The sequence below is a fragment of the Lissotriton vulgaris genome, chromosome 6 (assembly GCF_964263255.1).
Source record: "Lissotriton vulgaris chromosome 6, aLisVul1.2, whole genome shotgun sequence".
In the NCBI taxonomy this organism is placed as follows: Eukaryota; Metazoa; Chordata; class Amphibia; order Caudata; family Salamandridae; genus Lissotriton; species Lissotriton vulgaris.
In genome coordinates, this window is record NC_141694.1 from 1131379862 (window position 1) to 1131451950 (window position 72089).

The following is a 72089-nucleotide window of genomic DNA, read 5'->3' on the forward strand; positions in this document are numbered from 1 at the left end:
CAGCCTCAGCGGGCATGCAGCAAACAGACATTTTTACCCTAGCCCGAAAAGCTGCTGAGCGTGATGTTGTCGACGAGGAGGCAATGGACCACCATCATTGGAGTTAACTAGTACACCACCACCTACGGCTTCCATATTTTTTTCTCGCCAGAAGGGACCTCCATCCACCTTGACCTCCATTTCCTCAATTAGGGGTGGTGCAAGTGCACAACGTAGTAAAGTTCGGCAACACACATCCTCCACTTCATATGGCATTAGCAGCATGACCAGTATTGCCTCCTCCGCCCCCCACAGACATTTGAAGTCCGCAGTTTGGGACTTCTTTAGTGTTTGTACAATAAGGGAAAACATAGCCATATGTAGCATTTGTAAGCTTGCAGTTAGTTGTGGTAAGCTTGGTACCAACTATGGTACCGGAGGCCAGAGAGGTCATCTTGAGAGACAGAAACACTGTCCAATTGCCTGTGCACCTAAAGGAGATCAAGGAAGCCCGAATTGGAAGTCAACAAACTCTCTCCGTTGATGTTTCATCTGATGATGACGAGGAGGAAGAAGCATCAAACACTTCACTTACACCCAGTACCCCTGTCAGCAGCACACCCCCTGTGAGCCGCACAAAGAGTGTGGGAGAGAGTGAGACACCAATCCGAGAAAGTTTATCATCACAGAGCGTAACTGGGTCGAAGAAGTCATCATCATCATCCAGTAAAATCATGGTCCAGCCCACCATTAGAAGCATGTTGTTTTCAGATGCGCCATTTGAACGCAACCACCTAATGATGCGTCTGTATAACATTAAGCTAGCTAAAATGCTAGCTGTGGACCTTCTCCCTTTTTCTTTTGTGGAAGGGGTTGGTTTTCTTGAATTAGTGGCAACCCTCTGCCCTAAATGGAAGGTTCCTAGCCGGTTCTATTTTGCCAGAGTTGCGGTTCCAGCACTACATGCAAATGTGCTGGAGGTGATTGGGGCAGCTTTGCAGAAGAGTGCTGTTCACACTATACATCTGACAGCAGACATGTGGACCAGTGGCGCAGGCACTGATTACATGTGCATCACTGCACACTGGGTCTCTTTTTCAGGAGTTACAGCAAAGCTAAGGTCAGATGTTGACCCGGACAACGTTTTTAAAGCTGCTCAAAAACATGCAACACTAGCCATGTTTGGCATGGAGACAAGTCATACAGGAGAAAACATTTTGCAGGAGTTTAACACAAAGGTCTTTTAATGGCTGTCCCCAAAAAAACGCAAGCTTGGTTATGTTTCCACGGATAATGGCGCCAATGTAGTTAAGGCCATGGATATGGGTAACTATTTCAGAGTGCCGTGTTTGGCGCACTGTATAAACCTGGTTGTTAAAAAATTCTTGAGTGAAGAAAGTCCAATGTGCGAGTTACTGACCACCTGCCGAAGAATGTGCACACATTTCAGCCATTCTATTAAGGCCCAGAAGCATCTGAGGGGCCTGCTACATGAACGTCGACTGCCAGTGAAAGCACTCATCCAGGAGGTGGCAACACATTGGAACTCAACCTTTTACATGCTTGAACGTCTGTATGAGCAGTGTACGGTAGTTGATCAGTATTTATTTACACAGGGTACAGCTATGAAGGACCTGAGGATACATGCGGAGCAATGGAAGCTAGTTAAAAGCCTGACAGACATGCTTCGTCCTTTTGAGGTCTTCACACGTGCAGTCAGCAGGGAGGACTGTAATTTGGGAAAAGCTATCCCATTGTTGCGCATGCTAGAGCACCAACTGAAGGGGGTGTTTTCTACGTTTCAAAAAGATGAAGAAAACCAAGAAGCTTTTGATTTGGCGGATAAATTATTACAGCGCCTACTTTGCGATGAACGTCTTCAAAATATCCACACAGAACAGCATTACATTTGTGCTAATATTCTGGATCCACGCTACAAAAAGGCACTGGCAGGAAGAGCATTATTTCCTTTTGGTGATGCAGAAGTTTTAAAGTACAAACGTTGGCTAGCTCCGTCAGCCATGAGGTTTGAAAGAGAACAGCAGGAAATTGAAGGAAAGGTCAGTACATCAGCATCAGCAGGCCACCCGGAGTCAAAATAATCCACTTATGCACCTGTGGCTCTGGCAAAAGTGAGTGATTTTCCCTCTCAGCCGTTAAAGACACCAGCAACCGGATCATCTGCACCAGACACAACAGTAACATTGTGTGAAAAAGAGGATTGGCTAACTCAGCTTGGGTTTGCTTCTCAAAAGGTCCCAGCAAAAAGTAAGCAAAGTGGAGGAACCATGGAGAACCTTGAGTCGATGGTGCAGGACTATCTGAATGACTCAACAGAGGTCAATGTTCATGATGACCCAATGGCGTATTGCCATGGGAAAAAAGAATTGTGGCCAGAGATCTCCAACCCGGCTATAAACTACTTGTCTTGCCCACTCACAAGCGAGTCTTCTGAAGGTGTTTTCAGTGCTGCTGGTGGCATTGTAACTTGCAAAAGGACCCGCCTCTCGCCCAAAAATGTGGAGAGGTTAACAATGTTCAAGATGTATCAGCACCTCATACCACCAGATTACAAAGTACGAGAATACACGCCGGAAGAAGACGAGGAGGACACCAACAAAGATGAGGGAATTTCTTCTCTGTTAGGTGACCTACCCCCGCCTAAATTCGCAGAGTATGAGGACGAACTCTTCTTCCTTGACACCAAGCCCTGAAAATGAGCCAATGAATCAATAACTTTCTTTTTCGTCCTTATTCACTTTTATTCCTGTGTGTATATCTTTCTTTGTTTTGCAAAGTCAATATAAATAAAAACTTTAATCACCTAATCACAAAAACAAGCCCATCAGCAGAACTGTCTTAACTTATTTGCTTATTGATTTGAAGGTGACGCAGTCTGCATTCCTCAGGTTCACAAGTTCACAAGAACATGCTCCTCTATCCTCCTCCTCCAGACTCCTATTTCCCTCAAAGCAAATGGCTGGATTACGCCCAATGATAGAAGACTCTGCACTTGTGGGGGTGTTCTACTTCTTTGCGGGTGAGTTGACAGCTCGGACGCCATTGCTGGGAAGGTCTAATACCGGATAAAACTGGTTTGGAGAAAATCAGAGTTGAAAATTGTTTTGCCTTTTTGCTCACTATCATGTTTTCGGGGGCCTTTTTGGGTGGGTTCTTGGTGTTTGGGGGTGGGTTTTGGGGTCTGGGAGCACTGCTGGCACAGTCTAATGTTGATTGCATTTGTTTTCTAGGACATCCATAGTGGAAAAGTGGAGTTATGACCTAGCTGCACAGCGCGTTTGGACAGAAGGCCGAAAAATATTGTAAGTATGAGATTTTCCATTTTTGCTTTTTGCCTGTTTGGGGGTGTTGTGCTTTTTTGCGGGTGGTTTGGCGGGTCTTGGGGCATTGCTGGGAAGGTCTAATACCGGATAAAAGTGGTTTGGCGAAAATCAGACTTGAAACCGTTTTTGCCTCTTTGCTCACTATCATGTTTTCGGGGGCCTGTTTGGGGGACTTCCTGGTGTTTGTGGGTGGGTTTCGGGGTCTGGGAGCACTGCTGGGTATGGATACTTTTGATTGCAAGTGGTTTGAAGAATATCCATGGTGGCAAAGGGGAGTTAGGGCCTAGCTGCAGAGCGCGCACGGAGTGATTTTGGAAATTGGCCTGAAAATGACTGCCCCCATTTTTGTACTTTTGCTTTTTGGCTGTTTGGAGGTCTTCTACTAGTTTCCGCCTGGGTTGACGGCTCTGGGGCCATTGCTGGGAAGGTCTAATACCAGATAAAAATGGTTTGGACAAAATCCATGAGGAAAAAGTTTTTGCATTTTCTGACATTTTGCTCAATTTAGCGTTTTCGAGGGCCTGTTTGGGGAGCTTCCTGGTGTTTGTGGGTGGGTTTCGGGGTCTGGGAGCACTGCTGGGTATGGATACTTTTGATTGCAAGTCGTTTGAAGAAAATCCATTGTGGCAAAGGGGAGTTAGGGCCTAGCTGCAGAGCGCGCGCGGAGTGATTTTGGAAATTGGCCTGAAAATTACTAAGTCCCCATTTTTTTACTTTTGCTTTTTGGCTGTTTGGGGGTCTTCTACTAGTTTCCGCCTGGGTTGACGGCTCTGGGGCCATTGCTGGGAAGGTCTAATACCGGATAAAAGTGGTTTGGACAAAATCGGAGGCGAAATTTGTTTTGCGTTTTTTCTCACTTGCTTGTCTTTGAGGTGCTCTTTGGGGGGTTCTGGGTGTTTGTGGCTGGGTTTTGGGGTCTGGGAGCACTGCTGGCACAGTCTAATTTTGATTGCATTTTTTTTTTCAGAAAATCCATGGTGGGAAAGGGGAGTTAGGGCCTAGCTGCACAGCGCGTTTGGACAGAATTAAAAGAAGGCCGAAAAATATTGTAAGTATGAGATTTTCCATTTTTGCTTTTTGCCTGTTTGGGGGTGTTGTGCTTTTTTGCGGGTGGGTTGGCGGGTCTTGGGGCATTGCTGGGAAGGTCTAATACCAGATAAAAGTGGTTTACAGAAAATCCATGCTGAAAAGCCTTTTGGAAAATTTTGTAACTTAGGGTTCATTAGGGTTAGCAATAGCAGCAGTATTCCATGTGTTTGGGGGTGTTCTAGATTTTTGCAACTGGGTTCTGGGGTCTTAGAGAACTCGTGGGAATGTGTAATTTTGGTTGCAAGTGATTTGAAGAAAATCCATGGTGGGAAAGGGGGGATTTGGCCTACGTAAAGAAAGCGTTTGCCACTATTCTCAACTTAGGGCTCGTTAGGGTTAGCAGTATTGTATTGCATGTGTTTGAGCGGGGGCTGTTTGTGGGGGGGTTTGCGAGTCTTGGAGCGATGCTGGGTATGGATACTTTTGCTTGCTTGCAAGTGGTTTGAATACAATCCACGGTGGGTAAAGGGGGATTTGGGCCTACTTTACTTTCAAAGTACGTTTTGTCACCATTTTTCTTCTAGGCCTCGTTTTTTGAGATCTGATTGGGGGTCTTCTACATTTTTCGACTGGGTTTAGTAAGGGTCTGGGAGCACTGCTGGGAAGGTCTAATGTTGTTCTAAAACACAGTTTATAGAACACCTAGCTTGAGGGGAAATATCCGCTAAATTAATTCGCCCATACTTATTTATCCTTCAAAAGGAGACTCAGACAAAGTACGCACGTTCAAAAATATTGTACTGTCTATTAGGAAACTCAAAGTGTGACTTTTTGCACTACGCGTATATACCTTATATTTATTTGACAGTGGCGTTCTAATATCACTTCCTGTTTTTCCATCAATAATTACAGGCCGGGTTTCAGTATGCGCAATGGGAAAAAAAGGATGAAGTCAGGCTTCACATTAGCGAGCCGCAATTCAGCATCCGCCAGGCAGGCAGTGGACAGGGTGTCTTCTGGTCACCAACATTGAAGGACGGAGCGTCAGCTGGAATGGAGGAGTCCCGCTAATAAGAGGAATGGTTTGATGCATGCAACTTACCAAATTCAACAGGACAACTACAACAACATACAGATACAGTATCCGTTCTTCTCTAATTATCTTTTAAGTAATGTTATTGCTGTGAACTTCTATGAGTGTGACTCTGCATTTCTTTGATCTCTGCTTCTAAATTCATCCCTACAGCCATTCTATAGGTTTTACTTGTGCTATTTTTTAAACCTAATTTAACGTAAGAAGTGTTTCTCTGAGGGCAGAGATAGGCAAGTGAAAACGCATAATTAGTACTGCAGCCCTGTACTGTCTCATTCTTTCATTCACGGTTGTCGAAAGTACTACTTGCGTTTCAGTAACCATGCATGCAGTAGTGCATGCACTTCTTTTATGTCACTTAAAAGATTTATGGTTAGCTTTGTACCCAAAGATTTCTTTATCTTCAATTATTGTTTGTTCATGCTATGCTTTTTTTTTCCTTCTCTAAACAAAACTTTCCCAAAATCCCCCATTCCCATCCATTTTCTAAACCCTAACCCTCTTCCCCCGGGCTGTGTGGTTTTGATTGATGTGTGACTAAATTAAAGCAATAATTTCACACACTTGCTGGGGAGGATAAGGTCATAGCAACAGGCTGGTGAAGGAATTCGAGCATATATTCTATTCTTACTCAGCTTGACACTCAGTCACTATTGGCAAATGAAAGCAGATTTTCATGTACGCCATCGACTTGATTGTTCACCAAGAACATCCTCCTCCGAGACATGGCAAATTATTACGCTGCTGTGTCCTTCACCTTCGGTACTATTTCTTGTAGTAGTAGCCAATGTCAAAGAAATTCACCGCAAGTACTAGTTATACTTTCAATACTTTACCATTTGTTAGGCTACATTGTTGCACTGTTCTAGTGTACTGTCACCTGCTATATTCTCTATTGTACCATTCTAATGCTACGGTAAGGACAAACAAGGTTTCATTTTCTTTTTTTTCAGATGCTGCAACTGCCACTATGTAACACCACTAGTACCACCGCAATGATGACATTTAATCCGCCCAGGATTGCCAACCTTAATCGCCATTTGCCGTGCAGCCAGCCCTGTGCCAAGCCCTATTTCCAAACACAAATTACAGGTAAGATAAGCGTTTGGGGGGAGGAAGTATAATGGAGTATTAGGAGAGACGAGAGACTGACGCTAGTACTAGTAAAGTCCTAGGACTATTGATTGAATTCACTTACTCTGTGAGAGGCTCTTAGTTTTGAAAAGATTTGGGCAATTAATTACACAACTTGAATCAAGATGCCACTTAAGTTTTAGGAAAACAAACTTACTGTTAAACCCGCACCCACCAGCCTCAAAAGCAGTGAAAAAAACATGTATGCTAAGATAAAGTTTAAAGTATATTTATATTCCTAACAAAAATAATCTCCCGCAAGACCCAACCCACCCTCACTCCCTAACCCCAACGAATGTCCATGAAAAGTCCAAAAATCCCAACTCCCAATTCCCACCCCCTAGAAGTCTTTAAAAAAGGGGCAAGGGACAGTCTCCTCCTACTGCTGGCTGCTGCTGTTGACTTTCTGGGCCAGGTCGGCATGCTCCTTGCAGAGGGTCTCAAGCAGGGTTTTGGTGTTGAGGCGCTCCTGCTCGAGGTAGGAGACCCTCAGGGAAAGGCGGTGCATGCTTTTTTTGTAACTGTTGTGGGGGGAAGCTGATTTCTTTGCTGCTCGGCGATGGTGGGTGGCTGCGGTACCCCGGCTCCGTACTGCTGGAGACCTGCTGCACTGACTGGCTGACCCAGGGAGTGCGGAGGAAGATGCACGTGTCACCGTAGATGTTGTAGACGTACTCTGCATGTTCTCCTCCTCCTGGGCCACCAGCTGCTGATATTCGGCGACAGTGGCCTCCAGCCTCCGTTGTTGGGCCTGTCTAGCCAGCTCCTTCCGTTTTGGTTTGGAAGGAGCATCTATATGAAGAAAGAAAAATACATAGTCTGTAAATAATGCTCTTTAAGATTAACACAAAATGATTCAGCAGAAAGTTGTGTCACAGTAGAACTAGCAACTTGCAAGCGCAGTAATAACTATTGTGGTCAGTATCTATCTAACCTCCCACTTCTTCATCCTTGCTCCAACATTAGTGGGAGTTTAAGGAATCAATTCTACGAGCATTATGGACTCACTCCATTAGAGTCGCCTATGACAGTACACCAGTCCTATTTTTCTTCTTCTCTCTTGTTTAGCAAAATTGGTACGCTAACTTCTGCAAGCAGGCATAATGCCAGCGCAGTCAACTTGCACCCCAGACACCCGCCATGATGAGTGAGACAGACTTGCGTTACTGTACCAGTCCAGTACATGCAGGAGGTGATGCTCTTACTTTTCTATTATGGGTGGCACTGAGAATACTCTGTTACAAGGGTTACTGCTTAATTATTTTAACTTTCACCCTACAGTGCCAATGAATACTAGAAAAGGAAAATGAAGAAGATAAATAATCTGATTGTCTATCACTGCACATGGTATGTGTTTGCTTACATATGGGATGACTTTAAGTGCTTTGCTTTTTATTGAGTGAACAGTGTTACATCCACACATGAATGACCGAGTTCTACTAAACTTATTAACAGAGGTAGTGAGTGGCCATCGTAATAGCCGGATATATGCTGTGCTTGCAATACAAACTACTGCTTCTATTCATGATAGTATTCGAACTTCTTTTCCTTGCCTTTCCTACACTGGGACGGACCTGCGGGTGCGGTGTTACATGCTCTTCAAAGTAACACTTAGTTCATCCAGTGACCGTCTACTCTCTCTAGATAAACATATGCTATCTAAGAGTCAGATAGTACCATGATCCAGGCATCCATCCATTCAAACTATATGACAATCATTCTTCTTCATGTCTCTCATCTGGACAAACCTTACGTTTTCTCATGGGGAGCACACAATGCAGTCTGCAATCTCAATAAGTAAGGAATATAAGAGCTTACCACTGCCCGCCACTACTGTGGCAACCGGCACAGCAGTTTCGTCCGGCACTTGCACCCCCTCCTCCCCTGAAGTCTCCTCCTCCACCTCCGCGCTGGGCCCAGCAACAGATGTTTCACCTACAAAGTACATTTAAGAATGTTAGATGTCATAGACATACACCACTCACTAGAATTTTGTCTAGGAAAGAAGAAATGCGAATACAGAAACCAATCTAATAATTTGTGACTGTCTACTCTAAAGTAAAAAATGTCCCTTTTTCCAGGGAAGGGTGTTGTCTTGCTGCACTTTTGGCACAACTGATGAATGCTTGCTTTTTAACACGCACCATTTTTCTCATAACAGACAGAAGCTTCACTTCTAGGAACAAATCATCATAACTAGGACGAAGGGACCAATGATTCAGCACCAAAAAGAAAAATGAAAGTTCAAACCAGGTGAGGGCTCGGCTCGCCCACAATAAATCTGTGAAATAAATCACTATAAGCACTTTTCCATTTTTAATCAACCGTTTATGTTTTATGACAAGCTTGATTTTAATAAATATTTTTACTTTTAATAAAGCTTTAAAACCTAAATAGACTCTGTGGTTTTTGTTCATGAGTGAATGAGCAAAAGGTTTTGCAATTTGCAAGCATGAGTGCGTGCCTCTGACACTTCTGGACTCTGACTCCGTACTCTTGTCCTGCGTTGGATAATCATCATTGGGGATCAATCATCAATGAATTCGGGAGCTAAATGACTCTGCCACACTATCTAGTCAGTAAGGAGATTGGGGGTTCTTCAAAGTCTGATATCACTGAGGTATGTGGAAAGTCTACCTGTGCCTATTATAATTGATAAACAATGCACTATTTAGTGTCCATAGTTCTGTTTGTGCAGATTTGTCCCTGCAACAGTAGTAGTATGGATTTTCCTCCTATCCAAACCAAAAGTAAAGTAGTATCTTATTCTTTCTTGGTGGTCATTCACGTTTTTATTGTTGGTAATTGTCAAAGCATAAACATTTAGAAGATTTGAAAAGACATTATGGACAATCCCAGAGGACTGCACTCAGTGCATAGAGCTATTGCTGACTAGAATGGGCGTTTTGTTTTACACCTTTTGCCAAATGTGCAATCTTAGTTAGCTACACAGACAGACTAATAAGAATAATCTAGTAATACCACAGGGAGTCATAGTCGAGGCAGGATAAGAATGTAGATACAGTCTACAAGAAGATCAAAGACGATTTAGATCGTCTGAGGAACGCTAGGAAAAAATAGGTACTCTATATTAAAATTAAAACTTACTGGGGCCAGCAAAGGAGCCCTCGCCTGACTGATCCTGGCCTTGTTCAGCAGTGAGTGTTTGATTGATTCGGATGCTCCGTCCATCACCACCCCCTTTTGTATCACCACCCCTTTTGTACCGCTTGTTCAGCAGCAGCATCAGCCTCCTCCAATGCCCTCTTGCCCCTGGGGAGAGCTGATGTACAACATGAACGAAAGAAAGACCAGAAAACATGGATGATATTTGTCAACCAAATCAAACATTTCAAAAGAACAATAACAAAATATTTTGGCGAAATAGCAAATAGACAACTATTCCACTGGATATATTGACCTATCTCATGTGGTCTACTACGATATTAGTATTGCTTGATTTGAGAACCGTCGACTTGGAAAGTTATATAACTCACTAAACAAACTACTAAAAAGTTTGCCTAGGACTGGCAGGCAGCAGTCCGCAGCACGCGAAGTGACAGACAAAGTCCATCGTGATTGCAGATCAGCCACAACACTAAAAAGTTTCCTACTACATTAACCAGTCATTAAAATACTCAAACTATCAATCCACCACCACTATTTCTTCTTATTGCCATGTGTACAAAGGAAGCACTGGACTTGAGTCTGTAGGGGCAGATTTAGAAGCCCCTTGCGGCTCTTTTGCTCCATTGTTGCGTGACTTTTGTGATGCAGCGGCAGAACAAAAGAGGCGCCATGGTGCGGCCTATATTAACAACGTGACGCATATGGGAGATGCATCACGTTGTAAAGCCCTGCGCCATCAGGGGATGTTCCGGCGCAAGGGAGGGCGTTCCTGCGCAGGAACGCATCCTAAAAGTGGCTGAGGGAAATCTACAAGATTTCAATCAGTCACTTTTAGGACAATGATGCGTGACTCAAACTCTGCGCCTGCTTGAAGCAGACGTATGGCTTGACGCAGCATTGGGGAGATAGGGCACCCCAGAGCATTGCTGGAGCTGCACCATCGTTGTGACGCAACTCCAGCAATGCGCCGCCTTTACGGCACAGATGCGTAACGCTTCGGTGACGTTTTTGGCCCATAGTGCGCCGCATTGTAAATACGGCGCACCATAGGTGGTGGTGGCGTGTGCGCCACAATTACTGGCGCATCCCTGCTACTTTGCAGGGATGCGCCGGTAATTAAAAATCTGACCCTTAGTGTCTAGCATTATGCAGTTCTTTAAACTACACTCATACATAATTTCTCAGGCCAATGAATCAAAAACAAATAAGCATAGTAGCAACGCTACTGAGAAGGAGAGCAGTGCACCTGAAATGCGTAGAAGATTTTGAAATATAATTTACCTACAATGTAATCAGCAGCATTATTGCTCTTGGTAAAAAACAAAAATTTGCAATATAATAACACAAAGAGCAGGAGAAAACAGAGTAGTGAAGAAATAGCTGCTACTACTCACCAAGCCCGGGGATCTCAAGGCCGAGCAGGTCGATCAAGTCGCGTTCCCGGTTCAGGAGATCCGTCCAACGGTGGGTGGCCTGGTTGTAGGTGCGCCGGACCCGAGAGTGTTGGTACATGGCCCGGCACACCTTCTCCCACCGCTTCCGGCGCTCCCGGATCCCGTACCCGCTAGCGATCTTGCTGCCTGCCATGATGGTCCTGGGGAGGCGGCGCTGGACATAAAAAACTAGTGCGGCCATCTCCTCCGCGCTAAAGATCTCCCGGGCTGTGACCTGCTCCCCCGTCAAACGCCCGCATGGGAGCCGGGCATGGGGTGCGGTACACTTCACCTTCTCAGGATGCTTCCCGGCTCCCTTTACCATGGTCTGGGCAGAAAGGAAGGTAAATAATAAAGAAGAAATAGAATAGGTAAGAAGAAAAGAAAAGAGTTTAAAAAAGTAGTTTAAAATTAACCAAAAGTAGCAGAAAACACAAAAATATAGAGCTGGAAAAATAGAGGGATAGATAATAAGAAAATTAATTAAAAAAAACTTCAAACAAGCAAAGGATGGCAGAGATTTACAGAGGATACAGAAAGCATGCCCAGAACCATAGCAATAAATGAGAAACGAGATGGCCGCGCCCGTACACGACCGCGTTGGTAAGTTCGCGCGAGATTTCCCTTGGGATCACACGCAAACTTGTACTAGCGAGCCGCACACTTCTCGAGATTACACATCGCGCCCGGAAATGGAAATACGTCATGCAAACAAGATGGCCGCGCCCGTGAACGACCGTGAGGGTAACTTCGCGCCGTTGCACTACAAACAGCTCGCTAAAACTCACAAAACCTTGCGAACTAACATGCGGCAAAAAAACAAATCGCATATTTGCACGAATTTCGGCTTCCAAAATCGATCTCGCACAAATTCGCGCCCCGCCAATCCAGCGAAATTGCAGCAAAACGAGTTTTGCAAAACTGAAAGCACTCAGCAGGTGCAAAAGTTCAAACTCATCATTAGTAACCATTGCCTGTAGTGCTTCCTGAGGGGCCCCTCCAGAGTTCAGTTGCCTACTTGCAACTATTCTATGACCCTGCTCTGACCCTCACAGCAGGCTCATAGAATAGCTACAAGTAGGCCACAAAGGTCTTGTGAAAAAAAATTGCACTGCAACAGAAAGCAAATTACAGATAAGGAAGCAGGTGTCAGACTGGAAGTTTAAATTCAGTGACACAATAATCAACCCCAAATTAATTCATGTCAGTTGAAGCAGGGCCCGTGTGCTTGCTTTTCCCCCCCATAATCTACAGTGATGAACCAGAGGGTGGCAGTGATGTACCAGAGGGTGGCATGGGTGAACCAGAGGGTGGCAGTGGTGAAAGAGAGCGTGCTGTGAACCTGTGATGATGAACCAGAAACAACATAGTCGCGACCGTTGCGAGCGGACAAGTAAGTTCGCAATTGCGAACTGGTACAAAACCCTTGCGGACTGCCAGAAACCCTTGCGAACACACAAAAAAGAAAACATCCGCAAATTCGCGAGAGTTCGCGGATTTTGCAGATTGCAAATTCGTGAATACGCAAATTCGCGAACTGCGAATTCGCAAAATTTGCCCATGCTTACTGATGTGCTGCACAGACCTCACTATGCAAACCACAGGCCTCTCCATGTGGAGATATACTATTGATACTTGTAGTGTTGTGCACAGTAGACGCAACCATATTACCTCAGGCAGTGGGAAAGATCTTGGTCATGTAGCTGTGTTGTCCCCCCCTGGAAGCAGAGTGGTCTGATCCAACGTACACCACTCCAGCGTAGGAGTATGAATAAATAGGCCAGGCCCAGGGCGTGGTTCACTTCAGGGAAGACAAACGAGTCTGCCAGAGTGGCGTCCCTCACCCTGGCACGTGGCTGCTGCCACGACTGTGGGCCTCCTCCACACAAGCCCCCTGCGAACCCAGCACCACAGTACCGCAGACGTATGTCTGTACTGACTACTACCTTCGATCTACACTGCGGACAGCAGGGTTCACAACTTGAATTCAGCCTTGATTTATTAATTGCACAGAGAATTGTACTCCATGTCCTCGGATTTTGTCAAGAAGAAGTGACAAAAAGCATTCCTCGATGTCTATGCTAACTACTACCTTCGATCTACACTGCAGATAGCAGGACTCACAATTCAGATGCAGTGACAATTGCAGATGACATAGTCCAGTTCACAAGACACGTTGCTCACAGTGTGGCCCACTGGGACCACGCATCATCGCAGGATGTGCATATCCACATGGCCTTATCAAGGCAAGACGTTGCTCCCAGTGTGGCCTGCCAGGACCACCTATCATCGCAGGGTACGCACACGCTGAGTGCTCCAGGAGCTGCTAACTGTGCAGCTCAACTCAAAGCCACGTGGCTGTGCGTCCATCCTGACCGCTGCCTGTGCCCTACACTGGGGTTACATGGTTCACAATTCAAGATCAGTAGCGACGCAAATTGTGTAAGAGTCTATAATGGGTTAAGAAGACCAAATGCTCCCAATCTGTGCAGCTCATGTCAATGTCACCTGCCTGTGAGCCTTTGCTGACCGCCAGTGGCGGCTCCTCTATGCGAGAAGACAGAAACAAATGGTAGTTATTACCGTAATAACTACCATTTGTTTCTGCCTTCTCGCATGGCGGGAAAGTAGAAGTTCCTGGTTGGTGGTAGGCGGTGTTACTCGAGGGCAGGGGGAGTGGCTTGCCCACTGTTGTTAATACTGTCTGTTTGGGCCACCTGAGGCCGCCCAAACAGACAGTATTAACAACAGTGGGCAAGCCCCTCCCCCCTGCACTCGAGTAACACCGCCCATTCTCCCTGTTCTCTCTGTATGCTGCAGCATACAGAGAAAAAATTACGCAGGTGGGGCAGCGGCCTCACCAATCAAAAATGCTGCGGTGGAGGGGAGGGAGGCTGCCTGCAGCCTTCCTGATGATGAGCACCCTGGGAATTCAAAACCAGGACGGCGGGAGTCGGGAGTCTGGAGTCTCAGGACTTAAGAAAAGCAGGAAGGTAAGTTTTACCTTTAATATTTATCCCGCCTCCGTCCATCCCCTCCGTGGCACGACACCCCCATTTACACCCCCCACCCACCCGTAATGCTGGTCGCAACTGCCATCATACTCTTTAAACCGTGTGCATTTGTCACCGTTATTATAGATCAACTTTAACATGCTCCTCCGTTATCTATCTGCCACTTGTTTTTTTATTGTATGTTAACCACTTGTACCCATGCTTTTCTTTACTTTGAAAATTATATTTGTTTTTGCAGCGAACCACATATTTTATTCTCCTAAGAACCCCGTCAGTGACACGCATTTTTATCAACCTCTTCTGCGTTTACTTTTTCCCCACACTGTATTGCGATCTTCCTTTCGAGCACCATATAAGTTTTCATGCTGAGCAGTACCTCCGTGATTTAGCATGCGCTTGGAACACTTGGTTATGGTATTATATTTTGCTCAGATATTCCCTTCAATTCATATTTTTTATAGCGTTGTCTTTGTGCAACTTACCTCGGTTTGGCTTTTGGTACCAGTTCATCTTAAACTGATACTTGGTGATGGCGGCAGCTTCTTGTCTTTTACTTCTTTCACTCAACAATAACAGTTCCAGATCGTCTGACTGGGATTTGAGAGACCTTGTGACACTAGTCAATATACAGGCCCTTATAATAACAGACATTATTATCAGCTGTAACATTCCATCTATCTTAATACAGAAGTCAAAATACATATTCACCTATTAACAAAATCTGGAAGCCCCTGCCTCCAAATAAAAATGACAGTGCTTCTTTTCCCTCTAGCTCTAAGGCACCTCTAAATATTGAATTATTCCTGATACCGAATTTGCAAGTGCTGCATAACTACAGGGAGTTTGTGGTCGGATCCCAGGTGGGTGGAGAAGCTTTTTTCCGCTATATTTTCTAAAGCCCGTCTTCAAGGTTTGCATATCCGTCTTTTCTCGAATCAGGGGTGAAATTCCTCATTATGTGTGTTCTTTTTACCATGTTTTTACTCTCCATGTTATCGAGGCCATCCATGGCTGTCCAGTATAGGCTGGGGGTGAGGAGGGGTGGTGGCTCCATGTCACATTTACAGGCTAATCACACACTAAATAAATCAGTCTCTGTCAGGTTAATTGTACAGTGGCTCACCATAGGTGCCTACGGCCACATTATGTCACTTTCTTAAATTAGAGGTTTGAAGGGGGTGTGTTGTTGCTACCATCACCATTCGCATTTAGGAAATGGCACCAGTGGATGGAAACAAAGCCAATTTTCCCTCTTTCATTTTCTAGGCACTTTGCAAATTGTGTCTCATTTAGAAAAATAAAATATTTTCCTTTACTGGGACAAAGATAACATTAATTCCAAAGGGAAAATATCGCTTGGTCTCAATCAAACCCTCTTCTACTACCTGGCTGTAATGTCTTCCTTGTTTGTTGGGAGAGCTGAAAACCAAGTAAAAAGATAAATCTTAACTAAGTCTATGTCATTATCATATAACATCTCTTTATTTATGTCCTAACTACACTTTCTCAATTACTTTATTAACCTCATTGCTTTCTCAAATATGTTATGTTATGTTATGTTAAAAAAATGTGTAGGGCGCAGCTAACACCATTAGGTTTCTTGGCGCCAATATGCTTGAAAATGCGCCATTTTCCCACTTTTTTTTCAAAATGTTATCGTGGACACTAGAGGGGACACCACAAGAACCACACTTATAGTGTTTAAGCTAGCTCGCTACACTCGCTTGCCATCGGGCGCTCATCCTGAATGCCGCACCACTTTCCAATGTCACCAGCCACCACTGCTGACAGCTGCTTCTGTTCTACACTGTAGAAGACTGCAAACATGTAGTGTCAACTAACCCTGTTCTACGCAAGCCGATCCCACATATCTAACTGGTTCCTGAGTCCTGAATGGCAGCGACCCCAACTTCTTTGCAGCAACCATAGCACCAGACTCCCTTTAATTAGTGAGGGATATTTGCATATGGAAGGCCAGAGAGCCAGAGACACGTGGTGCCACTGAACCTTCACTACGCAGGCCGGTGGTGCCACCAACATATGCGCGTGACTTTGGGCCCTTGCTCACCGCAACCTCTGGCCTACTCTGTGGAAGACCGGCGACACATGGTGCCACTAACAGTCTTCAACACAAGCCAATCCCACATGTGTAACTGTGTACTGAGTCCTAAATAGCAGTGACCCCAAACTCCGTGAGACAACTACAGCAGCAGACTCCCTTCAATCAGTGAGGCATATTGCCAAATGGAAGGCTGGCGACACATGCTGCTACTAACTCTGTTCAACACAAGCCAATTCCACATGTGTAACTGTGTCCTGAGTCTTGAATCGCACTGACCCCAAGTCCGTGGCAGGGACCACAGCACCACACTACCTTCGATCAGTGAGGCATATTTGATATGCAAGGCGGGTGACACGTAGTTCTACTAACCCTCTTTAACACAAGCCGATCCCACATGTGTAACTGTGTCCTGAGTCCTCAATTGCAGTGACCCCAACTTCGTGGCAGGAACCACAGCACCTCACTCCCTTCAATCAATGACTCATATTTCGATATTCAAGGCCGGCGACACGTAGTCCCACTAACCCTCTTTAACACAAGCCGATCCCACATGTCTAACTGTGTCCTAAGTCCTAGATTTCAGCGACCCCAACTTGGTGGCAGCGACCACAGCACCTCACTCTCTTTGATTAGTGAGGAGTATAAACAGATTGAAGTTAGATTAAAGATTAAAGATTAAAATATTTATACAGCTCATGGCTGCCTCAGCAAAGAGGCGTACCAGTGCTGAAACCAGACCAAGCAGGAAGTATAACAAAGGGACATCTTCCAGGGGGGGGGGACCGGAACAGGACGGGCGGGGAGGATCAGACCTGGAAGAAGAGCCACATCTTCACGAGACGTCTGAAGGCCTGATGGTCAGGATTGCGACGGATATAAAGGGGGAGAGTGTTCCAGAGAGTAGGTGCCAGGCGTCTGAAGGAGCGACCACCGGATCTCGCTCTGCGAATGTCAGGGATACAGGCAAGACTCTGGTTTGCCGAACGTAGGGCACGTGAGGGAGTGTACCGGGTGCAAAGGCCACTTAGAATGTCAGGTGCACTGCCTGTTAGTATCTTATGCGTGATACAAAGCGTCTTAAATTGAATACGCTGTGCCAGCGGGAGCCAGTGTAGACGGCGGAGGAGATTCGACGCATGGCTGAATTTAGGAAGGGCAAACATAGTACGTGCTGTCACATTCTGGACCCTCTGCAGTCTACTGAGCATGGATTTATTAGAGCCGAGCAGAAGCACATTGCAGTAGTCCAGGCAGGCCAGTATAGACGCTTGGATAATCAGTTGGCTTGTTTGGGCATCAAAGAGGCCCAGGATAGGTCGTAGGTTGCGCAGTAGTCCAAAGCATTACCCGGCTACTGACTTAGCATGTGTTTCAAAATTAAGATTTGTATCCATTAGAAAGCCTAGGTTTTTCACCGCAGGTTTGGGATCAGAGGGGTCACCCAGTGCCAGAGGCCACCAATCATTCGTCCAGAGATGGGACTCTTTGTCAACCAGAAGAATCTCTGATTTGGTGGAATTTAATAGCAGAAAATTTGCTACCATCCATTCTGCAATTGCCCTGATATCTTCTTTAAATTTACATTTATCCTGCTCTGGGTCATTAGACACGGCAATCACTGACTTGGTGTCATCAGCGTATGACACCAGGGATATTCCTCGTGCTTTGGCCATCCGTGCCAGGGGGCTCATATATACATTAAAGAGGGGAACACCACCAAAACTGCAAATAAACTCACCACAGCGCCGTGAGGGAAACGGCAGGCCCGTGACGCGCTCGGAGCGCCAGGAGGCGGCTCCTCAAAAGGCTGACCCCCCGGGAGTCCAGTGGGGGAACACCACCAAAACTGCAAATAAACTCACCGCAGCACCGTGAGGGAAACGGCAGGACCGACGGGCACAGGGGAAGTGCCGAGAGACTTCCCCACTCGGCACCAGGCACTACAGGCCCCAGAAGCACCAGGGGCGGCGTGCCCGTGACGCGCTCGGAGCGCCAGGAGGTGGCCCCTCAAAAGGCTGACCCCCCACTCGCCCCGCGAGTCGCGCGCGGGAGCGCCCGGGGCTAACCCCGGGCAAAGGGCGGGCCCTCTGTGGCCCTCAGTGGACAGCAGTGGTTGGGTGGGCCACCCCCCTTGACTTTGGTTTCCTTTATTTCGTGAGTACTTTCTCAATTTAATTAATTTAATTAGTTTTTTACTTGTTTTCCGGCTCTCACAAACCCCACTACCATTGGCATAATGCCTCCAAAGGAAAGTAAAGGGAAGAGCGACACTGTTGCTTTTACGGGAGCTATGGATCAATTCATCAAAAGAATGAACTGTGTGGTGGATGAAAGTATAAATATTATGGAAAGGAGGGTTTCGCAGGAATTGGCCATTGCAAGAAGATCTTTTCTCGGGCCAATGGCACATGCTCAAACACCTACTCCCAAAGACAGAATTGAAACAGTAGGAGAGACTAATGGTTCCCTAAGTAATGAAATTATTGTGGATATAAATACTAATAATGATATATTGAATGCCTCAGAGGGTAGTTCTCTAAATGTCTCAGAATCTATATTGCAATCACCTAATAATTTACCTAATGCTCGTTCTGCACCGGTACCCGTTGAGCCAGCTAAAGTATATAACACAAGGCAGCAGAAAGGGGTGAACGCAGGGGCAATTCCAAAGAATATGCAAGGGCCTACCACTAATATTGGTGGTAAGAGAAAGAAGGGTCCTAAGCAGCCTGCGTCACCTAATACTAGTTGTGACATAGCGGCTGTTGGTAAGAATAAGGATATAGCAGGGATTGGCGCAGAAGGGGGGGATTCTGCTTCTACTGTCATACTTGAAGCACTACGGCACATACTCCGCCCACTAGAGGAGAGATTGAGTAAAATAGAGATATTTTTAAAACGCATAGAAAGGGACATAAAGGGGATAATAGATAACCCACAGAGGAAGTCTAGTATTAATCCGCAACCAACATTGTCAAAAGCTATGTCTGCAAAAGCCCCAGATGTAATATTAGTGCCAAACGAAAAAGTAGCACCTAAACCAAATGTGGGGGACCCTATGACACCTAGAGAGGTATCCAACAACAAACCACAAAAGCAAAGTACACCAAGCACAACAATAGGTAGTAAGGGGGTGGTAAATGGAAATAGACTAAGTAAAGATCAGGCAAAGGATGTATTCAATCTTCCCCCGGACGCCTGTCCATTTGTGGCAATCCTGACTGGAGTTCCAGAGTTAGGCAAACAGGAGTTGGAAAGCTCAACTTTCCTCTGGAAAAGGGTGACTCAATGGCTAAACACTAAAAGGCCGTTACCCCCTGGCCTGAGGGGTAACATTCTAAGCATCAGACTAGTACCCTGGGTGGGCTACTTGGCGAAAGACATAGAAGGGGATAGCATAGTTATTAATTTTGACAATCCAAGAATAGTTAATTACATCTGTAATTGGAAGCATCCCAACCCAGACCCAGCCACCACCATACAACCATTCAAACTAACATACTTTTACCCACCCGGTCACTTTCATTCTAGGACTGATGGGTGGATCATGGTAAGACACCGTGGCAGGAGGCACCAAGGAGGAGGTTGGTTAGGACAAATCCATCATCCCCATTACTTCTTCTCCTATAACCAATTTGATTGTCTTGAGTCAGTCGATTGACTACAGGTAATTCCATCGACCATCACACCTGAGGTATCTTCATTAAATTATGTAATCCCCAAACTTAGTGTAGCATCTTCTAAGGAGAGTGGGGGGGTCAATTAAGCATGAGCGAATTTTGCGGATCTCGCGTTCGCGAATTTTGCGGATTTGCGGATTTTTTTTTTTTGTGTTCGCCCGTGTTTCTGCCAGTTCGCGAGGGTTTTGTACACTTTCGCAAATTGCGAACTTACCTGTCGGGTCGCAAGTTTCGCGAACTTGTTGTTTCTACGTGTCCAGCCTGTTTGGGACACTCTTCTTCATCACTGCCACTCTCTGTCACCACTGCCACTCTCTGACTACTCATGCCACCCTCTGGCCCACCCATGCCACCCTCTGTTTCATCACCACACCCTCTGGTTGTCCAGTGTACATTATTTTCGGCAAAGCAAAGCACACCTTCCCTGCCTCAAGTGACCTGAATTAATTTGGGGCTGATTAATGTGTCACAGAATATTTTTTTAGCTGGCACCTGCTTCCTTAGTGCGCCCTGATTAGTGATCTTTTGCACTTGCTAAGTGCTTTCATTGTTGCAAAATTAGTTACAACACCTGCCCTGCCCCAACTGACAATAATGAATTAGGGGCTGATTAATGGATTTTAACTTCCAGCCTGGCTCCTGCTTGTCTCCCTTAGCTGTAATTCAGGACCTTTGTGGCATATGTGTAACTATTCTGAGGTTCAGAGCAGGGTCACATAATAGTTTCAACTGGCAACTGAACTCTGGAGGGGCCCCTCAGGAAGCACTACAGGAAATGGCTACTAATGATGAGCCTGAACTTTTGAACCTGGTAAGTAGTTACTTTCAGTTTTGCTAAGATCGTATTTCTGCAATTTTGCACTTATTCGCGGGGCGCGAACTCACGCGAACTCACGCGAACAGTGCGAGCAGTGCGAGCAAAATCCGCTGCTCGCGGATTTGCGGATTTTGCGGGAGATTCGCGAATCTCGCGGATTGCGGATTTCCCGAAAATCCGCAAAATCCGCGAGCGGAACGGATTTTCCGCCCATGCCTAGGGTCAATATACCACTTAATCACCAGGAGATTGGCTGCGAAAAAGTCTGTAATAGCAATAACATGGTATGGAATGGGCATGAAGTAACCATGAGGCCTTGTGACTCGAAGAAAGGAGATAATGAAAATAGCAAGTTATTAGTGGATAGGTACGTGAACATCTGTACTATTGTTGATGAAAATCTACTCCCCATTATTAAATCTAGTACCCATTGTTTAAAAGAGGGACCCCCATTGATAACATTAGTATCGTGGAATATCGCTGGAGTTGGTACAAAAATGTGTGACCCTGATTGGAACAGCTATACAAACACATTTGATATCTGTGTGCTACAGGAAACCTGGGCCACGGATCAGGTCCATAGAATAGGATATAGAACCTACCAAGTGGCGGCCGTCCCTTCAGTAAGAGGGCGAGCCTCAGGAGGGTTGGTAATATGGATCAATACAACCATTGATGTGGGGGTAAAAATGTTAAATACCGATTCCTTAGATATACTTGGACTGAAACTAACAACAAGAGATAAGAGGGTGATAAACCTTATAAATGTGTACAACAGACCATGTCCCGCCAATAGGGAATCACCATGTATTGAGAAATTGGAAATGTTTATGGACACCCTAGACCAAGATGGAAGTATTATTTTATGTGGTGATCTGAATTGCAATTTTGAGCCGATTGTGGGGATGATTAAATTGTACGAGGATGAGGATGTTGCTAATGGGATACCAGTACTGAATAATGGAACTGTTCCTGGGACCACATTAGCCCTCCAGATCACAAAGCTGCTCACAGGCCATGGTTTAAGGGCTTGTAATGGGCGCATGCCATCAGACTCCCCAAAAGCATTTACCTTTAGTAGGGGGAAGTGTAGGAGCAAGATAGATTATGTTTCTATTTCTTCTAACCTGTGGCCATGTACAAATGATTTAAAGGTTAGAGAACGCTTTGAGAGCGATCACTTTCCGTTGGAAACGAGTTTTTTGTCTAGTATGCTGAATGAACCAGGTGTTACTGAGGGTATTCATAGTCCAGTAGCCCCGTTAACTTGCGACAATGTCGTATTAAGCAATAATCGAAGGGCCGTCAAATGGGCATACATTCTAGAAAGAGAAGATGTATGTATGTATGTATAGGCATTTATATAGCGCACTACTTACCCGGAGGGTCCCAAGGCGCTTCAACCGCTGCGAAACCCTTCCTGGCTTCCCTGAGAGATGGTCCCTTAATGGGTATCTCCAGGGTGAGACCAGGCATTCCCGGCGGTCTGGTGGGGCCGTTAGTGAAGATGAGGCAAGCTAATGCCCAGAGTTGCCGAGTGTGATCGCTGATCAGAGTGGGCACCAAGGCGAGAGAATTATCGAGTCCGCTGACCCTGGTCCAGAAACCTGCCGCGCCGGGAATCGAACCCTGGTACCGGGCCGTCCTCTGCTCTCGGGTCAGCCGCCTCTAACCAGTGAGCCACACTACTTCACTGTTGGCTAACATTTATTCCACACTTGTGAATACATTTGAATTTTATAATGTGGATGAATGCAAACCTGGTGAATTCATTGGATTACACAAATCCTTTTGTAAAAAACTGTTAGATCTTATCACTAAAAAACCTAGGAAAGGGATCGGGTTGGTGAATGCAAAATCTGTAGGCAAACCCTGATTTAACAGGGAATCCCGAGGTGCCAAAACCGACCTGATTAATGCAGTAAAAAGTAAAGGCTCTGTAGAACTTAAAGTAAAAAGGAAAATCTATAATAAGACAATAGCTGCAGCCAAATCATCCTGGGATGAGGATCTATGGTCCAGTATGTTATTAGCTGCAAAAACAAAAGATCACAGGCAGTTCTGGGAGTTAGTAGCTAAAGGGAATAAACCAGATAAAGGTTCGAGGGAGGTTTTCCTAAACGAAACCACATGGGTAGATCACTTTACATCATTATATGCAGCCCAAATTGTAGAGGAAAAGCTTCTGGAAAACCCAAAACAAATACTAACCCAGGTAGAGAATGATGAATACCCATTGGTAATCTTTGATATACAAGAGACTGAAACTGCAATTGCTTATGTCAAGCAAGGGAAGGCCCCTGGTCTGGATGAGATCCCTGGTGATCTTTATAAGCATAATACTGAGATCTGGGCACCTTACTTAAACCATTTGTTTAATGTCATCGCAGCTGGTGACCAAATCCCTGATACATGGCGCGGGCAGAAATGATCACTAATTTTAAAAAGGGGGATAGAGGTGAGCCAGCGAACTATCGCCCCATTAGTCTTTTAGATATAACACAGAAAGTTTATGCCAGGCACATTCTAAACCGCATAAATACGTGGCTGGAGAAAAACTCGGTTTTATCTAAGTATCAGGCAGGGTTCAGGGAAAAGACAGGGACCATCGATCAGGTATTAAGGCTATGCTGCCTGTATTGGAAATATGTCATCATCCGCAGAGGTAATTTATATGTTACCTTTGTAGATCTACGAGCAGCATTTGACCTTATTCCTCGTGATTTATTGTGGAAATCACTGAAAAAGTAGGGGTTCCCAGGTGAACTATTGAAACTAGTGATTGGGTTACACCAGAATAACTATGCTAGGGTAAGATGGGGCCCAAATGGTGAACTCACAGATGCAAGTGGAGAAGTGTGGCTCACGGTGTAGAGCAGGCAGACCCGGAAGCTGAGGTCAGACCCGGGACCAGAGTTCAATTCCCGACGCGGCAGGGTCTTGAGCTCAAATGTCCACGGACTCGATAATTCTCGCTTCGGTGCCTGCTCTAATCATGGGTTCTCACTCTGCAACTCTGGGCATTAAGTTTGCTTAATCTCCACAATGGCCCCTCTGCGGCGGGATGCCTGGCTTTCACCTTGGGGATGCCCTGTAGGGGCTATCTCACAGGGAAAAGCCAGGACGGGTTCCCAAGGCAAGCGCCGGGAAACCTCCGGGTAGCTGTGCGCTCAATAAATGCAATAATATTATTAATAATAATAATAATCCCTATCAAGAGAGGAGTGCGCCAAGGGTGTGTGCTGGCGCCTACACTTTTCTCCCTTTTTGTCAACGACATTGCTGTTTATATGGAGAATTGTGACAACGACTCACCTCGCCTGGGGGGGGAACGAGTTCTGTCCCTCCTCTTCGCGGATGACACGATTCTCATTTCACAAACCCCACGGGGCCTACAGATCCTATTAGATAGGTTCCAACAGTATTGTATTACAAAAGGGTTAGAAATTAATGTAAAAAAGATTAAATATATGCCTCTCAATCCTCATAAAAGTTTCAAGAAAAACCTAACGCTGAATGGAGAAAAGCTTGATTATGAACAAAGTTTTACTTATTTGGGGGTACTATTAGATTCATCTTTAAATTGGAGACCCCAATTAGAGAAATCAAAAATTGTGTTCAAACAAAATTGTCTTCCGATACTGAAAAGACATAATAAATGTGCAAACAAGGCAGTTACCCCAGCATTAGAGCTCTTTAGATGCAAGGTCCAGTCAGCAGTTTTGTACAGAGCAGAACTCTGGGGACCAGTGTGTAGAAAGACCTTTGAAATCTTCGAGAATAAGTTCATAAGGGGATTGCTAAAGGTTCCTAATAACACTCCATTACTACCCCTACTCCTTGATATGAACATACGACGCACCGATCTACATGCAATATTAAGACCGCTATTATTATGGGTCAGGTTGTGGATTACCCCTGAGTTAACTGAATATAAAAATGGACTGGTCGAAGTTTTGAAATTAGATACTGGCAGTAAGATTTCTTGGTTTAAACATGTCAAAACTTGGTTAACAAAATTGGGTTTATCCCATTTTTGGAGCCAGCCAGAATCTATGACCGTGTCCTCAAAGAAAATAGTCAAACTTTCTTTTTGGGCCCTTGTGAGCCATGACGCAGTATACGTTGGAGCGCATGGCCCCATAACTGAAAAATTTTTAATGGTAAAAAATGTGGCCCAGTTTGAAATGTTTCTTGATGAGATTCAGCCACCATTGGCAAAAACCTTGTATCTAAAATATAGGCATGGCATACTAAGAATCCGGGAAACCGAGACAAAATGGGGAAAAACTAGCAACGATAAATGCACTTTATGCACAAATAATGTAAGAGAAGACATTTTTCACATTCTATTTTTCTGTTCAAGCTATGCAGAAACAAGAAGGAAATGGATAGTGCCATTGTGCCGTAATATCGGATCAACTTCGCATAAGGAAGCTGGTAGAATATTAATTACGGACACTAGTCAAGTAATTGTGTTTGGCATCAGTAGATTTCTCTTGGCTGTAAAATTCATTAGACAAAAATTGTCTCTGCCATTTTAACCGTATGTAGCGAGAATTGTTAACTGGCAGTTATAATCCAATTTAATGCTTTTTTAACCTTGTAAATATTTTAACAATCTTTTACCTATATTTATTTATGTGTGTTTCAAGCCCCAACTCATGATTTAGCTGCGAAGGGTTATGGTAATCATTTGGTCATGCACCAGCACTTTTCTTGATTGTATATTTATGTACATTTGTCGATAATAATGTGGTCATGTATATTATGTATTTTGTATATCTTTTATGGTGCAATTGCAACAAAATAAAGATTATTGAATTGAATTGACATTAAAGAGGGTAGGGCTCAATGCAGAACCTTGGGGACCCCACATCGGAGAAAATGGACTTGGGAAGAGAAAGGAGGAGAGGTGACTTGATAGGTCCGGTCGCTCAGAAAGGAGGAAACCCATTCTAAGGCTACATTCCCAATACCTGCTTCTTCCAAACGAAGGAGCAGGATTTCATGAGACACCATGTCAAATGCCGCGCTTAGATCCAGCAGCACCAATACAGGTGTGCTGCCGACATCTAGCGCAGATTTGAGTTGTTTGACCACAGCCAATAAGGCTGACTCGGTGCTATTTCTTGGTCAAAACCCATTCTGGGAGTCATCCAGTATATGATTTGAGTCTAGAAACTATGTTAAGATGAAATTCACATGTGCTTCCAGAATTTCCGAGAGGAAAGGGAGTAGTGAGATCGGGAGGTAATTCTCTGATTTAGACACATCAAGAGTAGGTTTCTTGAGAAGAGGGACCACTTTAGGATGTTTCCAAGATTTAGGCACTGTCGCGGACGAGAGGGAGAGATTGAGTAGCTACAGACATTCATGCAGGAAACCCTGTTGAGTTTTCCTGAAGGCGTCTGGTTTAAGAGGATCGTCTGGGGTTCCGGATTTAATTTTGAAAGCTAGTCTCTCTAATTCCCTCAGGGAAATGGGGGGTACAGAAGCAAGGGGGGCAGTCTCTGAGCCAGTGGTTTTTTTTTCCCATAAGCTCTGGCTACCGGATCGCGACCAGCGCCAGGACCCCTGGCCAACGAAGACCCCGACCAACCCGCCTGACGTACTCCGCCGCCACCCTCATCGCACTCAACACCTGCCGACTCCCAGGATGCCACAAAGCCACACCACGACGCACCCACAGACCCTTCAGCTGCCACGCCTGCAAATTTTCCTGCATCCGGACCTGCCTCACACCAGCACCCGCAAAGTCGAACACCAGCAGCACCCACCTCAAGTGCATCCTGCTCAACACCCGCTCCGTCCACAGACACGCCATCGAACTCTGGAACCTCCTAGACGCCACAGCCCCTGACGTTGCCTTCCTCACAGAGACCTGGATGAACGCCTCTTCAGCTCCCGACATCGCCATCGCCATCCCAGAGGGCTACAAGATCGTCCGGAGGGACCGCACCGCCAACCAGATGGGAGGAGGCATCGCCATCATCCACAGGAACACCATCCGCCTCACGACCAGCACCGACAACACCCTGACCACCGCCGAACACCTGCATTTCCAGATCCACACAGACCCGAACACCACCCTCAGAGGCACCCTGATCTACCGACCTCCGGGACCACGCACCCAATTCAGCGAGGACATCGCCGACTTCGTCAGCCCGCATGCCCTCCCCTCCGCTGACTACATCCTCCTGGGGGACCTCAACTTCCACCTGGAGAACAACAACGACCGCAACACCAGCACCCTGCTCGACAACCTCGCCAACCTTGGACTCAAGCAGCTGGTATCCACCCCCACCCACCTCGCCGGACACACACTCGACGCAGTTTTCTCTTCCTGCACAGACATCGACTTCAGCCACGCCACAGAGCTTCAATGGACGGACCACAGCTGCGTCCACTTCACCTTCAAGAGAACGACGACCCACCACCACCAGCAACAGGCCGCCCGCAGAAGCTGGAACAAGATCACAGCAGACCAGCTCGCCACCTCCCTGAGCCAGCACCCTCCTGCCAGCTCAGCAAACCCCAGCCAGGCTGCCGACAACCTCACGAAGTGGATCAGCATCTGCGCGGACGAACTCGCCCCGCTGAGGACCCCGCCCAGCAGACCCGGCAGCAAGAAAGCCCCGTGGTTCACCGACGAACTCAAGAGCTCCAAGAAGAACTGCCGAGCCCTCGAGAAAGTCTGGAGAAGGGAACCTACACCGGACAACAGGACCACCTTCAAGCTGGCCACCCGGAAGCACCACCAGCTGATCCGCGCCACCAAGAAAACTGCATTCAAGGACCGGCTGGACAACAACGCACACAACTGCAAGGAACTCTTCAACATCGTGAAAGAGCTATCCAACCCCAGCGCAGGAAACAACGACATCACCCCATCGCAAGACCTCCGCAACTCCCTCGCTTCATACTTCCACAACAAGATCGCGGACATACACAACAGCTTCAACAACCAACCAACGCACACCAAGACCGAACAACCACCCCCCACCACCACCCTCCACGCCTGGACCCCGATCAGCACCGAAGACACCATCCGCACGATGAACTCCATCCACTCCGGATCACCGACCGACCCCTGCCCTCACCACGTCTTCAACAAGGCCGACGCTGTCATCGCACCCCACCTGCGAGACATCATCAACACATCCTTTGACACCGCCACCTTCCCTGAGAGCTGGAAGCACGCCAAACTCAGCGCTCTACTCAAGAAACCCACTGCGGACCCTACCGAACTCAAGAATTACCGCCCCATCTCGCTCCTCCCGTTTCCAGCCAAAGTCATCGAGAAGACCGCGAACAAGCAGATGGCCGCCTCCCTCGACCCCTCACAGTCCGGCTTCCGAGCCAATCACAGCACCGAGACCGCCTCATCGCCGCCACCGATGACATCCGAGCCCTGATGGACAACGGAAAAACAGCGGCCCTCATCCTCCTAGACCTCTCCGCGGCATTCGACACTGTCTGCCACCGCACCCTAGTTCAGCGCCTCAGCAACGTCGGAATCCTGGACAAGGCGCTGGAATGGATCATCTCCTTCCTCGACGGAAGAACACAGAGAGTCCGCCTACCACCGTACAAGTCAGAGGCCACCGAAGTCATCTGCGGCGTCCCTCAAGGATCCTCACTGAGCCCCACCCTCTTCAACGTCTACATGAGCCCCCTCGCGGCCATCGCACGCCAACACAACCTCAACATAATCTCCTACGCCGACGACACCCAGCTGATCCTCTCCCTGACCAACGACCCCGCCGCCGCCAGAGCTAACCTGCACGAAGGGATGAAAGAGGTAGCCGAGTGGATGACGACCAGCTGCCTGAAACTGAACTCGGACAAGACGGAGGTCCTCATCCTGGGCTCTCCACCCTCCGCCTGGGACGACTCCTGGTGGCCTCCCGCCCTGGGCACCGCACCCAAACCGACAGACCATGCACGCAACCTGGGCTTCATCCTGGACTCCTCCCTCTCCATGACCAGGCAAGTCAACAACGTCTCCTCGGCGTGCTTCAACATCTTACGCATGCTACGGAAGATCTTCTGGTGGATCCCCACCGAGACCAGGAAGACCGTCACCCAGGCCCTCGTCACTAGCCGACTGGACTACGGCAACGCCCTCTACGCCGGTACCACCGCCAAGCTCCAGAAGAGACTCCAGAGGATCCAGAACACCTCAGCCAGACTCATCCTCGACATCCCACGAACCAGCCACATCTCCGGACATCTGAGAGACCTTCACTGGCTCCCCGTCACCAAAAGAATCACCTTCCGCCTCCTCACCCACGCACACAAAGCCCTACATGACCAAGGCCCGAGCTACCTCAACAGCCGAATCAACTTCTACGCTCCCAAACACCACCTCCGATCAGCCAACCATGCCCTCGCCGCCGTCCCCCGCATCCGAAGAGCGACTACAGGAGGAAGGTCCTTCTCCTACCTGGCCGCCAAGACCTGGAACTCCCTCCCTCCCGACCTGCGCCTGACCCAAGACCACCTCTCCTTCAGGAGGAAGCTGAAGACCTGGCTGTTCGAGCAGTAGCGGCACCCCCCCCCCCCCCACCCCCAGCGCCTTGAGACCCTACAGGTATGTAGTGCGCTCTATAAATGTCACTGATTGATTGATTGGGAGGTGTACCATGGTCAAACTTAAGATAAATATCTTCAACCTTCTTCAGAAAGGTTGCCAGGTCTTCACAGTGTTAAATGGAAGAGATAGTCTTGCCTAATTCCCCTGGCACTGAAGTCAGTTCTTTCAATAGAGAAAAAATAGTTTTGTTGTGATTGGTGCTGATATTGATCAAGCCAGAGTAGTGAGCTTTTATGGATTTACGCACCAGTTTATGGTAGTATTTAATGGCCGCTCTATATAGTGCTTTGGCCTAAGGGTCATATGACCTCCTCCAAGCTCTTTCCAGCACTTTACAATTTTTCTTAGCTAGGATATGGTCTTCATTAAACCAAGCATTGGCCCAAGTGCTTTTCGAGTGCGTGAGTTTAAGGGGAATACACGTATCTAAGGCTTGGCTTATCCACCTTTGGAAAGCTGCGTTAGCCTCTTCCATGTCTGTGGCTTTGCCCAGAGGCTTTCCACTCAGGGCTGTGAGGAAGTCTGCTTGGTTCAGTTTATGCCAGGGTCGTTTTAGGGAAGGGTGTTGATTAGGCTGCGATTTAAGTCCCGCTATTGAAAGCTGCATTAAAATGAGAAAGTGGTCTGTCCAGATCATAGGGAGCGGTGGCAAAACTTCCAGTGACTCTAAGTTCGAGAGGATAGGGTCAAGAAGATAACCATCTCGATGCGTCGCACTGGGCGTCAGTTGAATCAGCTGACAGGCTGCCAAGTCACCTAGGAAGCTAATGATCTCCGAAGATTTTTGTGATTCTAAATAGAGGTTCAAGTCGCCTATGATGTTGAAGTTGGCCGTCTGTCTCACAATCAGGAAGCGCAAATGGTAACAAACTGCATGAGTGTACAGATTTGTAAATAATTGCAATGCCGCCCCCTCTTCCTCCAGCTCTATTTAAGCTGTCTATAGCGTAGCCTGTAGGAAGAGCAAGTGCTGGGATGGCCACAGAGGAATCACAGAGCCATGTTTCCATAAGGATTAGAATCTCAGGTGAATGTTCTTGTAGGAGATCGAATACCTCAGCGTGATGTTTAGGCAACGAGCGACAATTAATACTCAACAGAGTGTGGGTCAGCCCCCCAGGACCATAGGTTGTAGCGTGCTTCAAGTGAAGTGGTCTACATTCACAGTGTTCACAGAGCGAGAGGCAATTCCCAGGATCCAAGCTATGATTTCCAGCGGCTTACCTGCATTCTGTGGCCATCGGGCTTTGCCGTGAGGGAAACGACGGGACGAGCACACGCCGGGAGGCGTCCCCGAGACCGGACCACAATCCCCAGCACGCCCTCTGCCTACAGCGCGCCCGTGACGCGCAAAGAGCGCCCGGAGGCACCAGTTAAAGGCTGACCCCCCGGGAGCCCAGTGGGGGAACACCAGCGGCTTACCTGCATTCTGTGGCCATCGGGCTTTGCCGTGGGGGAAACGGCGGGACGAGCACACACCGGGAGGCGTCCCCGAGACCGTGTTAAATGGAAGAGATAGTCTTGCCTAATTCCCCTGGCACTGAAGTCAGTTCTTTCAATAGAGAAAAAATAGTTTTGTTGTGATTGGTGCTGATATTGATCAAGCCAGAGTAGTGAGCTTTTATGGATTTACGCACCAGTTTATGGTAGTATTTAATGGCCGCTCTATATAGTGCTTTGGCCTAAGGGTCATATGACCTCCTCCAAGCTCTTTCCAGCACTTTACAATTTTTCTTAGCTAGGATATGGTCTTCATTAAACCAAGCATTGGCCCAAGTGCTTTTCGAGTGCGTGAGTTTAAGGGGAATACACGTATCTAAGGCTTGGCTTATCCACCTTTTGAAAGCTGCGTTAGCCTCTTCCATGTCTGTGGCTTTGCCCAGAGGCTTTCCACTCAGGGCTGTGAGGAAGTCTGCTTGGTTCAGTTTATGCCAGGGTCGTTTTAGGGAAGGGTGTTGATTAGGCTGCGATTTAAGTCCCGCTATTGAAAGCTGCATTAAAATGAGAAAGTGGTCTGTCCAGATCATAGGGAGCGGTGGCAAAACTTCCAGTGACTCTAAGTTCGAGAGGATAGGGTCAAGAAGATAACCATCTCGATGCGTCGCACTGGGCGTCAGTTGAATCAGCTGACAGGCTGCCAAGTCACCTAGGAAGCTAATGATCTCCGAAGATTTTTGTGATTCTAAATAGAGGTTCAAGTCGCCTATGATGTTGAAGTTGGCCGTCTGTCTCACAATCAGGAAGCGCAAATGGTAACAAACTGCATGAGTGTACAGATTTGTAAATAATTGCAATGCCGCCCCCTCTTCCTCCAGCTCTATTTAATCTGTCTATAGCGTAGCCTGTAGGAAGAGCAAGTGCTGGGATGGCCACAGAGGAATCACAGAGCCATGTTTCCATAAGGATTAGAATCTCAGGTGAATGTTCTTGTAGGAGATCGAATACCTCAGCGTGATGTTTAGGCAACGAGCGACAATTAATACTCAACAGAGTGTGGGTCAGCCCCCCAGGACCATAGGTTGTAGCGTGCTTCAAGTGAAGTGGTCTACATTCACAGTGTTTACAGAGCGAGAGGCAATTCCCAGGATCAAAGCTATGATTTCCAGCGGCTTACCTGCATTCTGTGGCCATCGGGCTTTGCCGTGAGGGAAACGGCGGGACGAGCACACGCCGGGAGGCGTCCCCGAGACCGGACCACAATCCCCAGCACGCCCTCTGCCTACAGCGCGCCCGTGACGCGCAAAGAGCGCCCGGAGGCGCCAGTTAAAGGCTGACCCCCCGGGAGCCCAGTGGGGGAACACCAGCGGCTTACCTGCATTCTGTGGCCATCGGGCTTTGCCGTGAGGGAAACGGCGGGACGAGCACACGCCGGGAGGCGTCCCCGAGACCGGACCACAATCCCCAGCACGCCCTCTGCCTACAGCGCACCCGTGACGCGCAAAGAGCGCCCGGAGGCGCCAGTTAAAGGCTGACCCCCCGGGAGCCCAGTGGGGGAACACCAGCGGCTTACCTGCATTCTGTGGCCATCGGGCTTTGCCGTGAGGGAAACGGCGGGACGAGCACACGCCGGGAGGCGTCCCCGAGACCGGACCACAATCCCCAGCACGCCCTCTGCCTACAGCGCGCCCGTGACGCGCAAAGAGCGCCCGGAGGCGCCAGTTAAAGGCTGACACCCCCTCTCGCCCCGCGAGTCGCGCGCGGGAGCGACCGGGAGAAGCCCGGGACAAGGGCGGGGCCGTCTGTGGCCGTCAGGGGCCAGAAGAGGCCGAGCTGGGCCACCCCCCTTGGCACGAACTGTGAGTACTATCTAACGACACATCGTGGAAAATCCATTTGTTCCCCTTGTTTTAAATAATAATCATTTGTGACCGTCAACCAAGCCCTGAAATGTCAGTCCAAAGTACACTACCGGACAATTACTTATTGAAAGTGGTCTCCAAAATCAACAGCGACAGAAGGAAATCACTAGGAAAAAGTTCTATTGTAGAGCCCCCTTTGACTCTGTCCGTTGATGCAACCAATTATATTAACTCAGATAATATTATTAATGAGATGGTCGCTTCTGTAGAGCCTGATAATAGCATTATTAGTGTTAATGTCGAAGCGACTAAGGCTTCAGACAAGTCAATAATAGGGGATGATGACCAATGTGATAATGTCGGGGGGACACCTCAGCAATCTGGGAGGGCTTCTAAATTTATGCGAGCTTGTAGAAAAACAGTTCCCAAGCGAGGTAGTCATATCTCAAGAAAGAAAAAAGACACCATACATTTGGAACATACAGAGGATTTAGGAACCTCGAACCAAGATAAATATGTTTCCATTAAGCCTGACCAAATTGACTCACTAATGACTACTATTCTTAGTAAACTTAGTATAGTGGTAGAGCCATTGCTCACTAAAATAGGAGATCTCCAGGAGGAAGTAGCCAGATTAAGGGGCATGGTGGGTAAGCAGGTAGACAACTTAGAAAAGTCTTTAGCTGACATCAAAAAGACAACCTGTCCAGCCACTGCTCCCAATAAGGATAAGGAGCAGCCACAAGCCTCTACTAGTGCCCCTCCCACTACTACTAGGACACACTCCTCTAAAGAACCACAGAAACCACTACCCACATCGACTCAGGAGGCAGGTAGATCCTCAAAACAATCTAACAATGGGGCTACAAGCACTTTGCCGGGTGTTAAATTACCAGCCCCCATGCACGTATCAGCACCTGTGGTGCCACCTCCATCCGATACAATGGGAGGATCTAATGGGGTGCCCACTAGGATATGTAGACGCCCAGTTGATCTACCACCTGATTGTGTACCTTACGTTGTGGTATTAACTAACGTTCCCATTCTCACTCAGCCCCCAAATGAATATGAGACACCTGACTCTTTGAGGAATAAAACCATCTCCTGGTTAAACCGTCATTGTGGCTATCCAGTCGGCTACTCTGACCAAATTATCTCCATCAGAAGAGTCAACTGGATAGGTAACACCAAAAAGGCCGGCGGGGGGGATTGTGTGATAATAAATTTTAAGCACCCACAACATGTGGCGACTGTCTTTCTTAGAGCGGCCGCAATTACACAGTCGGAGACTGAAGTAGTTGCCAGACCATTGGGCTACTTTTATAGTCATCTTGGGGGGCAACCTCCTGCAAACTGTAAGGAGAGGGTACCGAGCAATCCCACCTATCCATCTATGGTAAATAGACCATTGATGCCTAACTTCTTTTTTGGTTCACAAAATGGTCTATTCACCCCACCTCTGCATCTGGGGAATTCTATGTTAGGAGGAAATGTCCCCTTAATGCATACCCCCAACCCATTCGTACCTTTTGGTAGTACCCCTCTGTACGATAACGGAATGGTTTACAAGGTCCCAACCCAGAACAGGTTTCAGTCCCTGAGTTTTTTAGACCAGAACGACTGACATGAGATTGACCCTCCTAGGGATCTAGGATATAGTACCCTTAATGAAGGAGTTGTTTTGTTAACTGAGGAAACGGGTAATGATGTGTGCTTGAACTGTACATTGACAGGGGGAGATATCCCAAATCTTATACCCAACATAGAGCCTTTTATTATAGAGAACAACATGTCCATATCTAGTGTTGAACAGCCAAATGCCAGCCAAGAGAGAGTGAAGGTAACCTGTTACATTGCTAGCTGGAACATTGCGGGAATTGCGGGCAAGGAGGATGCCTTAGGCTGGAAGGATTTTGTGTATTTATTTGATATCCTGTGTTTACAGGAAACATGGAGCAAAAACTTCAAAGGCATTGATGGGTATGTGTCTTATGAGCTCCCAGCATCGCCCTCGACCCATGGTAGAGCTAAAGGTGGGTTGTTGGTGTTAATTTCTGTCAAATTACCCATCTTAGTGAAAAAGTTTGTTAATGTGGGGGCGCATTCGCAAATCTTATGGCTTACACAAGAAATTGGCAGAAATATCCTATTGATAAATTTCTATAATAATGTTTTTGATAACACTAGACATGTAGCAATTAATGAATTAGATACGGCAGTGAATAATTTCGTGAAGAATTTTAATGGTGTATTTGAATTTATTTTTGTGGGGGATTTTAATGTTTCTGTGTGCCCATTATCCACCCAGAAGGTTTGTGGTGTGTATAACCGACTGGGGGAAGCTGAAGTCCATTTTCCCCATCACACCTATGGGGAAACCCTGAATAATTTTATGATTTAATATGACATGGAAATTATGGACAATGCTAAAAATGACATGGGTGAAAATATACCAACTTTTAAAGGAAGGGGCGCGAAAACCATTATTGATTTTATGTGCATGTCATCAACCATTGCCCCGCTATGCCCAATGCCCAAGGTGATAGATATTATGTTGAGTGACCATAACTGTTTGACTACTGAATTAACTTTCTGGAAAAAAGATCATGTCTGTGAACAGGGTATCATCACCAATATCGAACCCCATAGACAGAATGGATATAGACTGAGGTGGAAAGGAGAAAAAGCGGACATAACATCAGATTCCATTATTTCTAGTTGTCTGATGGATATCACGGCAATTCTAAAACAGGAAGACACCTCGTCTGACAGTATCGACCACTTTAACAGAATTAATTCTATCATCAATAAAAAGTTTACTAAGGCGGCTAGGTCTAAAGCCAGGTGTCAAAGGGGTTGGTTTGACCATGCTTGCTCTAATGCCCGGAATGAACTTAAAGAGGCTCTTGCAGCAAAACCAAGGGACAAAGATTTGGTGGTCCAACTTAGACAGGGATATAACACGACCCTTAAACGTAGAAAAGCTGAATTACAGCAAGAAGCCTGGGATAATCTCACCCAAGCTGCAGACACGAATAATTGTACACTGTTCTGGTCCACGGTGAACAGCCCATTCCTTAAAGATGACAAGGTCCCAGAACTCACATCCAATGTGAGCATGGATTCGTGGATCCAGCATTTTTCTAACATCTTTGACTCTAGTAATTTAACAGATTCTAATGGTGATAGATGGCCCATCCTAGCCTTAGATATTACCATTGGAGAAACCATGGCTAGTATAAGATCTAGTAAAGGAGGTAAGGCCCAGGGGCCGGATGGCGTTCCCATAGACGTGTACAAGACCGCGCCAGATATTTGGGGCCCACTGCTCACCAAAATCTTTAACACAGCTATTTGCTGTAAAATACCGTCTACTTGGGAAGAGTCAATAATCATCCCCATTTATAAGAAAGGAGACCGGGGGGATGCTAAAAATTATCGGCCTATATCCTTATTGAACTCATCAGTGAAAATTATGAGTAGGGTCCTCCTTGTAAGATTAGAGGAGTGGGCAGAATCAAATGAGATCCTAAGTAACTGTCAGTTTGGCTTTAGGAAAGGCCGTGGTACTATTGAACAGTGTCTTAATTTAGAGCTACTAGTGGGAAAATACACCCAGGCGAAAAAAGGGTCGCTTTATCTATGTTTCGCTGACCTTAGTAGCGCCTTTGATTTGGTAGATCACGCAATATTATGGGCCAAATTATTGGAAATGGGTGCACCTGAAGGAATTATTTATTTCTTAGACCGTCTGTATGAAAAGCTCCGCACCAGTGTCCGCAATGGACCCAATGGGGAATGTACCACAAAGTTTGGGATAGGAAGAGGTATCAGGCAGGGGTGCGTTTTAGCACCCCTGCTTTTTACCCTCTTTATTAATGAGGTTGAATCTGCCCGGCAGGCAGTCGCTGCGGATGCCCCTAGAGTTAATAACTTTAACATACCTGTATTACTCTATGCGGACGACGCAGTGTTACTGTCTACGACTCCCCTGGGTCTCCAACGTTTGATGGATTGTTTTGTATCCTTTATTAAGAATTGGAAACTGGTGATCAATAAGTCTAAGACATATGTAATGGAATGCAGTTCGGGAAAAGTAAAAAGCAGAGGTAAAACCCACTATGTTATTGATGGCGAACCAGTTAAAAAAGTTGAACACTTTTGTTATTTGGGAATTACCTTTTCTAATAATGGGAGTCGGGCCACTGAACATTAGGTGGTCAGAACTAAGATGATTAGGAGCGCCAATGGGGTCTTTTTGTTTGCCAAGAAGTTGGGGAATAGACGTATTAAAGACATGTTAAATATCTACCAGGCCAAATGTCTTTCTGCTGCCCTTTATGGGGCAGGAGTTTGGGGTGTGTCATCTGCCAAGAGCCTTCAGGTAGAGGAGAACCTCTTCCTGAAAAAGCTCTTATGTTTACCCAAGTCTACTTCCAATTCCTTGGTTCATAACGAAACAGGGATTCAAGCCCTAAATGACCTGATCATGTTACGGCCCATACTATTGTGGCGCTCTATCTGGCTCAGTGACGGTACCTCATTAAACAGAGCAATTATTAAGGACTGCTTTTTATTGGACCAACACTTGAAGATCCCTTGGATTAAATATATTACCGAATGTTTACAAAAATTCTTCGGGATCAATGCGCTAATGGACCCCTACAGGCTCTCGGAAATCCCCAAATCTAATGTGAAAACAATCTTTTTAAATCATTGTAATGAAAGGCATCTTTTAGAGGATTCTAAGTTAACTACATGTGTACTGTACAATAGCATGAACGAATTTACTGGTTTCAGCCCATATCTGTCACAGGGAACAAAAACCACGCACCAGTTTGTACTAACAAGAATGAGGATGGGTATAGTACATTATCTGGTTGCGTGCCCTAACATTAAAATGCGCCCTATCGGCCCCTGTGAATGTGATAATAAAACTGAACAAAGCACTAAGCACTTTTTATTAACATGCGAATTGTATAGAGAGTTACGGAAATTCTACTTGAAGCCGTTATTCAATAGATTTGGAGTGAGAAACACTTCGGAGGCTATGAAATTGCTGTTTAATCTGAATCACCCGGACATTTGTTTTTTTACTGCTTCTTTTTTACTTAAAGCTATTAGCGCCAGGAAAAGTATGTGTTTTTAAAAATATATGTATATTTTAAATATTTATTCCATCCCCCTCTGGATATTTTGTAAATATGTGGTATTACTTGGAGATATGTATTTTTTAATGTATTGTCTGCAATTAACAATTATATATTTTATATTATGTGTTTCTTCAATGAATTATGTATGAATTGTCTGTATTATATGTGCTTTTATGGACATGTTTTTTTTAAATGCTCCGAATAAAGCTTTATGAAAGAAAGATTTCCACAGGTGCCTTTCATACCTAAGGCCCGCAATTCCTCTCCGGTATAGCTGCCTCCATGTAATTTAAGAGGGGCAAGGTCCCTGGCTCCTGGCGACGTTCCGGCACGGACGGGCGCAGAAGGGCTTGCCTTTGGCACGTCCTTGCAGTGACTTCCATTTAATGCAACAGGAGCTCAACCAGCTCCACCCGGGCTGCGCGCTGATTGGCTGAGAGCCGACCAATCAGAGCGCACAACTGCCGAAGGCAGGATATACCAAACACTGAGGCAGAATGCGGCAGCGTGCTAGTAGGTCAATATAGCTTTAGTTTTTCTTGAACAGTGCAGTTTAGAGTCAAATTGTGGGTACAACAGATAAAAACGATAAGAACAGTTCCACCAGTTGGTCCCCCACCAAATTTTCCAAGCAAATATAACTGCTTTTGTCTAGCCACGCAACCTCGCATCGGCGTCCTTTTAATGCGACGGGAACTCAACCAGCTCCACCCAGGCTGCGCGCTGATTGGCTGAGAGCTGACCAATCAGAGCGCGTGACTGCCGAAGGCAGGAAATATCAAACACTGAAGCAGAATGTGGCAGCGTGCAAATAGGTCAATATAGCTTTAGTGTTTTTTGAACGGTGCAGTTTAGAGTCAAATTGTGGGTACAACAGATAAAAACAATAAAACAGTTCTACCAGTTGGTCCCCCACCAAATTCCCCAAGCAAATATCACCAACAAGTGGTGCCACTGAACCTGCACTATGCAGGCAGGTGGGGCCACCAACGGATGCATATGCCTGTGGGCCCTTCCTCATCGCTACCTCTGGCCTACACTACGGTCAGCCGGCCTCACAATTCAGATACAGTTCCAATTCCACATGACGCAGTCCAGTAGGCAAGACACATTGCTCCCAGTGCAACCTGTCACCATCAACCATCATCACAGGCTCATACAGTCTCAATGCTTCTGGTACCACTGACCCTATTTAACACAAACCAATACCACATGTGTAATTGTGTCCTGAGTCCTGAACGGCAGTGAACCCAACTTCATGGCAGTGACCACAGCACCACACTCCCTTCGATCAGTAAGGCACATTTCGATATGCAAGTCCGGCGAAACGTAGTCCTACTAACCCTCTTTAACACCATTGCTGCTAGAGATATTTTCCGCCGGTGCTGACTTGTTGGAAATCCCATTGTTCATGACGAGCTCAGCTCGTCATCAGCACAGCTCCACTGTGACTCATGATGAGCTGAGCTCGTCATGAGCATCGAAGGGGTTAACACAAGCCGATCCCACATGTGTAACTGTATCCTGAGTCCTCAATTGCAGCGACCCCAACTTCGTGGCAGAGACCACACCACCTCACTCCCTACAATCAATTAGGCATATTTCGATATGCAACGGTGGCAACACTTGATGCCACTAACTTTGTTCAACACAAGCCGATCCCACATGTGTAACTGTGTCCTGAGTCCTCAATTGGACTGACCCCCAATTCCGTGGCAGCGACCACAGCACCACACTACCTTTGATCAGTGAGGCATATTTCGATATGCAAGGCCGGCGACACGTAGTCCTACTAACCCTCTTTAACACAAGCCGATCCCACATGTCTAACTATGTCCTGAGTCCTCAATTGCGGCGACCCCAACTTCGTGGCAGGGACCACAGCACCTCACTCCTTTCAATCAATGAGGCATATTTCGATATTCATGCCGGTTACACGTAGTCCCACTAACCCTCTTTAACACAAGCCGATCCCACATGTCTAACTATGTCCTGAGGCCTGGATTGAGCGACCCCAACTTAGTGGCAGCAACCACAGCATCTCACTCTCTTTGATTAGTGAGGAGTATCTACAGATTGAAGTCTGCCAACAAGTGGTGCCACTGAACCTGCACTACGCAGGCCGGTGTGGCCACCATTGTATGCATATACCTGTGGGCCCTTCCTCTTCGCTACCTCTGGCCTACACTACGGTCAGTAGACCTCACAACTCAGATACAGGTCCGATTCCACATGACGAAGAACAGTAGGCAAGAAATATTGCTCCCAGTGCAACCCGTCCACATCAACTATCATCACAGGCTCATACAGTCTCAATGCTTCTGGTACCACTAACCCTATTTAACACAAATCAATCCCAAATGTATAATTGTGTCCTGAGTCCTGAACTGCAGTGACCCCAACTTCATGGCAATGACCACAGTACCACACTCCCTTCGATCAGTGTGGCATATTTCGATATGGAAGGCTGGCGGCACGTAGTGCCACTAACCCTCTTTAACACAAGCCGATCCCACATGTTTAACTGTGTCCTGAGTCCTGAATTGCAGCGACCCCAACTTCATGGCAGCGACCACAGCAACTCACTCCCTTAATTAGTGAGGAGTATTTACAGATTGAAGTCTGTGGACAAGTGGTGCCACTGAACCTGCACTACACAGGCCAGTGGGGCCACCAACGTATGAACATGGATGTGGGCCCTTCCTCATCGCTACCTCTGGCCTACACTACGGTCAGTAGAGCTCACAATTCAGATAGAGTCCGGATTCCACATGATGCAGTCCAGTAGGCAACACACATTGCTCCAGTGATGCCGTCCACACCAAGCACCATCACAGGCTCATACAGTCACAATGCTTCTGGTGCCACTAACCCTATTTAACACAAACCAATCCCACATGTGTAACTGTGTCCTGAGTCCTGAACGGCAGTGACCCCAACTTCAAGGCAGCGACCAAAGCACCAGACTCCTATCAGTCTTATTTGTTGTTCTTTTCTTTAAATCATTTTTTTTATATGTAAATCTATACATGACTAAGATTCTTCTTTCTTCAACCGCAGAGGGACACTTCCGGGCCCAAGAAGGTTGTTGGGGGTATGTTGGTAATGTGGGGAGAGGGAGCATCAAAGGGGTATCACTCACAAAAATAACTCCGATATATTTTCACAAATTCCTCGGACTGATGCCTGCTGACAGACTGAATCACAAAATGTTTTTTCGTTACTTTTATAGTGTGAGTTATCAACAGTTCGGACCCAGGCTCACAGAGGGACGGCTGCGGCCGGTCCGCTCGACTCCCAGATGCAGTACTACAAGCTGTCTGCAGCATTGTGTCTATCCCTGCCCTGTTCTGTCGTATGCCATGCCACGCCACTCCGATTATGTTCCGATGTTGACCCCACATAGTTACCTATTAACTTTTTCGGTTGTTTTCTTAACTGCTGTGTGACTCTATCTTGTTCTTATTAATGTTATTTGCTGGTATTCACCATGGTGTTAAATTTTGGAGCACTTATCGCGGGAATCCTGGTGATCTCTGCAGTTTGCACCAACTTCTGAATACTGTGTTAGATTTATCTCAACTTTAGTAGCATTAAAGTGCTGATAATGAAAGGCAGAGTAGCTGTTCCCTCCACGAGGTGCACGTTTGCGATTTATTCCAAATACTAAAAACCTGTATTGAATTGCACTGAGGTAGTGCCTGCACCTACAGTGTACACACAAAATCAATTAAGAAATCTCATTGTATTTATATTGATATGGAATAGTGCATCAGGTGCTGGATCTTGACGGGATACACTGCCCGTTTTGTATATTATTCTGCATACGAAAAAATGACACCACAACTTTCACAACTGTAATGCGAAATTAATTCCGGTGATAACCCACGTTACCACCAGGAATTTTACACCTGCTTTCTGCTGGTGTTAAGCAGGACGACTACCTGCAGCATGAAATGAAACACAGCCAAGAGCCACACCAGAACACCCACAGGTGCCATGGAGTCAATGAGCACGATACAGTGATACCCATGAGGGTGAATCTCCTTATCGCAACAACCCAGAACCGCCATCGCCCTTGAAACCTGCATCTGAGCAAGTGTGTCGGTATGGTCATAGTTTTAGAATCATAGGCACGGGCCATGCAACATCCTAGTGTGCTGTCTTGAGCAGACGTTACCATGTCACCTCAGCGTTGGCAGTGACCCTGGACATGTAGCAATGCATGCATCCTCCTGCAAGCACAACACACGTGTGCTGGCCCAGCGCACACAGGTCAACCCAGGGGTGTGCCTGTGCGGCAAACGAAACGGGGTGTCTTGGACATGTCTCTGTGTTCTGATTTGGCCTGCCACAAGGGCCGCAGCAGACGATGTTGTAAAGTGGCATACAACACCACCAAACGGCACTCTCATGGTGTAGTTCGAATGCCACAGGACATGCCGGAATAGGCATTACAATGCTGTGCAGTACAAATGTACGGAATACAACAGCGCACCACACAAAAGTGCGGGGGCTTGTGGGAGGGAGGAGCAGCTGTTTGGCAACGTAACACACAGTGAACCCACCTTTGTGCCACGTGCTGGCCATCTCATCCATGATGACCACAGACATCCCACAACACCCACGACCGGCCTTTGTACACATCCTGTATGAATGCAGCGTGGTTTTCACTTCTATGCTCATTCAGTGGTGGGATATTGCCGGATTGTGTGACTTATGCATCTTGTTGGTGTGTTTCATTTTGCCCATTGTTTGTCTATACTTGTGCTGTTCATGATTGTACTTGTGTGCCATTTTGCCCATCTCCCCGACCCGCACTCCCTGCTTCCTCCAGTCCATGCTGCTGTTGTTTCTATAATTTTGCTCCTCCAAACATAAATACATGTAAAGAACAAATAAGAATTCTTCCTTGATTCTTTTACATTTCAAAACTTCTCTCTATTAGTTTCTTTTTAATTTTCCATATAAACAGTTTTTTTCATATTCAACGACACATCGAAGTCAGCAGTGCAACGTACTAAATCAACACACTTCCTAGAACATTCTACAACACGTAGAGATTAAAAGTTCATACATTTTTTAAACCTAACAATATGTTTTTGCAACATTTTCTCAAACATTTACCTGCATGTGCAGGTTAAAAGTTCACAATTGTTTTAACTACGAACAGTGCCTTCCAAATGCAAGTAACAGGTGTGGTTGAATTGGGCAAATGTTATCCTATAATATATACTCCACGTTCAAACTTCTTTTTTTAAACCAATCACAAAGATGCTTTTCCAAAAAACAAATGTGCACCCTACTTTTAAAAAACAATGCTTTTTATCTCCCAATCAGGTATCGTTTTGTATAAAAAAAAAACGGGCCATATTATCAAGAAAGGGCGATAAAATTATCGCAGTTTTTATCGGCAGGAAACTGCTGCTAAAGCGGCAATAAAGGGCTTGATAATATGCCCTTGTGAATTCCCATAGAAGCCCAGGTTAACACCAGAACCTGGGCTTCTATGGGAATTCACAAGGGCATATTATCAAGCCCATTATCGCTGCTTTAGTGGCAGTTTCCTGCCGATAAAAGCGGCGATAATGTATCGCCCTTTCTTGATATTATGGCCCCTAGTTCCCTATCTTTAAACATATCTCTTATTCTAATCAGGAACTGCATGAGCTACAGACATCTTTCCATACCTTCCAGCCATACCTTCAAAATGCTAGTGTGGATCGTAGGACATAGCTATGTTTTCTGGTGCAAGAAGTATGCAGAACAGAGATGTATTGACTTAGACCTAGGTTTACAAAATGTGGACATTAAATGGTTTCCACAGAGAGGATTGAAGTGGCACCAATTGTTGTCTTTGGTTAAAACTTCTTTACATCTCCAACACCCTGACCTCATGATTGTGCACTGTGGTAGAAACAACCTAGGGACATTGACTGGGGTAGGTTTGTAAATGCTTATGAAGGACACCTTTGGACAATTGATGTTACTTTTGCCTCAAACTGTCTTTGTATAGTCCAATATATCGCAAAGACTGAAGTGGAAATGGTCAAGACAATGTTGTCCTCAGTTTGAAAAATTTAGGAAGAAAGTCAACAAAGCTGTGTCTGCATACCTCAGAGACCACAACATGGGGTCCATCTACAACAACAACATACATTTTGATATGGCTGATATCTACAGAAGTGATGAAGTACACTTCACAGATCAGGGAAATCGAGTTTTCCTGAATAACTTGAAGCTGTGAATCCGCACGTATATGTAGCTCCAATTAATGAACACAAGGAATCTTTTTAGAGCCACCCTGTAACTTACAACTTAGGCCCAATACTTTAGGGCCAGGTAACGGCAACTCCCGGACCCTCGCCAAAATGCATTCTCCACACAGCTGTGGCACAGTGGCCACACCATCTCACTTTGCAGCACAGAGCTCTCCCTTTGATCACCGACTCTACTGACCCATAGGGGTGAGTAGTTTGCGCTTTACAAATACCGTATTGATTAACCTTCACACTCCCTATACAACACCACCTAAGCACCATGTACAAGTTGGACAGGTGTGGCACACCACCCAAAGCACATGACTTCACAGCACAGCATACACAGTTGAGGCTCACGGTTTCATCCCCGAGTCCAGCTGCAGCTTAATTTAACAGCATGACACTCTAGGCAATACCTCACTTAATTTCCTTACCTGCACTTTCAGACCGATAAGGGTCAGTAGTTCTTCGACTTTACCCCAAGTCCGTCAGCAGCTCAGCTTATGCCTCAGTGCCATCAGCCCCATAGGAGTGAGTAGTTTCCACTTCACAAATACCAAATTGATTTGATACACGCACATTTACCTTCACACTCCCTTTATAATACCCTCTAAGCACCATACACAAGTTACAAAGTTCAAAACAACAGTTAATCCGAGTAGGTATAACTACGTGCTTACACTACTTGGACAGATGTGACACAGCGGCCAGAGCACATGACTTCACAGAATATGACACACAGTTTGGGCTCAGGCTTTCATCCCCGAGTCCAGCAGCAGCCCAGCTTAGCAATATGAGACTCTAGACAGCACCTCAAATATTTTGCATACCCTAGGACTTTCAGACTAGTACCGGTCAGTAGTTCATTTTAATAGGTATAAACACATGCTGACACTACTTCCACAGGTGTAGTGCAGTGGCCACAGCATATGACTTCACAGCATAAGAGACACACTTTGGGCTCCCGCTTCAATCCCGACTCCCGCGCCAGATCACCTTAGCAGTACCAGACTCTAGGCAATACATCACTTAATTTCCATAGCCCAGCACTTTCAGACCGGTTGGTATGAGTTGTTAGCTTCACAGCCCCTGTATAGCACACTCTAAACACCCCACAGAGGTTACAGGGCTCCTACCCTCCTCTTTCCTACTTTTTTACCCTTTTTTTCCCTTACTCGGTTCAACTGAATACCAAAATGGCGACCAACACTTCCTAGTTGCAAACGCTTGCAGCGCTCGCAGCCAATCAGCAGCAAGCTTGTGCTCATAATGCCTCAGCCAATCAGATGGCATAATTCCCAAATACTGATATCTATAAATTTTGATATTTCTAAAAACCTAGTGAAGGGATTTACATCAAATAAACAAAAGTGTGCTTTCTAGATCAAGATCCTTCTTCCTGCCAAATTTGGGGTAATTCCGTTCACCCGTTCAACCTGTAGCCTTTTCTAAAGTTTCCTTTGGAAATGAACATGGAGAAAATATGTTTTGGGACCCCCCTTTTATCTTGGCCCTACCTTGATGAATCACCCTCAAACTTTCCACATAGGAGCTGATATCAAAGAATTAGTTTTGAAAATGCATCTAAAAAAGCCAAAGTTAATCAAAACACAAAATGTTCTTCCTATGGAAACTTGGTCCTAACTATAACTACCTATTGACAACTGCTAGAAGGTACTAATATAATTGTATATATATATATATTCACTGAAAAAACTAGAGGTTTCACACCAGTTATAGTTAGCTGGAAATGTTACTGACATAAAAATATTGAAATTCCCACGTTATAGTTAGTTGGGCTCACTATAACTTGCGCGCCTGCAATGCACTGCTGATGACGTCTCATATTACATCACTCATGATATCTGTTACCATAGCAACTCCCTCCTTACTTAACTCTCAGGTTCAAAAGTTTATTCTACAATGTTGCAAATGAACTAAGCAAGGATGTTTGACCTCTCAATACACCAGCTTATCCGATGAAATGTTTCTTTAAATGACTTTTTCTTAACCATTCAAATTGCTTCTTTCACAAAACACAACCATGCACCCTAACTTTTAGTTTTCAACTATCTGAATCCACCAATCATTGCTTGTGATTCAAGAGCAGTGAAACTCCACAATTATTTTTTGTAAACTCCTACTGTTCCAACTGCCATTTCATTCCCACACTTCATCTGACTGCACCATAACCTTCTCTCACCATGTATTCTGTGTGGATTATTGGACATAGCTACATCCACTGGGCTCAAAGGTATGCAGCTAGCAGAAATTTTCACAACCTTGATTTAACAAATGTGGAAATCAAGTGGATTGGCCAGAGAGGATTGAGATGTCCCCAATTGATACCATTGGGGAAAACCTTTTTACATCTGCCAAACCCTGACCTCTTAATAGTGCACTGTGGAGGAAATGACTTGGGCACTTTGACTGGGGTAGGTCTGGAAATGCTTTTAAAGGACACCTTTCAACAATTGATGACACTTTTTCCACAAACTGTCTTGGTATATTCCAATATATGTCAAAGACAGAAATGGAACTGGTCCAACCAATTTTGTCCACAATTTGAGAAAGCACGGAAACATGTGAATAAATCTGTTTCTGCTTACATGAGAGACTATGGAATGGGTTCAATATACAACAATAACTTCCGTTTCAACATGCAAGATATCTACAGAGGAGATGGTGTGCACTTCTCAGATGAGGGGAATAGAATATTCCTCCTGAATTTAAGGCTGTGCCTTGGAACCTACTTGTAGGGACCTAAATCAGCCACAGAACCCAAAAGCTCTTTTCAGAGCTACCCTACCTCTGATAACTCAAAATGATTATCTTTCTCTAACTTTTGTCACTATTTTTCACCAGAGGACGCTCCCCGGTACGCTCCAAGGGGCGCGTACCGGGCGCTCCCCCGCGAAATGTAATTTTTTGTTTTTTTGCATATATGCCCCTCCTAAACTTCCCTCGGAAAACCTAGAGAGTCAGGGGGTGTCTACTGTTCCCCTTTTTACCCATTCCCAACGTTGTTTGTCCTCCATCTTGTGTCTCAATTCGACCGAAACGCAAAATGGCGGACTCCCGTAGCGCTCCCGGTACGCGTACCGGGGCACGCACCGGTAAGCGCTCCCAAAAAAAATGTGGGATACGAAATTACATAAAAACCACTGGACAGACTTTCACCAAATATAGAATAGACCCTACTACATACCAGTCCCTACCATTATCCCGCATTTGATGGTATTCCATTGAGCCATTTGAGCTGTAGCCCTGTCTAAATATCCTGAGGTAAATTACATGACAAAAACACATATGAAGTGTTACAATTTACAACCAATTAAAATGTTACTTTTATTTTCTACTTTTTTTTCCTGACATTTGATTGGTTATGTACATGAATATAAATGAAAAATGAAAGGGAAACACGGCCATTTTGACTACAACTACCTGAGATACATCTTTAAAGGATTTTCTCATTTATCTTCATCACCTTTCTATAAGGTAAGTTATAAATTTGTAAGGGGCACTTTAAGTTCATTTGTAAAAACGTTTTCTGACAGTTATTTACTCTCCCTCTGTTATAATTACAGATTGAGATAGGCTTCTCTGTTATAGGTATAGATTGAATTAGGCTTCTTTGGTATAATTATGAATTTTCTTAGGCTTCTTCACATACACTTTTTTATATTTCTACTTCCTACCTCATACCATACACTGCCCAAAGATAACTTCACTGTTAAAAACTCACAAGTACCTGTCTGAACTTTAACCCAACAGTGCCCTATCTCTACTGATATATTTATTTTTTATGCAATTTACAGCAAGAAAATGGAAGGAGAACAAAACAAATTTAATATTTCATTTGAAATTGATCTGGAGAACAATCCTAGGGAAGAGATTGATGAATTTGACTTTTGGGATCAGTCTCTATACCAAGACTTACTTAATTGTGTGGAAGAAATGGAATCATCGAATCCAAATGAGGACATACCTGATGATATAATGTTGGAAATTCTTTTAGATTTTGAAAAATCACAGCAATACATTTTTATTTAAAAATTTAAAATTGTTCGAGACATTATTTTTTTTTATATGTAAATTATGAAATAGTACCAAAATGAATATAATATAAAGTGAGACTTAGAGTATACTGTGCAACTTTTTTGTGTTACATAGTAATTTTGCTCATAGTTACTTCCTTTCTCCCACTATATTATCTCCAATGTGTATTTAACATCTCTTTATCATCTCCTGCCTCCATGTTGTTTCTGCTTTCCTGACAGACTATACTATAGATTCCATATACCACAATAACTTCTGTAACAACATGCAAATTATCTACAGAGGACACAGTCTACATTGAATTTTAGACTCTGCATTGGTACCTACATGCTGGTACTTATATCACCCACACAATACAACAACTCTATGCAGAGCTACCCTACCTCTAAGCACTTTAAATAATTATTTTACTATTTCACTGGGTTTTCCCCTAGTATGCTCCCCGGTGCGCTCCCCCGGTGCGCGTACCGGGCGCTCCTCCCATGAAAATAAAAAAATAAAAAAATATTTTTTGCCCCGTGGGGCCCTTTTATGACCCCCACATCAAACCTAGGGGGTCAGGGGGGTCTAATCTGCCTCCTTATGGTCATTTCCCCCTTTGTTTTTGCCACCTCTTGTGTCTCAATTTTACCGAGACACAAGATGGCGGCCGCTCCGGACTGTTTCGAATATTTACAAACACCCGAAAGCCAATCAGCTTTCGCGTTGCGTGCTGGTACGCTCCCCGGTGCGCGTACCGGAGTGCGCCTATAGATATATATATTTTTTTAAACCTAAATTACTCAAAAACCACTGGAGCACATATAGTGAGACATAGCAAAGGCACATTGGGCTACCAGTCCCTACAATTTTGCCAAGTTTGGTGGAAATCCATTCAGCCGTTCAGGCTAAAAGTGAGGTCGACCGCCCTATGGAAATTAACATGGGGAAAACACATTTTGGGACCCCCCTTTTATCTCCGCCCCCGCTTGACGAATCCCCCCCAAACTTTAAAGGACTGGAGCTCCGCGAGGCAAATTTGAGGACATTTTCAGGCAGATTCGTCAACCGGCGCCAAAGTTATTCACAATAGAGTTTTAAGATTTTGAATTGAAAAAAATCCTAACTATAACTACCTTCTGGCGACCGCCAGTAGGTAATATATATATATATCTTTATATATATATATATATATATATATATATATATATATATATATATATATATATATATATATATATATATATATATATATATATATATATGTATATATTTGTATATTACCTACTGGCGGTCACCAGTAGGTATATATAGTTAGGATTTTTTCTCTATGGGATTTTTAAAAATTCTATGTCTAATAACTTTGGTGTTTCTGGACGGAATTGGCTGAAATTTTCAGGAAAATGGAACATTTTGTTTCTGAGCAGCCCCTTATAATTTGGGGGGGGGGGGTTTCATCAAGGGGGGGCCGAGAAAAAAGGGGGGTCCCAAAACACGTTTTTCCCATGTTAATTTCCATAGGGCGGTTGGCCTCACTTTTAGCTCGAACGGCTGAATGGATTTGCACGAAACTTGGCAAAATTGTAGGGACTGTTAGCCCGATGTGCCTTTGCTAGGTCTCAATATATGTGCTCCAGTGGATTTTGAGTAATTTAGGTTCAAAAAAAGATATATATCTGGGCGGAGCCTAACCACACATCTGATCTGATTGGCTGTCAGCACTTCATCCAAGAAGTGTTGGCAGCCATCTTGGGACCAATATACATGATAGCACCTCATTAAAAAGCATTGTAGTTAATAGAGGGTTTTAGGACTTTAGTTACATTATAAATCATTTGTTGATGTTACCATACTCGTTTTAGGAATTGTGGTGGGTTCTAAGGTGATTTTACCATGTGAAAAAACCTTCTGCTGTGATATCATGAATATTGTTTGAAAGAAAACTAATATCTCATGATTTTCCCACAGTGGTTTGGAAGGGGATCTATAAGCTAAACTGAAAGCATATTTTCTGTAAATTCACATTATCTTTCTCAGTCATGTGAAAATGAAGTCTGACATTCTCAGTAAAACATGTACATCCAACAAGGATAGAGACTGTCAGTTGATTCCTTTGTGTTCTACTGCAGCCTCCTAGAGTGTTCTAAAGAACAACTAGAGCACTAACAGTCCTACTTATTACAAAGGTAGGGCACACCTGAAGCCATCTTGATTGGAATAAAGTGGTAACTCTTAAAACATTTAATTTAAAAAGAAACAACATGAGGGGGTATATTTTGCCATAGAAAGTATGATTAGTGCTGCAGAATGAAAAATTAGGGCACATTTTGAGTGACTTCTCAAATCCTTTTCTATTTCATTAAAACATTCTGACATGCAGTCTCCCAAAATGGCCACCAGAGACAAAAGAGCCCAAATGTAGCCCAAATATCACCAAGATGTAGCCCAAGTATAGCCCAATGACAGAATGTCCCACAGTGTTCTAAAGAACAACTAGAGCGCTAACAGTCCTACTTATTACAAAGGTATGGCACACCTGAAGCCATCTTGATTGGAATAAAGTGGTAACTCTTAAAACATTTAATTTAAAAAGAAACAACATGAGGGGGTATATTTTGCCATAGAAAGTATGATTAGTGCTGCAGAATGAAAAATTAGGGCACATTTTGAGTGACTTCTCAAATCCTTTTCTATTTCATTAAATCATTCTGACATGCAGTCTCCCAAAATGGCCACCAGAGACAAAAGAGCCCAAATGTAGCCCAAATATCACCCAGATGTAGCCCAAGTATAGCCCAATGACAGAATGTCCCAGAGTGTTCTAAAGAACAACTAGAGCGCTAACAGTCCTACTTATTACAAAGGTATGGCACACCTGAAGCCATCTTGATTGGAATAAAGTGGTAACTCTTAAAACATTTAATTTAAAAAGAAACAACATGAGGGGGTATATTTTGCCATAGAAAGTATGATTAGTGCTGCAGAATGAAAAATTAGGGCACATTTTGAGTGACTTCTCAAATCCTTTTCTATTTCATTAAAACATTCTGACATGCAGTCTCCCAAAATGGCCACCAGAGACAAAACAGCCCAAATGTAGCCCAAATATCACCAAGATGTAGCCCAAGTATAGCCCAATGACAGAATGTCCCAGAGTGTTCTAAAGAACAACTAGAGCGCTAACAGTCCTACTTATTACAAAGGTATAGCACACCTGGAGCCATCGTGATGGGAATAAAGTGGTAACTCTTAAAACATTTAATTTAAAAAGGAACAAAATGAGGGGGTATATTATGCAATAGAAGGTATTATTAGTGCTGCAGAAAGAAAAATTAGGGCACATTTTGAGTGACTTTTCAAATCCTCTTCTATTTCATTAAAAAATTCTGACATGCAGTCTCCCAAAATGGCCACCAGAGACAAAAGAGCCCAAATGTAGCCCAAATATCACCCAGATGTAGCCCAAGTATAGCCCAATGACAGAATGTCCCAGAGTGTTCTAAAGAACAACTAGAGCGCTAACAGTCCTACTTATTACAAAGGTATGGCAGACCTGAAGCCTTCTTGATTGGAATAAAGTGGTAACTCTTAAAACATTTAATTTAAAAAGGAACAAAATGAGGGGGTATATTTTGCCATATGAATTATGATTAGTGCTGCAGAAAGAAAAATTAGGGCACATTTTGAGTGACTTCTCAAACCCTCTTCAATTTCATTAAAAAATTCTGACATACAGTCTCCCAAGATGGCCACCAGAGACAAAAGAGCCTAAATGTAGCCCAAATATCACCCAGATGTACCCCAAGTATAGCCAATGACAGAATGTCCCAGAGTGTTCTAAAGAACAACTAGAGCGCTAACAGTCTTACTTATGACAAAAGTATGGCACACCAGAAGCCATCTTGATTGGAATGAAGTGGTAAGTCTGAAAACACTCAATTTAAAAAGGAACAACATGAGGGGGTTAATTTTGCCATAGAAAGTATGATTAGTGCTTCAGAAAGAAAAATTAGGGATCATTTTGAGTGACTTCTCAAATCCTCTTCTATTTCATTAAAAAAATTCTGACATGCAGACTGAAACATGCACTTTGAATACCAGCAGCAGACGTCCCTGGTGAGCAGTAGCTTTACTACAGTGATCTAATGTGCAACTAGAGTGCTAACATTCAGAATTTATGGCAAATGTGTGGCACATCTGAATGCCTTCTTGATGGAACCAAAGTAAACAAGCATTGAAAATGCAATAGATCTCGCCCTCGTTTAAGTTAAAGCCGATCTGTTTGTAATGAGGTGGCTTTTTAGCTTTGCTTTTATTAGTGTTTTTTCAACTTTCATGTAAATAACATGCATCTGTATGCATATAAGTATATGTATGCATGCATTTATGTTTGTATTTATATAGATATACAGATGATATATGTTTATATATATATGTATATATATATATATTCACTGAAAAAACCATAGGCTATAGACCATATATAGTTAGGAATTAGCATTTACAAAACCTTGAAAATTCACTGAAAAAACCATAGGTTATAGACCATATATAGTTAGGAATTAGCATTTACAAAACCTTGAAAATTCACTGAAAAAACCATAGGTTATAGACCATATATAGTTAGGAATTCGCATTTACAAAACCCTATTTTACTCACACAAAACCATTGAAATTCCATATATAGTTAGTTGCACTAACTATATATCGCGCACCCGCAATCCACTGCTGATGATGTCACATATTACATCATTCATGACATGGTCAGTGACATCACTGATGACATCACTGATGACATCTCAAATGACATCACTGATGACATCACTGATGACAACATCCAGTGACTGTATGTTTCTGTAAAGTTAAAATATGTCTTACATATTGAAGAATGAGTGGATGTATAAGTGTCTGGATGAAGGATTTAGTAGGTGCATGACTGACTGTATGAGTGAGTGATTAAATGTGTCTCACTGAGTGCATGGGTTAGTGACTAAACTGTCTTAATTTGTGCATCATTATGTCTGTTGTTCTGTAAACTGTTGCATGTGTTGATAAGTAGCTATATGAGTAACTATATGGGTTATTGATTGGTTGCCCAAGTATTTGTATGGGAGACTGAGTGTGTGTGTGGGTGGCTGGGAGGTGTATGACTCTGTGCATAGATGTGTGAGCAGTTGATTCACTAGATGTATGGTTTCAAAAGTGCATGTGGAAACAGCTGTATGGGCGGTTGACTGTGTGCATGAGTGTATTGGTGAGTGAATGGATATCTCAGTGCTACATGTCAAAGTAAGTACATATGTAAAACACAGTACATGTGAGAGTTTACATATATAAATAACTGTGCATAAGAGCCAGTGAATGTGTGAGTGGCTGTATGGATCATTGTGAACTTGTATCAGGGATTGTATAAGAGAGTAAATATGTGTTAGTATATGTTTGAATAAGTAAAGTTTGTATAACTGTATAGTTGAGGAAATGGAGGTGTGATTGATTCTTTGCATGACTGACTGGGTGTGTGAGTAACTCCATGGATGAGTGACAGTCTGTGAGTGTCTGTTTACACTGATTGTATCTAAGGTTATATTAGAGTCTGAAGAGGTTCATCGTATTATCACATGAATTATATCATCAGTAATGTGATGAGTAATGTCAAATGAGATGTCATCAGTGATGTCATCAGTGATGTCATTTGAGATGTCATCAGTGATGTCATTTGAGATGTCATCACTGATGTCATCAGTGATGTCACTGACCATGTCATGAATGATGTAATATGTGACATCATCAGCAGTGGATTGCGGGTGCGCGATATATAGTTAGTGCAACTAACTATATATGGAATTTCAATGGTTTTGTGTGAGTAAAATAAGGTTTTGTAAATGCGAATTCCTAACTATATATGGTCTATAACCTATGTTTTTTTCAGTGAATATATATATATATATATATATATATATATATATATATATATATATATATATATATATATATATTCACTGAAAAAACCATAGGTTTCACACACTTTATAGTTAAAAATTAGCATTTAAAAAACCTTAGAAATTCAATGAAAAACCATAGGTTTCACACATGTTATAGTTAGCTGGACATTTCACTCATACAAAACCATTGAAATTTCCCCGTTAAAGTTAACTATAACTCACGCGCCCGCAATGCACTGCTGATGACGTCACATATTACATCACTCATGACATGGTCAGTGACATCACTGATGACATCACTGATGACATCATCCAGTGAATGTGTGTCTTTCTGAAAAATAAATATGTTTTATATATGTTTATTTAAAGGTCGACGGTAGAATAAATGGGTAAATAAGTGTCTACTTTTTTTGTAAAAATGATTACATAACTGACTTATTAGGTGTATCTTAGTGAATACATGTATTAGCGAGTAATGTTTAAATATGTAAATATCTGTATCAGTGTCTCACTTTGTGTATAAGTGGCTGCATGGGTTGGTGACTAGCTACATGAGTGTCGATATGGGTTATTAGTTGATTTTTAGAGTATCGGTATGAGTGTCTGTATAGTTTGGTGGGGGTATTACTTAGTGCACAGATGCATGAATGACTGACTCACTGTTTGTATGTGTTTTGAAGACAGCATGTGTGCAGGACTGTATTGTCGAATGAGTGTGTGTATAGGTGTGTTAGTGAGTGAATGGCTTTCTCAATAGTATATTTATGAGTAACTACATGTGTTTTAATCTAGTATATATGAGTATTGATGTATATAAGTGTTTATATGTGAGAGTGAGAGATTGGACGAGTTCCTGTATAAATTAGTATGTGTTTCTATAAGTGATTGTTTAAGAGAGTATGTGTACGTTTCTGTAAAAGAAAGTGTAGTGGTGTGTGTATAGCTGTATATGCAAGTAAATGGATGTTTGATAGTTTATTTGCATGTGTGACTATGTGTGTGAGTAACTATATGGATAAGGGTCGGTGTGTAACAGGATATATAGGTGTATGAGTATAAATGATGAGTGAGTACTTCTATGAGTGACTATATAGAACTGATGCTGAATGAGTGGATGTGTATGTAGATGGTGAAATTACTGAATAGGTTGTTGTAACTGGTATTGGTATCGCCATTTTTTTGAAAATTTTAGTTTCTATTTTTGAATGTGTGTATCAAGGGTTATATTACGCTGAGAGGAGGTCTGCCACTCTTTCACAAGGATGATGTCATCAGTGATGTCATTTGAGATGTCATCAGTGATGTCATGATTGATGTCACTGACCATATCATGAGTGGTGTAAAATGTGACGTCATCAGCAGTGCATTGCAGGTGCACGAGTTATACTTAACTATAACGGGGGAATTTCTATGGTTTTGTATGAGTGAAATGACCAGCTAACTATAACATGTGTGAAACCTATGGTTTTTCAGTGAATTTCTAAGGTTTTTTTAAATGCTAATTTTTAACTATAACGTGTGTGAAACCTATGGTTTTTTCAGTGAATTTTTAAGGTTTTTTAAATGCTAATTTTTAACTGTAACGCAGGTGAAACCTATGGTTTTTTCAGTGAATTTCTAAGGTTTTTTAAATGCTCATTTTTAACTATACCGTGGCTGAAACATACGGGTTTTTCAGTGAATTTCAAAGGTTTTGTAAATGATAATTTTTTAATGTATTACTACATTATTTTAAATTATTTATTTTTAGATATTTAATTTTTTTAATTATGTTACATATTTTTTATATAAATAAAAAAATAAATGTTTTTAAAAAATATTGAAATTGAAATATTTTTAGTTTTTTTAAATATTTTTTTAATTTATATATATTTTATATAGTAGGCAATGATATCCTATGGAAGGAAATTCAAGTTACTGTAACTACGATTAGAATTGCTCTTCAGGATCAGTAGTGGGCTGAAAAATGCAGCACTATGGTCTCTCTTGATAACAGGTGAGTAAATAGGAATTCGTAGTTTGGCTGATTTTAGAGGAATTTTTTAAAGTTCCAAAACTCCACACTTAGAAGAATATCCAAGTAAAACATATCAATGTTAGCTTATGGAAGGAAATTCAAGTTACTGTAAGTATGGTTACATTTACTTTTCAGTTTCCATCCTGGGCTCAAAGATGCAGCACTGATGTCTCTTGTGATAACAGGTAAGTAAATCGTAATTCATACTTCGGCTGATTTTAGAGGAATATTTTGCTCAATAGTGAACGAAGGGGGCGAGGCCTGAGGACACATGTGTGCAAACACGCCCTGTGGCACATTTTAGATTGGGGAATATATTTCTCTTCAATCCTGAGGTCACCTCTGAGCCAACTAGCCCATCAGGTACCTCCAGGTTGCGCCAGAGAGCTGCGTTGTAGAGAGGTGTTCAGAGGGCACGCCCCCTTTTTATAACAATGTGCAACGCTGCTCCGTGGCACTTACTAGAGGTACCTGTTGGACTAGCTGGCACCTAGGGGACCTCTGGATTGAAGAGGAATATATTACCCAACCTAAAAAGCGACACAGGGCATGTTTGCACACATGTCACCTCAAACCTCGCCCCCTACCTTCACCACTGTGCAAAAAGGCCCCGTAGCGCGTTCTAAGTTGGTATATTAAGTCCCCTTGCGTACTGGGGGTCCCTGAGGGCCAACTAGCTAAGCATGGGCGGAAAATCCGTTCCGCTCGAGGATTTTGCGGATTTTCGGTAAATTCACAATCCGCGAGCTTCGCGAATTTCCCGCAAAATCCGCGAGCGGAACGGATTGGGTCAAAAGTTCAAGCTGACTTTTGTAACTCTTTTAGAATGGCGCCGGCAAGCTGCCAGAGCCATTCTAAAATAGTTCCATAGTCAGCTTCAACAGAAAGCTCTAATAGGTAAAGTAAAGCAGGTGCTCGAGTTGAAGCTCAAATTCAGTTACACAATCATTAATCACTCCAAACTTGGGGTGATTAATGATTGTGTAACTTATTTTGACCTTCAACTCGAGCACCTGCTTTACTTTATCTATTAGAGCTTCCTGTTGAAGCTCTTTGTAGCTATTTTAGAATGGCGCTGGCAGCTTGCCAGCGCCATTCTAAGTGGGGCTGAGGGCAGAAGGGCACAAAAGTGGGACAGAGGGCAGAAGGGGATAAAAAATGAGTGGGGCAGAGGGCAGAAGGGCACAGAAATGAGTGGTACAGAGGGCAGAAGGGCATAAAAAACGAGACGGTGGCAGTGATTAACCAGGCAAAAAAAAAACCCGCGAACATGCAAAGCGTCCCGCGAACACCCGCGAACACGCACAGTGCCCCGCGAACACGGAAAAATAAAAAAATCTGCAAATTGGCACGAATTTGCGAATTTTGCGGATTGGGAATTCGCAAATCCGCAAATTCGCGGATCGCAAATTCGCAAAATTCGCCCATGCTTACAACTAGCACACCAGGAACCTCCAGTATGTGCCAGAGAGGTGTAAAAAGGAGCGTGGCCTCATTACACCTCTCTGCAACGCAGCCCCCTGGTGTGTTTGCAGAGGGAGAAATAATTCCCCTTGCATACTGGAGGTCCAGGGGGCCAACTAGCCCACCAGGAACCTCCAGTATACGCCAGGGGGCTGCCTTGCAGAGAGGTGTAATGAGGCCATGCCCCTTTTTACACCTCTCTGCAACGCAGCCCCCTGGCGCTTTTCCAGAGGGGGAACTAATTCCCCTTGCATACTGGGGGTCCCTCAGGGCCAACTAGCCCACCAGCAACCTCCAGTATGCGCCAGGGGGCTCCATTGCAGAGAGGTGTAAAAAGGGGCGTGGCCTCTTTACACGTCTCTGCAAGGGATCCCCCTAGCCCATACTGGAGGCTCCTGGTGGGTTAGTTGGCCCCCAGGGACCCCCAGTATGCAAAGGGAATTACTTCCCCCTCAGCAAATGCGCCAGGGGGCGTGTTTGCAGAGAGGTGCAGGGAAGGGGCATAGCCTCCTCCCGATCCCGTTTTTTTTAAAAACAAAACTTGTAAGAATGGGGGCTTTGTAGCCCCCCTTCTTTTCCTTTTTTTGGACCCTGGGGACCCCATCCCCCAGGGCCTGACCCCAATTTTTTTTTTAAAGTTAAATCAGGAAGGGGGCCACGTGGCCCTCTCCCTTGGCCAATTCCAGCCCCGGGGACCCCATCCCCTGGGGCATGGCCAACTTAATTTTTTTTCATTTTTCTGGAGGGGGGCTGCACAGCCCACCTCCTGTGTCCTCCTTAAGGCCCCGGGGACCCCAACACCCGGGGCAGGCCATTTTTTAATTATTATATTTTTTTAGGGGGAGGGGGGCTGCATGGCCCCCCTCCCAGACCACTTCTGGCCCCCGGGACCCCATCCCCCGGGGCCTGGCCCTCCACTTTGGGGGCCATGGGGGGTCCCCAAGCCCCCCACGGTCCCTGCCGGCTCCCAGCATCCTGTGGGAGCCGGCATTGCTTTTCTGTATGATGAGCAGCTAAAATGCTGCTCCCCGTACAGAAAAGCAATCAACTTTGATTTTTGAAAGAGAAAGCAGCTTTCCTGCTCTCTCTTTCAAAAATCAAAGCAGTTTGCTGTGGTAGGGTGGAAGCCGCGAAGCTCCCGCCCTACCACTGCAAACAGCAGTGTCCCGGGTGTGGGCACCCCGGGACACTGCAGGAGCCGGCCCTGGGGGGTGGTGGTCCCCAGGGCCATCCAGGGCTCCAGGAGGGGAGTCACCTGGCCCCCCTCCCAACATGTACAAAATGTCAAAACCCGGGAGCCCCCACAACCCCGGGGACCACCACCCCCTGGGGCAAATTTTTTAAAAATCACACTGTTTTTTTTCACGAGGTACATGTACGTATGAGTACCCCACGATTTAAAGAAATAAATATATTTTTTGGGGCCTTGGGGGTCCTTGTGGGACCCCCTGAGCAGGCCTAGGGGGTCAGGGTGTTTCTACCCTGCCCCCTCTGCGTGTTTTCCACCTTTGTTTCCCTGCTTTCTTGTGCCTCAGTCTACCGAGGCACAAGACGGCTGCCAACACTTTCTGGTTGACAGACAGTTGACAGCCAACTAGCATTCAGCTCGTGCTCGGGAAGGTACAGAGTACAGTAAGCTTACAGTAAGCTTACCGTAACACCTCCAATATATATCTATCATATTAATTTTTATTTTCTCAGAAAATACTTAACGGATTTACAGCATTCAACAAAAAGTATGATCTGCGAACAGAACTCTACCTTTTCGCCACGTTTGGTGTAATTCCGTTCAGCCGTTCGGTCTGTAGCCCTGGCTAAAGGTCCTATGGGAAATTGCATGGGGAAAACACGTTTTGGGGCCCCCTTTTTTCTCGGCCCTGCTTCATGAATCACCCCCAAACTTTCAGGGAAGGAGCAGAGCAGAGCAGGCCATTTTCTTTGAGAAAATCGCAAGGAATCGTCCACCGGCGCCAAAGTTATTCCAAATAGAATGTTCCGGATTTCCTATGGAAACTAGGTTTTAACTATGACTACCTACTGGCGACCGCCAGTTGGTAATATACATATATATATATATATATATATATATATATATATATATATATATATATATATATATATATATATATTACCTGCTGGCGGTCACCAGTAGGTAGTTATAGTTAGGACCTAGTTTCCATAGGAAATCTGCAACATTCTATTTGGAATAACTTTGGCGTCGGTTGATGAATCTTTGCGAATTTCTCAAAGAAGATGGCCCGCTCCGCTCCGCTCCTTCCCTGAAAGTGTCGGGAAGATTCGTCAAGCGGGGGCCGAGAAAACAGGGGGTCCCAAAACATGTTTTCCCCATGTTAATTTCCATAGGACGATTAGACACGGCTACAGCCCGAACCGCTAAATGGAATTACACCAAATTTTGCAAAATGGTAGAGTCTGATTCGCAGATCGCCCTCTTGTTTAAATGGTGTAAATCCCTCCAGTAGTTGTTGAGAAAATCGAATTTGAAAAAATGTATATATCTATAAGCGCGCACTGTACGCGCACGGGTTCGCATACCATACGCTAACCGTACGCGTACGTGTGCGGACCTTCGCGTGCGTGAGCTACATGCTGATTGGCTGCCAATGTATGTCAACACTCCAAAACAGAAATTATTGGCAGCCATCTTGTGCCTCGGTAGACTGAGGCACAGGAAAGCTAAAAAAAAACGTGTAGAACTCAAAAAGGGGGCAGGGTAGAAGCACCCTGACACCCTAGGCCTGTTCAGGGGGTCCCACAAGGACCCCCAAGGACCAAAATGTTTTTTATTTATTTTTTTAAATTGCGGGGTACGCGCACCGTGCGCGTACCTCGCTAATGTACGCGTACGGTGCGCACACCCCGCGATTTATAAAAAAAATAATAATTGGGGCCTTGGGGGTTCTTGTGGGACCCCCTGAGCAGGCCTAGGGGGTCAGGGTGCTTCTACCCTGCCCCCTTTGCGTGTTTTCCACATTTGTTTCACTGCTTTCTTGTGCCTTGGTTCTACCGAGGCACAAGATGGCTGCCAACACTTCCTGGTTTGGAGTGTTGACAGTGCCGAAGAGGCTGAAATGCCAGAAACCGGTCCCCGGTAGCTTGTCTCCTTTCTGGTAAAGAATTGGCTTGGTAGTTTAGTCTGCCCTGTTCCCATGATGCACTGGGCCAGGGACAGACTGATTTGCATATAGCCAGATTCTGAGCTGGGATGGGGCAGTGAGATAAATAACGGTGATGGATCAAGCCCTGATCTTTGGACTGGGTAAGAGTGGTCTGCTCAATTCAGACACTCTGTTCATCACCACCCTCTTTTGTAAATCGATTTTGGCCACTATAGGTGTGGCAGGGTATACTCAGACATGAGTCCCTTTCTCACTGCTCCATCAGGATTCAAGCAAGCCGGGCCGAAGAGGCTGAAATGCCAGAAACCGGTCCCCGGTAGCTTGTCTCCTTTCTGGTAAAGAATTGGCTTGGTAGTTTAGTCTGCCCTGTTCCCATGATGCACTGGGCCAGGGACAGACTGATTTGCATATAGCCAGATTCTGAGCTGGGATGGGGCAGTGAGATAAATAACGGTGATGGATCAAGCCCTGATCTTTGGACTGGGTAAGAGTGGTCTGCTCAATTCAGACACTCTGTTCATCACCACCCCCTTTTGTAAATCGATTTTGGCCACTATAGGTGTGGCAGGGTATACTCAGACATGAGTCCCTTTCTCACTGCTCCATCAGGATTCAAGCAAGCCGGGCCGAAGAGGCTGAAATGCCAGAAACCGGTCCCCGGTAGCTTGTCTCCTTTCTGGTAAAGAATTGGCTTGGTAGTTTAGTCTGCCCTGTTCCCATGATGCACTGGGCCAGGGACAGACTGATTTGCATATAGCCAGATTCTGAGCTGGGATGGGGCAGTGAGATAAATAACGGTGATGGATCAAGCCCTGATCTTTGGACTGGGTAAGAGTGGTCTGCTCAATTCAGACACTCTGTTCATCACCACCCCCTTTTGTAAATCGATTTTGGCCACTATAGGTGTGGCAGGGTATACTCAGACATGAGTCCCTTTCTCACTGCTCCATCAGGATTCAAGCAAGCCGGGCCGAAGAGGCTGAAATGCCAGAAACCGGTCCCCGGTAGCTTGTCTCCTTTCTGGTAAAGAATTGGCTTGGTAGTTTAGTCTGCCCTGTTCCCATGATGCACTGGGCCAGGGACAGACTGATTTGCATATAGCCAGATTCTGAGCTGGGATGGGGCAGTGAGATAAATAACGGTGATGGATCAAGCCCTGATCTTTGGACTGGGTAAGAGTGGTCTGCTCAATTCAGACACTCTGTTCATCACCACCCCCTTTTGTAAATCGATTTTGGCCACTATAGGTGTGGCAGGGTATACTCAGACATGAGTCCCTTTCTCACTGCTCCATCAGGATTCAAGCAAGCCGGGCCGAAGAGGCTGAAATGCCAGAAACCGGTCCCCGGTAGCTTGTCTCCTTTCTGGTAAAGAATTGGCTTGGTAGTTTAGTCTGCCCTGTTCCCATGATGCACTGGGCCAGGGACAGACTGATTTGCATATAGCCAGATTCTGAGCTAGGATGGGGCAGTGAGATAAATAACGGTGATGGATCAAGCCCTGATCTTTGGACTGGGTAAGAGTGGTCTGCTCAATTCAGACACTCTGTTCATCACCACCCCCTTTTGTAAATCGATTTTGGCCACTATAGGTGTGGCAGGGTATACTCAGACATGAGTCCCTTTCTCACTGCTCCATCAGGATTCAAGCAAGCCGGGCCGAAGAGGCTGAAATGCCAGAAACCGGTCCCCGGTAGCTTGTCTCCTTTCTGGTAAAGAATTGGCTTGGTAGTTTAGTCTGCCCTGTTCCCATGATGCACTGGGCCAGGGACAGACTGATTTGCATATAGCCAGATTCTGAGCTGGGATGGGGCAGTGAGATAAATAACGGTGATGGATCAAGCCCTGATCTTTGGACTGGGTAAGAGTGGTCTGCTCAATTCAGACACTCTGTTCATCACCACCCCCTTTTGTAAATCGATTTTGGCCACTATAGGTGTGGCAGGGTATACTCAGACATGAGTCCCTTTCTCACTGCTCCATCAGGATTCAAGCAAGCCGGGCCGAAGAGGCTGAAATGCCAGAAACCGGTCCCCGGTAGCTTGTCTCCTTTCTGGTAAAGAATTGGCTTGGTAGTTTAGTCTGCCCTGTTCCCATGATGCACTGGGCCAGGGACAGACTGATTTGCATATAGCCAGATTCTGAGCTGGGATGGGGCAGTGAGATAAATAACGGTGATGGATCAAGCTCTGATCTTTGGACTGGGTAAGAGTGGTCTGCTCAATTCAGACACTCTGTTCATCACCACCCCCTTTTGTAAATTGGTTCTACCGAGGCACAAGATGGCTGCCAACACTTCCTGGTTTGGAGTGTTGACAGTGGCAGCCAATCAGCATGCCTTCCAGAGAAAGCAGCATGCTCATTGGCTTTCAACACTTCTAACCAGGAAGTGTTGGCATCCATCTTGTGCTAGGTAGTCGGAGGCACAAGAAAGCAGAAAAACAACAGGGTAGACACACCATGACTCCCTAGGCCTGCCCAGGTGGTCCCAAAGGACAAAATAGGCTCAATATTTTTTTTTAAACCTGTTTTTTTAAAAATGACCCCCGGGGGGATCAAATCACGAGGGCATAGTGATAAAGGGGTGTGGGGGGGTCCCCAATCCCCCCACACTACCCCAGGGACCGCTGCCCCCCGGGGCAAAGCAATGCAGCCCACTGGTGCATACTGGAGGTTCCAGGTGGGCTAGATGACCCACAGGGACCGCCAGTATGCATGGGGAATTAGTCCCCCTCTGCAAACGCACTAGGGGGCTGCGTTGCAGAGAGGTATAAAAAAGGGTTTGGCCTCATTACACCTTTCTGCAACCCAGCCCCCTGGCGCATACTGGAGGTTCCAGGTCGGCCAGTTTGAGGAAATAGAAATTTTCAGGTATCCAGTGTGTCCCCCCCCGCACCCTATTCTAGTACATATGTCCCATGTATGTCCATGTTATCATGTAATTCCTTTTCCGTGCCTGTTTTAATAATGCCCCTGCATTTCCGTCAAATGGTAACATGTTAGTTATTAGGCCCTCCATGGTTCTAATGTCAATTCCGCATCCAGGCCTACGTTTCCAATGCATTTACATGGTGCACTTTTAAATAACGCGAAGCACACGTTTTTGTGGCTCAATCGAGCCAGACCCTTAATTCAGGCTCTGAGCCTCTTCTGTCTCAGAAAGCTGCAGTTTAGGTATGCATCCCTGACCTCTACCTTACTTCCTGACCAGCGAAGCGGTGCCCGGCTCGGCCTGGCCTGCCTGCCAAGACGGTATTTTGCCTACAGTTATCTGCTCAGCCTCCGCAAAAACACATTCCAGTCTAGTGAAATAGGTAAACATATTCCAGCCTGCAGAGCAAAGGGCCCGGCCTTCCTGTCTCCTTACAAGTAATTTACTGCACCCGTTGCCATAGTAGGCCCATGGCCCCGCGCATTGCACGAAGACACGTATGTACCCAGTAGCATTCAGTGATGAACGGCCTTTGCCCGAGAGACCTTTTGCTTCAGACAACACATCCTCCAAACACAAGATTTCAGATATGCTATAGGTGCAGGTCGTTCTGACATCCCAGACACCAGACTCCTCTACTAGTGCTAAAGTCAAGTCCCCCAGCTCTCCCCGGTTACACGTCCATATACGTCATGTTCAGTTGCGCACGCATCCACGGTAAAGGTTTCTGCTGACCCTGCAGATTTCTCTATGCCTCCACCCACCTATGACACTTCTGTGACGCTTCCAGCACACACCTCCGTGTACGCCCCTGTACATGCCTTCTTTTACGCCCATGTGTTCCTATCTCTCTCTTTTTCACTTGTTACGCCTACTGTATTCAATGCAACTGTTCAGTTTTACTATATATAATGTGTGATGTTAATAAATCATTAGATATCCCTTCCTGAACCTTAGTGGTGATGGAACCCGATTCTCGGTGACTCGAGTCATCTTAATTAAAGCCCGTATGACTCAGATACCACGGACTCTGCCTCTCATTTTTTATGAGCTATCCTTATTGTCATTTAATGTATAGAAAAATAGTCCCGGTAATTTTATTTACCACATAAATCTGGCGCCCGAACAGGGACCCCTCCCCTTCCCCACGCGCCGGCGATGTAGCGCAGGCCCCTGACCCCTTCTACAGCCGTGACGGACCCCTTTCTGTGCACACTCGCGGGTTTTCCTGCTAACTCCCTCAGGCCCACGGAGGAGACGGAGACTGCGATCTCGCATCCAGACGAGGCGGTGAGGAATGCGGAGAGTCCCGACCAGAGCCCAAGCCGAGAGATCAAGGTCCGCCTGTTCCGAAGCGCATGCGTAGCAGCCAGACGCCGTAGCAGTCCAGTCCAGTCCAGTGTCGAGTTTCCGAGGCCTTCAGTTTGCTTCCCGGTGAGTACCGTTGTTGGGAACGCATATAGACGGGTTCATTCATTTGAGCCCGGTCAAGACGGGTCTGGGTACAAAGATCCGGTATAGACGTGTCCACTTAGGTGGATACGGTATGACGTGTCTCTTTATGGGACCGGTATGACTGTACTGTTCTAGCAGTGCATCCAGTATTCTAGTATTGTTTTCCAGATTTGTGTTATTCTATGTATCAGGTAATCTCTGTCCAAAATGTTTTAATGTCGTGGTATGCATAATTGTTTGCAGTTTATTATTGTGTTTAATGTGTTCTTGTTCAAGCCAGTTCAAATATGCCGCTGTTTTCAAAATTACGTCAGATAGGAACCAGGAAAGGGATACTCGAAGAGGCAGTTCCCGTCCCGCCTAGGGACACTCCCGGACATTTTATGTACCATAAACATGGCTTAGATGCCATACTGTACTTAGACTTATGGGTTGACTACACCAAAGACCTGGAAGAGAAATATAGATGGCCTGTCTCAGGGACATGGGATGCTGATTGCATCATGAGAGTAGAGGAAGCATTGTGGAAAAAGAAAGCCAGACAATCCCAGAAAGATGCCATAGAATTATGGCGTAAGGAAGCGCATAGAAGAACCGAGAAAGAAATTAGGAAAGCAGTGAAAAGTAGAGAAGCATCAGAAAAAGTCCAAGAAAAAGAGTTACTAGAAGAAGGCGAACGAGTTAAAGCAGAACAATTAGACAGACAAAGAAATGCCCTTATTAAAGGCATGTATCCCGTTCTTGCCGAGGGCCTACCCAAAGTGACCCCGGAAGTACCCTGTAACTTGCCGCCACCATTGGTCCCGACTAAACTTCGTCATAAACAGACCGCAGCGGAAATTTTCCTTTCTTCTTACTTAGATGACACTGTCCCAGAGTATGCAAATACAAATCCTCCTCCAAATATTCATCCTCACAACCCTGTTAATGACGCGATTCCCCCCACTGTTCTTCCTGCCACTGGTCCTGGCAATCCTTTTAATCCACCTGTAACCCAGGACCAACCTACATTACCTACACCTACTTTACCAGCACCAATATTACCAGTGCCAGTGCAGCCTGCAAGCCCCGGAGGCTCACATCTAGGAGCCGCGGGAGGGGGTTTCTCCACCCCTCCTCAAGTAAAACGAATATCATTACGAGACTTAGCACTGGAACAAACACCAAAGGCAACATACGCAACCCTTAGAAAGAACCTTACTGATTGTATGTATGATCCAGTACCGGGTGAGGACTCATTGGTCTTACACTCACTACGATTAAGGCGCGTTGCAGATTATTTGATCACTTTACCAGGCATGAGAGAGAAATTAGACAAGATATATCACTTCATTAGAACGGGGGAGGGACCAGAAAGTATACAGGAGGCCATGGCACACAGAAAGGTGGAAACTCAACGCATGGTTTTACAGTTCTTGATAAATTGTTTGATCAGGGAACAAGATCAACCACACAGAGAAGTAACTAAACGTATGTTAAATTGGAGTGATAACATAGCGGTCGGAAAGCATGATAAACAAAGTAGTGTAGAGGCAATGTACAGGAAAATCCGTAAGGAAATTCTTGACATACGTGAGAAAGAACGGGCCTTGGCACAGGCCGACGAGAACGAAACCGAGAAAGAGGACGACGAAGTTTCAGAGGACAAAGATGTAGCTCCAGCGGACATAAGTAAAATAAGTTACGTAGGTAGAGCAAGGCCTTTTGATAGGCCGATACGTCTAGAATACAAGAAACGTTTTCTCTCTCCCATACCAGAACACTATTTCCTTGAACGCATATTCCAAGCCACTGACCAAGAATTGAAAAAACGAATAGGGAGTAGTGAGCTTAATACTTTGCACGAACAGGAACTAGCCCGGTCAGCAGTTCAATGGGCTAGCAATTCTACCATATATAAAGATGACGTAGTAGCGCAAACATTTTTGAAACTTTCCCCAGACGAACAGCGACTAGCTGGTATGTACATGATCCAGCACCTCAATACACTATATGAGAGTCAGCATTCTGACCCAGGCCCCCTATATAACTTATTGGAAGATTTATTGCTAGTTAGATGGAGAGGGTTGGGTACCGAACTAATTCATAAAATTTTGGAACAACGACATAGATACATAACTTTCCTAACTCCCCACTTCGTTCCTGTCCCTAATCGAGATCGAAAGACTTTTTACATGGACAAACTGAATCCCTTACGAGAAGTTCATCCCGTCCGGACAACAGGTGGTGAGCTTGAACGAGTATTTGTTTACACCCCCTTAACGAAAATGGAACTATTGGAAATGAAAAAATTAGTGCCCTGTCACGATAACGATCCGGGAGGGTTCCACCGTGAATTAAAAGATATGCTCCTCATGGGGGAGTATACGTATCCCGATATCATTAAAATGTTAAAGGTACTGTTGCCATCCGGCATTTACGAAAAACTTAAAGAAAAAGAGTGGGAGGTGGGAGAGAAAAAGATTGACTGGGCAGAATTAGAAAACGAAGATAATACATGAGTCCCTGGTACTGGTCTTGGGGAAAAAGCCAGAGCATTGCCCGAGTTATTAATACAGGTTTTGCCAAGATTACTAGCTACTAAAAAGGAAGACTGGGATGCTATCTCAGCCTGCAAACAGAAACAAGACGAAGACACTAGTGATTTTTATTCCAGATTCCAGCAATGTTTCATTATTAATAGCGGCCTGAAGACAAGTAGTGAATCGTATCCACATTTGTTTGCGACCAAATTAGTAGAGAATTCCTTACCACAAGTTAAAAATAGAGTACTGAAAGTTGAGAGTACATGGCAAGCAAATAGCCCTTCCCAAATGTTACAAATGTTACAGTACCATCAAAACCGAATTAGAGAAGAACACGAACACGAACAGAGACGTATAAAAGACACAAAAATGAAAGTACTAGTTGCTCAGTCTGTCCCAGTTGATGGTCAGAAGAGGGGTACGGCACCGACCGGTCATTCTGCAGCTCCTGTTAAAGGGAACTGCAATTACTGCAAACAGCCAGGTCACTATATAAACAAATGTGCCGTTCTGAAATATAATATAGCTACAGGCAGGACGAAAGAAAGACCGCGGCCTCCTAGACAGGAACACGTTCCGCAGAACACGCAACCTCCTCAGAACGCCCAACAGACAGTAGCCGTACCCCAGCCTATAGCTGCCACACAACACGTTACACAGCAAATGTACCAGTATGCACAGTCAGATTACCCAGATTATCAACAGTACTCATGAAATAGCCTAGAGAGGGAGGTTGGCTTGCCCCTTATCGAGGTTCCTGTAGATCAAGAGAGTCCCTATGTACATAGTCATGTATTAGGGAAAGACAGAAAATTTTTGATTGACACAGGGGCGAGCAGAACTACCATCAGTCATGACGAGGTTCCAGGGGCACCCCTCTCAGGCTCAAGAAATGTTTCCCTGGGATTTTCAGGAAAGCCTATTGTTAACGAAGTGTCAAAGCCAGTTTCCCTAGAAGTTGGTCCATTGTCTCGCACTACAGACTTGTTACTTACGAAATCATGTCCAGAAAACTTGCTTGGTATAAAAACATTGAAAGAACTAGGAGCAGTGATTTGTTGTTCTCCGGAAGGAGTGAGATTGTTTTTACCTGATTTTAAAGGACATTATGTGTTAAGAGATTTTGACCCAAGATTACAGAATGTACCACAGCATTTATGGGCGCAAGGTCCAACTGATGTAGGTTGCATGCACATTACACCATACCGTGTCACTCTTAAACAAGGAGTTGTACTGCCCCGAATTCGACAATACAAGTTACCACCTGAGGCTGTAGTGGCCTTACTGAAAATTATTGACGAACTCATTGCACAAGGAGTGGTTGTAGAAACTGACTCCAATGTGTGTAATTCTCCTATCATTCCAGTTCTTAAACGAACTGACCCTAATGCACCACCGGTCTACAGACTGGGGATTGACCTTCGAGAATTAAACAAATGCATAATACCCCAGTACCCAGTGGTGCCAGACATTTCTTCCCTATTGACTGCCATTGATTCCGAAGCTGCGTTCTTCACTGTAATTGATCTCAAGAACGCCTTCTTTAGTGTTCCCATCCATCCGGAAAGCCAGTATCTCTTTGGATTCTGTTTAAATGGCCGAAGCTTCAAATTTGCAAGAGCTCCTCAAGGGTTCACAGATAGTCCCAGTATTTACAGTCAAGCACTGAAACGACAACTAGACAGTATTCACATGCCTACTGACACTGCCCTACTCCAGTACGTTGACGATCTCTTGATCACAGCACGAACAGAACGAGATTGCGAACGTGCATCACTGACAGTCTTGTATTTTCTGGCCGAAAAGGGGCATAAAGTGTCCCCTTCGAAGCTACAATTCTGTGTCCAGCAAGTGGTTTACCTTGGACACTTGCTGTCCAAGAGGGGTAGACAGTTGACACCCGACCGTATCCAGTTAATTGCACATCTTCCACAGCCCAAGACACAAAAGGAAGTACGGGCCTTCATTGGCCTCACTTCTTACTGTAGACAATGGATTCCCCAGTACGCATATCTAGCGAAACTACTCATACAGTTGACAACACAGGAGGCAGCGACTTCGACTGTCCTCCCTTGGACTCAGGAACATACACTTGCTTTTGACGAATTGAAGAAAGCTTTATGTCAAGCACCTGTTTTAGCGACACCATGTTACAGCAAACCTTTTACACTTTTTGTCACTGAACGCGATGGCACAGCATTATAAGTTCTCACTCAAGATCAGGCAGACAAACACAAGCCTTGTGCTTATTTTTCCAGTACATTGGATCCGGTGGCCCAGGCTCTGCCTGCGTGCCTAAAATCAGTTGCAGCAACAGCTCTAGCAATCAGACAAAGCAACTCCATAGTGTTAGGACATCCCCTGACAGTACAGGTCCCACACTCCGTGGAAGTTCTCTTAAACAGGACACAGACTCAGCACTTGACCTTAGCACGACTGACAGCATATGAACTGACACTGTTTCAGCCACACATAGAGATCAGACGTTGCAACATATTAAACCATGCTACACTGTTACCCTCGATTACAGCAGACCCTACACCACATGACTGTGTGGAAGTCATTAACACCATGACGAAGCCAAGACAAGACTTGACAGACATTGCATTACCCGACCCAGACCTGACACTTTATGTGGATGGTTCATGTATGAGAACAAGTACAGGAGAGTTATTGGCCGCATATGCAGTGACTACTGAAACTGAAGTCATAGAAACACATCGTATTGACACCTAGTCTGCCCAAGCAGCAGAGCTCATCGCTCTGACCCAAGCCTGCATACGAGCCAAGAACCTGAAAGTAAACATATACACAGATTCACGGTACGCATTCGGAGTCGTTCACGACTTCGGTGTCCTCTGGCAAGAGAGAGGTTTTTTGATTTCTCATGGAGCCAAGATACAGCATGGTCCCCTCATTCAAGCTCTGTTAGACGCAATACACTTGCCTACAGCCATAGCCATCATGAAGTGCAAAGCACATACGAAAGCCACTGATACCATTTCCCAGGGTAACGACCTGGCATATCGAACAGCCAAGCTTACAGCTCAGACTCATACAGACATTCCTGCTGACACGACAAAGACCGAAGTACCATCACTGACGAATTGCATGACAGTCAGGGATCCCACACAAGATGTACTTGACATACAGACACATGCTACTCCAGACGAAATCAAGAAATGGACTGAACAAGGAGGGGTCCAGACAGATCAGGGATGGATGACAAAGGGGAAAGCCACATGGTTTCTCCCCGACTCTATGGTTCAAGTTATCATTAATACAGCACATAGTCCGGCACACTTGGGAGAAAAAGCTATGTTAGACAGTATACAGAACATTTGGTTCAACAAACATTTACGTGCAGCAGCAAAACAGAAAGTACGTACCTGTATGATCTGTTGTCAGTTCAATCCAGGCAAAGGCATTCCCGTGGAACAAGGTGGATTTCATCCTCCTGACCATCCTTTCGAAGTCCTCCAGATGGATTATATTCAGATGGACAGATGTCGAGGATTCAAGTACGTCCTCTTAGTTGTATGTGCCCTATCCAGATGGACAGAAGCTTATCCAGTTCCAGATTACACCGCTGTAACCACTGCCAAGCAGTTGGTTCGTGAATTTTTCCCGCGATACGGCTTGCCCCGTGTCGTGTACTCAGATAATGGACAGCCATTCTCGTCCGAACTGATGAAACAGGTATCACTCCTGTTAGGGTACCAGTGGAAATTTCACTGCGTACGACACCCCGAAGCAGCTGGTCTCGTTGAGAGACATAATCAGACTCTGAAAACACGGTTAGCGAAGGTCTGTGCAGAAAAAGGTGTAGATTGGATGGTAGCCTGCCGGTTGCCCTCTTTTACATGCGTATGGTAGCTCATTCCAGAACCGGACTATCCCCGTACGAAGTGGTCTTTGGAAGACCACCAAATATGTGGGGTACGCCTATGCCGCGCAAGATCACCGATGTTGATAGTAATATGCTGACAGATTACCTGGCTTCCTTGATGTCTGCACTACTTTCTTGTCGTTCACAGGTCGCGGCTGCTTTCCCGGACAACACCCAAGTGAAACCGCATGAAATCGTTCCGGGTGATCTCGTTTGTATAAGGAACTTTGACCGCTCAAGCCCTCTGGAGCCCAGGTGGCGGGAGCCGAAGCTGGTGTTGATGACCACGAGGACCGCAGTGAAAGTCGAGGGAAGGAAAGGCTGGCTTCATTCCAGTCACGTAGAAAGATTCCATGGACTGTGTCCAGAGACATTTCCCAAGGACTGCCCTGATTCTGATACTGACACTAAGCTCCCCTTGTTAGAAAAAACTCTGCAGCAGGAGTATAGAAGCAAACTACGGTCTAGTAAGTCAGACAGCGTTCAATTGTTTAAGTCCCCCTCGGGTGAAGCGGTTAGACAGGTTTCTGACATGTATGAGATAGACCCAAATAGTGAGAGAGATAGACAGAAAGTCAAGAAAAACAAATACTTCAAGAATCTGCGTAGTAGATGCATTATTTCCTTAATCATTATGTTTTTTCTGAGTATATCGATTATATG